Source organism: Tachypleus tridentatus, chromosome 9, assembly GCF_004210375.1.
Source record: "Tachypleus tridentatus isolate NWPU-2018 chromosome 9, ASM421037v1, whole genome shotgun sequence".
Classification (NCBI taxonomy): Eukaryota; Metazoa; Arthropoda; class Merostomata; order Xiphosura; family Limulidae; genus Tachypleus; species Tachypleus tridentatus.
In genome coordinates this window covers 64,123,109-64,184,056 of record NC_134833.1, presented here as the reverse complement: position 1 = coordinate 64,184,056, position 60,948 = coordinate 64,123,109, and the positions used below count along the sequence as shown (strand labels likewise).

The 60,948-nt window shown below is 32.4% G+C and overlaps 1 protein-coding gene across 6 annotated transcripts; it reads right to left on the bottom strand.

Moving 5' to 3' along the window:
- Positions 1–540: 540 nt before the first annotated feature.
- LOC143225318 (phosphatidylserine synthase 2-like) lies at positions 541–48,582 on the bottom strand. 6 transcript variants are annotated; one of them, XM_076454469.1, is made up of 12 exons: positions 48,393–48,582; positions 38,096–38,313; positions 29,947–30,048; positions 27,921–28,003; positions 23,277–23,344; positions 20,904–21,038; positions 18,712–18,762; positions 17,995–18,108; positions 15,144–15,377; positions 14,292–14,437; positions 11,908–12,216; positions 541–9,751 (listed from the first exon to the last, which is right to left on the bottom strand). In XM_076454469.1, exons 2-12 carry the CDS (start codon positions 38,275–38,277, stop codon positions 9,715–9,717), a joined length of 1,461 nt encoding a protein of 486 aa, XP_076310584.1. In that variant the 5' UTR covers positions 38,278–38,313; positions 48,393–48,582; the 3' UTR covers positions 541–9,714. The 6 variants fall into 6 exon arrangements, with proteins under 6 accessions (XP_076310584.1, XP_076310582.1, XP_076310585.1 ...); XM_076454467.1 differs by having other exon boundaries at positions 38,096–38,301; XM_076454470.1 differs by having other exon boundaries at positions 541–6,338; positions 38,096–38,301.
- Positions 48,583–60,948: the final 12,366 nt, after the last annotated feature.

Here is a 60,948-nt window from a genome sequence, read left to right as displayed (position 1 = left end):
ACTTTAAGGTCATGTCAGGTACTGGTTATACTAATATCCAAAACATAATCTTCTATCTGAGCATTATGTTCAGTAAATACCATTTATTTCTATGTCAATTACTGATGAAACTCATAATCTTTCTGGCTGCAAAGAAGCTATTGCATCTCCACAGGTTTGTGACCAAACTTGGCCTTCATTAGTCTGTTGCAGCCACGGTGTGGTTGTTACTGACCCCTTTGCCATCTTTTTCATATCAACCTACATTAGGTATGTTTCCACCAATTCTGCAGTACTTTAGGGTAAGGATGATTCCTTATGCAGGTAAGAGCTCTGGTCCTTATGTTGTAAGCATTTGATGTAAAGTTTCTACTGCTTCTGATATTGATGGGAGAGGTTGATCCTTAGAGCAACTACTCTCAGATCACAACCTTTCTCTCCTCAATACTTATTCATATACTTATTTTCATGCAACTGCCAGTTGTTGACTGCTGTTGAACTTTCTATCAGTTCCCCTTCACTTTTTCTGGAGGTTCTACAGGGCAATGATTAATCTTTCAGTTTTCTTTCTTTTTTGGAAGAAATATAGACAATTAGAGAATTTTTATTCAATTTTGGGTTGAAATATACATCCCTTTGCATGTTTAAAAAAACAACAAAAACCAATTGTTTTCATTAAATACTCCAAAGCTTTGCTACTGGTTTTTTTTTTAAATCTTGTGAAAAATTTTTCATATCATTTGATAGACAGTGCAGAGACATATACATGGAAGAAAGATGAACATCATATGATATTTGCTTTTCAAAGTACAACTTTTTTTTCCCATTAGAATTCTCAAAATTTAACCTGTGCTTTGTTTTGCATATTCAGAGTAGCTTTAATTTTACTTTAGTTCTGAAATAACCAACAAAGAATAAAAGTGCTTCCAGAAGTAAAAAAATGTCACGATTCCCAAACCGAGAATTAAAAGGTTTTGCTTTCAAATCAATTAAGTTTGTTTATATTGTTGATAATAGAAAATTCCTTTTTATACCCTGGAATTGATAAAACAGTTCTTACTATACTCAGTGTTTCAGTCTGCCTGTTTTTCTAACATACATCAGTAACTGGATATTTCACATCTATACTAATAATGTTTTAAGAAATTATATGAAAAATTATTTTCAGTGTAATTAAACTAGAAAGATACACATGATGTACTATTTTTATCAAAACTCTAAAGACTTGCACCTTGCCTTTTTTTTGGAAGCTTTTAATTTTGCTTTACTTTTGAAGAAAAGAAAAATGGTGGACAGCTCTGGAAAACAAGAATTTTCTATCACATTTTCCAAACCTAGATGTTCATAAAAGCACCTATAATAAGTGTTTTTAATTCTGATGATACAATATTATTTTTTAAGCTTTGACAGCAATATAATATTTTTCATTAAAATCCAATTTTTCAGTCTTTCTTTCTCAGACAAACAATTGTAAATTCTATATTAAAATATGCACTTTTAACATGTTATAAAAAGTTATTTTTTCATCAAGGATACATATATTATATCCTTGTAATTTTTGATACCTTCTTTTGTAAAACTGACAAGAATTATGTGATAATGAACTTAGGTCAGGTGTAGCATTGCCTTGGTACAATATCCTACAATTAAGTAACCTCATTTAAAGGTCATTTTATGATGCCATTTTATAACTTAAGGAAGACCAATCATCTAATTTTGTCTTTATTATAAGTGGACATAAAAGTTTTTAATGTTACCTTTACTGTTTTATGCCTTGTAAGACATAACGTTGTGGAAGAAGCACATTAATTTTGGAAAGGCAATTCTAAGATAAAATTATTTTGACTCGGCAACCAACAACTTGATGCATCCTTGACTTTTTTTCAAGCTACTGAGTAAATGCAGTCAAATACATCATATTATTCACAGTATATTGACAATATTAGTTAAATTGAATGTTTTATTCTATTGAAAATACTTGTAATTGATAAGAACTGAGTTAATGATCTGTACAAGAGGTCGTTTTGAGTAGACCCTAAGGTAACCTCTTACCTTAAACCATCACTTTTGTCTTGGAAGATGCATGGGGTTTTTCAAGAAAAAAAAGTGTCTTACAAGGTGTAAAATACAGTACTTTTGTAAGTACTGTTGAATCAGTTTTAAGTGCATTAATCAAGTGAGTAGTGTAATTCTTAAAACTAAACTGAAAACTTAAATACTAACTTACATGGAAAAAGTTACTAATCCTGTTCAGTGTTGATACACAAATTTAAGAATACAACTGTCAAAGATGGCAGTCAATATACTACTGAAGGCATAATAGCTTGAATAATTTTTAACCACAACAGTAAGAGATACATTAGTTAGGGAAGGAGCCAATCATATAAACTTTCCATGAACATATTCTTACAAAACAGTGATAAGCTGGGAATGCAACTGTGTATCATGTCAGCATATACAATAACCAAGGCATATTAAGAATATACATCAAAGATCTAAGTGTACAGTATACTAACAATGACTCATTCTAAACATTTAAGTATTCTGCATGCTTGCTTGTGTCATAATTATCTTGTAGAAGCATAACATTATGTATTTTATAGATGCTTATTATTTAATTTTATAAACATCCGAGTTTTATCTGGATTTTGTATGATAATGATTCATTTTCATCCACTTAGATAACTCCCTTTAAATACTTTACGTTCTTGATAACATTTTCTCTTTCATGTTATTTCTCGTATGCTAAATAAACACAACTGTTTCCATTTAACAAATTTTAACATTTGTGCTGTACTTATTTTTAAAAGCAACTGTTTATTGCAAGTTTAAATCACTTGTTGTGAATCAGTGCTTGTATTATTGAAAAACTGGAACCCTCTAAGTTTTCTCATTGTTTCAATTAATTATTATTGCATCATAATATTTCATAATGTAGAATGTTCTAAGCATCTGCCAGGCTACAAATATGTGTACAAAATGTAGTTTGAGTGATTGTGAGCTTAGCCATGATGAACATCTAGTGGCAATTTCTAAAGTGGAATTATCACAGACACTATTGGTATAACACAGTGTAGAAGTAATAACTTGCTCATCAATTGTATTCTAAAGTAACTGAAGCAGCTTGTGTGGACTTTAATGGGAAAAGAAAGGAAAAATATTTAAGTTCTGATTATAGTTGAGGTAACTCAGAGTTACAGTGGTGATTTTAAGATAATTTTATCACAAGCAGTATTTTAACAACAGAACATGAAGAACAGTTCATCCTAGTAAAGTATGTTCTAAAGTAACTGAAACAGCCTGTGTGGGCTCTGACAAATATTTAAAGATCTAAATATAACTGATAATCAACAGTTGTAAGAAACACTTGTATATACGTAGCTTCTTTTAATATATTATTTTAAAACAAATGGATTGTGTGATGTGTGTGTATTGGTGAAATTTATCATGAGCAAATTAGAGAAGTCTGTTGTAAATCCATGAGGTTTTAAATGTGTACAAGAATACTTTTTTAATTATGCAGATTACTACAACATATCATCATTATCATATTAATGTAGAATGTTGTAAGCCTCTGCCAGGCTATAAATATATGAACAACACAGAGTGAGTTGTATCATTTATTTATGGATATACCTTTCATGAAAGCCACTGATAACAGGGTGCAAATCCCAGTTCTCATACACCTACAAATACATGCCAAAAAACTGTTTTTATTCTACATCTCATACACATTTTAGAATTAAGATCAAAACTAACTTGGGCATTTGTAGCTACATATTATACACTGAAAAATATCCATCACTTGGTTTACATAAACAAGACCCTCAGAAATAGATTATTCTGGTCCCCATGAAAGTAAATCTTTATTTCAATTGTACGTTAAATGGCATCAAAACAATTTGAAATCCTTAAAAGATAAATTGTAATACCCCTACCAGCTGTCCTGAGATACACTGATAAACATCAATTTAGAGATCTATTTAGTGCTGCTGAATAACCTTATCACCCCTAGTCATTACTGTTTTCACATTTATTTTGAATTACATTTTGTATACTATCACTAACATTCAACTATTGCAACAATGTGAGATCTATCAGAGTAATGACAATTTTACTAAGTCTGTTATTAATTTACCTACAATAACAGAACAGATCCTGCCTTTGTGTGTGTGCTACTTGTATGGAAAAATTTTTTGTCAATGTATGATAATCAAAACAGTGTTTTACTCAAATGGAAGGAGATAACACATACATATCTTAAACTTCAGTCAGAAAACATAAGCACAGTCAATTTTAGCCTTTTTTTCCCCTCAAAATGTTGAAAACACTGTTTTAAGCTTCATGACGTACAATACTTTATAATTAGAAGTCTGTGGAGTCGTTGAATATTTGTTTTAATTAAAAAGGAAAAGAACAAGAAAGCTGCCTGGTAATGAGATCTGTAAGTGTTGCAGAAAGAGGTATATTAAGCATTCAAACAGACCAAAATATGACAAAGCAATAGCTGTAAAATAATTACTAAGAATACTGATGAGAAGACCAAGTGGATGTTCCATAGAATATGTAAACAGCATCACGTCTGCATAGGGTACAGAAGTCGCACCACAGTACGATCAGAGTATAAACTACTTGTAGAACAAATGACGGTCACTTGTAAAGTTATGGACAACTTCTAAGCTACTGGGTTAAGTATGTAACATTACAAAATTGAAAATAATAGTTTGAAACAGTGCTTGCACAATCCTCCTTAATGTAAGCCTGACTAGAAATATTCAACTTTAAGTTCCACAGCAGCATATAAATTCCTCTTTAAGTGTCTGAATAGAAATATTAAATCTTAATTTATATAACGTATAAATTAATCTTAAGTGTAAGCCTGATTAGAAATAGTGGACTGTAAGTTACATAGCAGCACATAAATTCCTCATGTATGTTAGCCTAATTAAAAATCTCATGCCTTAAGTTACAATAGCAATGTACATGCTGGTATGAACAGTTAGTTGCATTTAAAATCACACATATCTATATATATAACAGGCTAATGCCCATCTGTCCAGAAAACTTCCCATAGTTTGTCTATTTTAGAGGAAACATGACTATTTTTCAATACATAAGGGGAAGTTCCAAACAAAGTTTCATTACAGTTGGATTATTTATTTAAAAAACAACAAAAACTGTGTGTCCACATTTTTTTTAAAGAAATGATAACAGATTTATATCACACCAGAATAAAAATTAATAAATATACCCTTGCAGAAATAAACATAATAGGACCACATTTTATCACATTTATTTTAAATTGCTTCCTTAATGGATAAACAGTACTTTCCTTTTTAATAATGTACATTAATTTTGTACATGTACTATTATCAATGAAATTAATTTTTTAAATAAAACTACTAAAATTGTCATAAAGTGAGTTTAATGCAGAATTTTAAAGTGAGTCTTCCGAGTGGAAAATCATTGTGATATTTCTAAAGGAAAGTGATTATATGCTGGAGAACTGACACTTATCATATGATTTGTTCTGCGACTGTAGGAATTACAGGACAAGAGTTGGTTGCATATAAATTTGTAGTAACTCAATTTATTTAAGTTGCACTTTTTTAACTTCAGTACAAGTATAAAATGATCAAAAATCAAATGTGCCAACTGCTTAACTGATAACCAAACTAATCACAGAAAGAATCCAACAAGAAAAAATATCAGAATGCAAGTTACAGAAAGAAAAAGATTGGCTTGTTTACAAAAGTTATGAGGCAAGATCCAGTGAGAAGTTAGGAAAATGCCAGAGATACAAAAGTACATCAAATTATTTGCCAAGATGCAGTTAGAAGTAATTTTGTGACAGAAAAGTGTACTGTTCAGCTTGTTAAAATCCTTGCTGAACAGTTGCTCTTAAGGGAAGCATGTTTGCTAGCTTTAGGATATTAAGTATAGTGGTTTGACCATGCATACATTCAAAGGTGAAAATAAAAAGTATGTATGCCATAACACATTCTGGAACAACCACTTAATTAATCCAGTGTTTAAGATATATTTTCTACTTTCATCATACTCTGTACTGGTCTGCATGTTATCGTCTTGTAGAAATTAAATCAGTAATATCTTTATTTTGTCTATAGTTAAATATATCTTAGTGAAACCCAAGAAAAAAAGCTCTGAGATTCTATATACACATTCATGCTTCACTGAAATACTGTTTATCTGGGAAATTCTTTACAACCTAAACACACCTTCTAGAACTTTAAAACAATAACAAACAAAAAACTATGTAGAAGTATCTTCATAGGTATTCTGTATCAAAGTGAATGTAGAATCAGCTTTATATGTTCCCATGCAACTTCAATATACAACTGTATACAGGTGTGGAAAAACAAAATAGAAATGAATGTTTATCATAGCACACCTTAATTTATGTTTTTATATTCAGAAATAATGCTGTAGCAAACATATTTTGAGTAAATGATATATAAATCTATTTAATATTACTAATTACGCAAATTTCAATAAACTGAGAACCTCACAAACTATGAAGACATAAACCACATCTGATTCTCAATTACCATTAGTATATTTTGTTCTCACTGACAGGCTAACATATACTGTTATCAACATATTCAGTAGGTTAACTTTTTACTTATCACAAGTACAACACTGCAGTTTTCACAAAGTAAAACAGACTAATTAAACACAACACGGGCTCACATCAAATAATTTATGAAATCCACACAACAAACTATTATGTTTACTGAAAATCTTATTCTATACATCTATAAAAACACATCCCCAATGTCCACTTTAACATTTTAAAGTAGTCAGGGAGCTAAAATGAAAATCACATAGTACAAATAATATATACTATCCAGTAACTATCTGTTATCAGCAGGTAGACAAATGGCAAAAGTTCACTAAATACCTAACTAGTGGGAGATTAGATAATAGTACAAAAAGATAATTATTTTTCAGATATTATAAGAAAACCACATAAATATAAATATACATATAATCGAGAAACAACCCTGATTTACAGGAAATGTGTTATCCATGTTCACTCACACAATATAGGAAAACTGACTGATTACCAAAATATATGTTGGCCTAGGCACACTTAGCTATAATATTACAAATCGAAACGTATTTCGATATGCTCACATTCTGGTTATGGGGTTGCATGAACATGGGGCTAAATTTTTCTACTAGACCTATTACTATCGCAACTAAAGTACTAAAAAATTAAACCTCATAATGTGCCTTTTTTTTCAGTCCAGGCCTGAAATTACACCCTACATACCTGAATATATCTATGTATGACATGAAATATTTTGACTCTGTTGTATTTTGAAGACAGATATTATTGATCTAGTTCTTACTTCAGTTTTAGTAGTGTGTTTTTTGTATGATGTACTTATATGCATGATTTGAAGAATATGTGGGGTGAATGAAAGCTTTCCTAATGTTGTCTTTAACAAGAATTATGTGGAAACTATAGAAATGCAGAGAAATTGTTTGATAAGTTTTTCTTTAGAACTATAAAGAAAATAATGCTGTGAAATTTGATCTGTTGCATTTTAAAGGTTGTAAGCATTTGGTTTACTGTCCAGAAGATAGCATCTTTCAATTCCATTTGCTGTCTTAAAAAAAACAACAATATTCTAACAGAAAACAAGGTGACAATTTCATTATGAATACAACATTTAAACTAATGTTTAAAAATTTCACCTCAGAGTCTGAAATATTTGGATCTGTGATGTATGTAAAACACACTCACACAGAAATAAAACAAATATTAATGGATTATTTTTTGTATCCTGATATGTCTTACCTCAAGAGGTAAGATCTTTCATCACTATTCTTTATCACAAACTTCAAGTAATGTACTATGGATATTTTTTCTTATAAATCAGTGCAACATGTGACAGAAATTTTTGATATTTTTGCCAAGCATTTTGTTCAAGTTGTATACATACTGTAATTTTCCAAATATAATACATTCACACATATAACTAGACATTTGTAACCATTTGTTGACCAGAATGGTAGTCTACAAAATCACTAAAAGGAAGTTTGCCTTTATGATTGCTACATGGAGAGCAGTGGTTTGGACCCATACTTTGAAAGTTCCAGTAAAAACGATTTTTAGTTTTGAATAACAAATGAAATGTAGCGATAACTAGTTTTGTAGTTCCAAACATTTATAAGTATGCATGTACACAAATTTTTAAAAATTACTAAACTTAGTTTCTTGATCACTTTATTTCCAAAACTGTTTAGACATGGTGAAAATAAATGACATACCATCAAAATGCAATATTTCATGTGAATATATATTAATGTTCATACTGAAAGTAAGAAAAGATGTGTTGGACCAACTGCAAGAAGAAAAAACTTGTAAACTTCATACCATATATCATATGCAGCTTTTTAGCAAAAAAAATCCACATTATATTTTGAAAATTACAGTACTTGATCTGATTTCTGCTTTGTCTCTCTAAGCTCTTTGGCTTCACAAGAAACATTATCTAACAGTTTATGTCCCAGCCTGGTTGCTCTGTGTCAGAAAGGTTACAATGAGTAATAAGTAATCATTACAAGACTCAGATGAAAGATGACTTTCACATGCAAGCTCATAGCTTTTTCACATTTTTCTTTCATGAAGGTTTTTATTAACGTTACAACTTTAACTCTGTACTATTGTTTTCTAACTTTGCTCTCCCTTTTCTAAATGGTAGATTTTTTTAATGCTTAAAACTGTGGTTGAAACTGTTAAGTTTAACTGTTTTTTGACTTAAACTGACTGTTGCTAAAACAGTCTTTCTGTACATATTCACTTTGGTATGTGATCACTGTATCAATTTAGTTACAGACATAATGAGTATGTATTTTATTAAACTGAACTTTATTAGTTTATTCAAGAAGCTAAAAATGTTGTATGTGCTTTTTGTTATTTTCTTTTTCTATCTTACTAGTACCTACTCATCTCAGTTTCTTCACTTAACTTTAAATTCTCTTATGTAAACCTCACATACGCTTATCATGAATTCGGCTAACTGTCCTAGTCATAATGATGGGAGGTATGAAACATTTGAAACAAAAATGCTTTTTGTTCCTGGGAACAGTTATTACATTCCAAATTAGAAGTGGCATTAATTACAAAATCAGAAACTGTGAAAAACAGTTATACTGTGTTATTTGTTGATGTGAGTAAAAAACATAAAAGTAAATAAAAAACATAAAATAAATAAACAGGCTCAGTGATAAGCTTTTGGGTTTATTTCATTTTTTGTAGTAGTAATGTGAGTTCCATTGCAAGTTATTTATACAAATGATTTAAAAATGTAATTATACAATTTCATTTTAAGATTATGTGTTAAATCAGAATTCAGTGGGAAGAAGACATCTGTGTTGTTTAAAGAGCTGGAAGATAGTAATGTTTCATGTGATGCAAAGTTGATCTAAACACTTTAGAATATGCAATTCCTTAAAAAAAAAAAGGATTTCAGTTTTGTGTGATATATAACCAATAGTTTACACAATAAAATTCAATATTCAATGTGAGCATTGTCACTAAGAAACCACAAAATACAAGAAAAATACCTTTTCCTTAATATGTATATAAAATGTGAAAGAACACAATTTTAGAAGTCTGGCCACCAAATCAAAGTAACCACCATGCTTCTAACTGAGACAATGTGATACTCAGTACAAGATTTGAAAATTCATTTGCCAATATCATGAACTCTCTCTTCTACTGCTTACACAACATAAACTAAAAACAAAGAAAATACAACCTTGAGAAACGAAGTGGTAAAGAACACATTCTACCAACAATGTTTTAAAAGACATTCAGAACTTTAACCAGAAATATACATTTTAGAACATGAGAAAATTCTACACACAGTTGAAGAATGTTACATTCAGGTTAATTGCATACAAGGTTAAAATCTTCAAAACAGAAATTATTTAGTTAAACAAATGTTATATTACTTAATTTTGATGTACTCCTTACAAGCATTGATATGTAAGTAGTGTGGAGTATTAAAAAACAAAAGTAATAGAAAAAGCGTGTTGTGTTTGATGTTTGCTTTTGTTCAGGAAAATTTACAAGAATTACTAGTAACTTAAAGTAGTATTTCAGAGTGAAGTAGTTTTGTACAAGATTTTTTATACAGTCATCACATTTTGTGCTACTCATTGTATAAAAGTGTGCAAAACCTGTGCTTCAAAAGTGCCTTTACTTTCTGCAACAAAGTTCTTGTACCTTTCTATGTATTTTTCATCAGCATGCTCTCCCTAAACCAAAAATAACTATGTGGCAGAAATTAGATAAAAAACTGGAGTTTATCCAATTTTGGTAAAACTTGTATAGAATGTAACATACAATGAGATATGACAATTACAATTTACAGTTTCCACTGACCAACTTATGACTGGCCACATAATGAGCAAAAACTCCACAGTCAATGACAGTACTTGTATAACTGATAGGAGTCCAGGTGAACCTTCTTCTTTGTCAGTTATCAGATATATTTTTTCAGGCCAGAGAAAGACAAATCTTCAGAGGATAACTCCACTGACTGTGGCTTGAACTTTTCTACTCTTCATCATGCCATCATCAGTCAACATTTATTCCCTCAATTACCTGTACATGTACATCTGATGTGCAACCTGTGCTGCTGCTGTGGTTGTAACCATGATGGACTTTGTTGAGGTATATCCATATATCAAGCCCAAAGATAATGTGAAAGCATCCACAAGTAGGCTTGGTGCTGACAAGGATAACAGTGATAATGGAAATAGTAACCTTTTGCCACATCAGACAACCTCAAACATATAATGAAGAGAAGTAATTTGACTCAACAACTGTAAAAGAGAGAACCAATACGACTGTCATTGTTAAGGTGGTGCAGTCACTCTGAATGATCCATGGCTTTTCTACTGCTTGTAGCTGAAGTTCATTATCATCATATGGATTTCATGATTCAATATAGCAAGCAGATTCGGGACTATTCAACCGTGTATCCATCAAAATAACTAAAGAAAGTCTCTGTTAAATAAAACTTACTTATTATCAGATACACAGGGTAAATCTTTAGTTACAACATTTCACCAGGTTAACCACATACATGTATTACATAATAAACAAGTGTTAAGATGTAATTCTTGTTCCTTGCCCTGTCACACAAACACTACTTCACCTCTGGTTGAGGGACAGACCCGATGTTAAGCTCTTCATTATTAATACTAGTAATTACTGCAACTACCATGGAATTAACCTTGTATATGATACACTACATCCTAAAATAAGCTGAAAATATACTAATACTAATTAGTATTCTGTACAAATGCACATATATTAATGCAAACTGATAAGTTGCATATTACATCTGATGTTTACTTCATATTTCTGTTATAGTTATTTATGTTTGTAAAAAGGTATGGAAAACTGTCTGTGTATTTCTAAATGCTCTTACTTACCTAAATCAATTTTTTGATGATACTGTAGTTTAAAAAATGTAGTACATTAATGTAATGGAAAATATATGAAAATTTATACACAAAATAAGTTAGCTCTCTCCCTCTCTCTCTCTCTCTCTCTCTATATATATATATATATATAGCAAATTCATACAAATATATTTGATAAATGTAGCATTTAATAGTATTCCATGTGCCACACACTAACCAACTAAAATCTTAAAAATATGTTTGAGTTCTAAGTAAACGAATTTTTTAATTTTTCCAAGAGACATTTTTGAGGCAAGTAAAAATAATTGTTACATATTCTGTTAAGTTATAGCTCACACACACACACACACACACACACACACACACACACACAAAGAATAATCTTTTCTTGAAGAAAGTTACACGACTGACTAGTAGGGGGCTTTCTGAAAATTAAGTTGGTTCAAATCATCTTACTTTGATTTTTTTTGTAGAATTCCATTTTCTTCAGCTACTATTTGGTTGATGGGTTTTGACTCTTCAATACAGCCTTCACTAGAATTATAATTTCTGCAGAGAAACATGGGATTAATAGGGTGGGGTCGAAGAAAGAAGGTCCACACTGTCCATCCTACAAGTCCAATGATACCTAGTATCCAGAAGTACACAACGTAAGTTGGGAGAGGCTTAGTGATGGTATCCCAATCAAATTTGGCAATTACCAAAAACTCTGTGATGACAATGGCTAGCATGACCCAGGACTGCCGTCCAAATTTTTTACAGTTCCTGCAATACAGACATATCAGTTTCTATAATTACTTTGACTATTAAGGCTATTCTGTATTAAAAGAAAACAATGGTTTTAGTATATTCTATATAACAATTAAGATAGTATAAAAATAAACTACAATGAAATGTATGAATATAAAATACTTTAAGTTTCTTTGACATTGCCACAAATCATTAGGTTTATGGTAGAATATTCTAATTAACTTTCTATTCAGCTACAACAGTTTGTGATGTTTTAAGTATAGTCTTGATTTAAAAGTTATTTGCAAGCTGAATAATATAACAAAATAGGTGTAGTGGAAAAATTCAAAAGTGTACTTATTTTAAACTCTCATAACTGTATACAGTTACGACAGAAAGTGTTCGTACCCCTGTGTCATGAGTAGTTTTTTCCTCATAACTTGAAAAGTATCATGATTAGGATAATGAAAGTAGAGTATATTATAAATATTATACCAACACACATCTACATAATTTTTTTATGTAAATTGAACGAGAAATAAACTGTTTATAAACATATGACCAAACATAGGAGGGGCAGAAAGTGTTCGTGCATCTACTTTAATGGTCAGTTGTGTAGCCTTTCAGGTGAATTACTTGGCACAATCTCTCCTCATAGCCCTCCATGATCGTTTGACAGTACTCGACTGGTATTTTCTTCCATTCTTCTTTACAGAAGGCCTTCAACTCTTGCAAGATTTCGGATGACCCTGATGAATCCTGGTCTTCAACTCATGCCAAACGTTTTCAATTGGGTTGAGATTGGGTGACTACGATGGCCACTCCAGAATGGTTATATGGTTCCTTTGCAACCAGGATTGCGCATATTTCGATGTGTGCTTAGGGTCATTGTCATGCTGGAAGATCAAACAACGCCAAAGCCGCAAGTTCTGAGCATCATTCTTGATACAAGTGCCTAATATATCAACGTACTCTTTGTTTTTCATGATTCTGTTGACGCGGTGAAGGCTGCCTACACCAGAAGAGCTGAAGGAACCCCATAGCATGATTGAGCCATTTCCGTGTTTAACTGTAGGGACAGTGTTCTTTGGAAGATTTTGTTCCCCCTTCTTACGGAAAATATTGCGAACATCATTGTGGCCGAAAAGCTCGATTTTAGTCTCATCTGACCAAAGAATACTCTTCCAGTAGGTAAAGGGTTTATCTACATGTTTTCTTGCATACCTCAATCGTGCTTCTAAATGAACAGGCTTTAAATATGGAGTTCTACGAGGACGGCATGCTTTGAACCCATAAGAGCGTAACATGTTCGTAACTGTAGAGGTGCTTACTTCAACCCAGTTTTCTTTACCAGTTTCTGTTTGTCATTCCGAGTTAAATGAGGTTTCCTACTAGTGTCTCTGAGAACTTTCCTCTTGGTTCTCTCTGGAATTTTGGTGGGGCGTCCGGAGCGAAGGAGGTTAGCAGTTGATCGTGTAAGCTTAAACTTGGCAATTATGCTTTGAACAGTAGATTTTGGTACATTAATTTGTGTAGCAATACCGGAAAGAGACACACGAGACTTGTATTTTACAATAATTCGGTTTTTTAAATCACTGGACAGTTGTTTCCTGTTTGCCATGATTACCAAGCAGATAATGACGGAGACGGCGCTAAATTGACAGAAGTACATTTTTTGTTGGCTAGATTCCAATAATTATGAACCCGTGTCTAGTTCTGGAATGGTATAATGTAGTTTATTTGCCAAACTAAACAAAATTTTTTCAGGAATATCAGCTTTGTCACATGTTGTGAACTGTATGAACACTTTCTGCTCCTCCTATTTTTGGTTATTTGTCGTTTAATTTGAATAAAAATTTATGTAAATATGTGTTAGTATAATAATTACAATATACCATACATCTATAAGCCTAATCGCGATACTCTTTAAGTTATGAGCAAAAAACTACTCGGGACGCAGGGGTACAAAAGTCAGTGGTAATGAGTGTTGAGAAATTATAATCATATATTAGAGATAAGTCAATGGTAACAAGCAATGAGAAGTTCTGAATCCCAAGAAGAAATATAGTTTGAGCTAACACAACAGAAACTGTCATACTCAAGCCACTTACGGATCATCCAGGTATTGGAATGTCTCTCGAATGGCAACAGCTCCTGCCAGTACTATGAGAATTAAACGCAGTAGATTCAATACATGAGGTGGCTCGAGCCAAAGTACAAATTTCAAGTAAAAAGTATTCAATTCAGTTACTAGAAACTGAAAAAAAAAGGAAAAAATCGTTAGTAAAATCAAGACCTACATTGTTTAAAAGCAATGGATATTTCAAAAATTATTACAGTTGTTTTATTTATCATATAGAACCTCATAAAAATTTGCTTTCTGCTAACTTGTATATAATTATTGTGGACTGTTTGGATGCATTAAACATCTGAAATTGTTTAGATTTCAGCCAATTGAACTGGACTTTTTTATTTTTAATGTTGTGCAAAGTTACACAAGAGCTATCTGTCTCTAATTTAGTAGTGAAAGACATGAGAAGGAAACTATCATCACCACCCACTGCCAACTCTTAGGCCACTATTTTACCAAGTAACAGGATTGACCACCATATTGTAATGTCCTTAGAGCTGAGAGGGCTATTATGTTTGATGGGACAGGGATTTGAACTTGCAACCTTCAGATTGCAACAACTTGACCATGCTGTCCAAAGAAAGACTCAATTTTATAATAATATAGCTGCATATATTAATGAAAACATACATGCTACAAAGTTTCAACAATACACCAATATTTCATGTACAAAGATTTTTACTTTATCAAGAGAAGTTTATGTTTATAACAAGAAACTAAATATTTTCTTGTCATGTTAGTGCTCAAATAACTTGAAGGAAAAGATAATTTTATAATACTTATTTCTTAATCATTCTTTAACATTTCCATAGCACAGTATTTACAGACTTACAATAAAAATTATGCCTAAAACAGAAAGCCAACGACTGAGAGTAATAGTCGGTTTCCAGTCAAAATCAATCCAGCTATGTGGTCCAAACTGGGCTGCAATACGCCTCAGTTTTCCAGTATATGTAGGAATGTTCCACAAACCTCGCCAGTGATAAGGCTTCATGGATAAGTACTGAAGAGTCTTCATTCCAAAATATATACCCAATCCATTACAAATCAGTGCATCCAAGATCCACTAGAAGAGAAAAAGTCAGTAAACTATGTGGAAATGTTCAAAGTGTCTGTAGTTTCAAAGAACAGACTTCTAAAACTTAAACATTTCAGTTTTGCCACACTGCTAATTTTAAGAAAACTTGATACTTTAACATTAACTAATAACAAGGAACAATATCTTTAAACTTTTGTAATATGATGCCTTTCTTTACTTCTTAACCTTCTCTCCATAGAGATCTTTTTCTGTCGATGTCATGAGTTTTTTGCGAGTTACATTCAAATTTAATTAAACTACTTTATTATCATAGTATAGAAATAAATATAACAAAAACTTAGCTAATAACCTATATTTTAACTGTGTTTAAGAGTTAAGATCTTATTGTTTAAGGCAATATAAAAACATATCTAGAATTTTTCTTGTGTGAGAATTGACATTTTCTCTCAAGATTTTCCCTCCAAGAAGTACAAAATTTTCACATAAATTCCTTATTATAATTTTGTCATCACTAGTTAAAACAAGTTTTCATAGCCTTCAATCTTATTTGTTCAAAGAGCCATAAAACAGACAACCAGATCCCTCTGTGCTACATCCACCTGTCATCTCCTCTTATTCAAAAAATACCAACAGTTCTCTATGATGCAATAGGTCATGGTTCAAAGGCCATGTCATCACATTTGTTTACTTGCATTCAAAAGCTTACTGAACGACTATTTTACAAATTTATGTCAACAACTTTGGGATCAAATTGTAGATTATAATTCAAGCTTTAATATTATATATGATTTAATTTCTTTATTTAAAGTAAATGTTAAAAGAAGACACCTAAATATAAAGTTTAATGAATCATGTGGTATGTTGAATGCAGCACATTTTAAAATCATGTTTGTAATTTCAAACTACTAAGTGCAGTTTCTACACATTTGGAACTCAAATTACTAATATTATAAAGCTAGAATACAAAGTAAGAACCTCACATCTTTTTATTTTGCTGAGATATGGCTTATGCACTGAATCAAACACAATGGTTCCATTCACCTCTTTCCATTTTTGAAAATGGTCCCTTATATGCATTGCATTTAACTTCAATATATGACATAGTAACCAATCAAGAGCTTAGAATGTCTCCAGTGTTTTCTCAGTCATTTTAATCTGTGAAAAGGCTACCATATTCTTTCAATCCAAGATTTCAAGGAGATAGGTTGTGTCTCAAAGTTTCATATTTTTTAAAAATCTAAATACATCTTAGTTACTAAGCTTAATAAAGTATAATGGAATTCTAAAATATCAGTGTAGTTATTTTTGATTTTTTGCTATGCAACTGTATATATAAAACCTAAAAAAAATTTTGTTTGATTGTTTGTTTTTGAATATTGTGCAAAGCTCCACAAGGGCTATCTGCACTAGCCATTCCTAATTTAGCAATGTAAGACTAGAGGGAAGGAAGCTAGTCATCACCACCCACTGCCAGCTCTTGGGCTACTCTTTTACTAATGAATAGTGGGATTGACCATAACAATATAATGCCCCATGGCTGAAAGGACGAGCATGTTTGGTGCAACGGGGATTCAAACCAGTGACCCCTCAGATTATGAGTCGAACGCCTTAAGCCACCTGGGCCAAGCTTGTTTGATATCCTCCATGTGTAAAATTTTAAAAGGCTTAGCAACATATGTCCATCAGCAACCGAGTGCAAAGGTTGTAGCAAAAAGAGAATTGTTTGCTTTACTTCTCGATTTATTGTTCTGTATTTTAAGAAAAATAAGATTAAGAATTTATTTATAAATAGTAATAATATATTTTTGTATAATAAATGAACTTTGACTGTATATTACAAAATACTAGTCCACTAAAACAGCTAAGTCTAAAGGTCAGTTTTATGTTATTGAAAACGTAACATGAGTGCATGTGCACTGCACCAATACAAGTTATGTAATGTTTGCTAGGCATGACTGGAAGGTCAATATAATAAAAAATATACAGATATATAGAATTATGAGACTTAAGCTACTTTGACTAAACATTTGTTTTTTGTCTTATAATATGTAGTCATTTTAGCACGAAAAAAGCATAATTTTTATTTCCTAATTTTTTTATGATGGTTATGATGTTGTTTAAGTGACAGACACCACACAGAGTAAAGAAAATAACAAAATATAAAGTCTTACTGAAAACAACCATTTGAAATGTATTTAAAAGGTTTCAGAGGTTATGCAAATAATGTTTGAGGTTTTTGGCACGAAGAATAGTTTTTTAATCGTAACATGAAATCACTTTGCACTTAAGACTAGTAACGAAACAGACTATTTTCACAAACATCTTTAATAAATCTGTATCTTTAATAAAAATATTTTATTAAAATTGTAACTTTTTGTATACAAAATACTTGCAATCTTTACTAAAAGTCTAACAAATTTTGTGAAAATACACATACTGTATCAAAAGTTATGGTGTAAATACTTAATGTGTGCTCATGTGCAGATGAACTCATGTATACCATACTGAACCTGTAGTAAAAGGGTTAATGCTATTTTTTTTTTTTTATAACCAACAGAAGTCAAGCTTTTACCTTGTTCAGCAACAAATTGTTTATTTATACAATTACAAACCATTCAAAAACTCTATGCTGCATATTACGTACATGATCCCACCAGCATTCACTAAAGTTTGGCAGCTGGTGCTCTAGTGTGTACTCCAAGACCTCAAACATGATGCTGATTACAGAACAGAGCCACCAGTCTCGTAACATCAAAGTCTGAAATGCAAGGAAAAATTGGTGATAAGATAGTTTAAAAATGGCATCTTTATTCATTAATAATACTAATAACTTAGATCACAGTCTAAGTACATATAGTATTGGATCATAGTTGTACTGAGTCTAACTCAGGTGTGTAATATTCTGTTATAGTAGGCTGAAATATCAGTTAAAGATCTATCAAAACAACACAGTAATTTAGTAAAAACAATAAAAACTATTACTACTATGCCACTAATTGGGAGGTTTTACACAAATGATACTTGAAACCATCAGTATTTGGGGAAACTCCATAAGTACAGAATTGAGAAAAAATAAGACAATTGTACATTTCACAAATACATCACCTATTCATGACCACAGTTTCACTAGTAAAGGTTTCATCAGGTGCCTTTACTGGTAAAACCATGGTCACGAATAAACGATTTATTTGAGAAACATACAATTGTCTTGTTTTTCCTCAATTCTGTAGAATTTATTTAACACCACAAATTCACACACACACTTTAATTACCCCTAATAACATTATTTTGCTTCAATAAACTAAAAGGTGATTTAAATGTAATAACCATCATATGAAGCATGTATTATTATTTAACTTACCTTGACCCACCAGCCAATGAAATGTGTTGGTACAAATATATCCAGTTTATCCTGACAAACCAGAAACAAAGAAGGTTAAACATTAACTTGTATGCTATTTCTTGCATTAGAACTAATGGCATGGTTATATTTTGCCTTGTAATTGTCTCAAAGTAAATATGTATGGAAGTAAAACAAAATTAATAAGATATATTTCTTGTATGGTGTATAACCTTAATTACTACAAACCTTTAGCTTAGAAAATAAACAACGACAGAAAACAGCTAACACCTGTTGTTGCACACAGTACAGCCTTCAAATTATTATACATAAAACTTCTACCCATCTCCACATTACCTGTTCTCTACATTGAAGAGTCAGTGTTGAGTAGGAAATGATTAGCTTCCATTTCAGACAATAAAGCATTAAGTATTTCAAGATATATCATCAAATGGAAGTAACTTTACAGACATCAAGTGTTAGAAATAGCTCAAAGTTCATCAATAATTTTTATCCTCATTTAAGTAATACAAAAGGTTTTGGTACATTGTATTAAAACGTTTTTTAATATAAAAATCATGTTTCAATGACATTTTATATTAAGTCACTTTTTTCCTTTACTTGGTATATAGTAGGTAGTGTGAAGCTACCAAAAACAGACCACTTTTAGGAATGGTATTAACATCCCTTTCTGATGCAAAATATTCATATCCTCAGATTATTAAAATGTGTTTAGGCTGTAGTTTAAAAATTTAAACTTAATGGCAGTGGAAAACAATGAAATATTGGTAAACTTGGGGCACTAGGACCATCCAGGGAGAGACTAGTAAAAAGCACTGCATCTTGTATTAGTGAGAATCTATGAACATTAAATCAGTGGTAAAAGCTCTCCATATGCCCAGATAACAGCACAAAAGTAATCAAGAGCCCTCATCTGTGAAAACAATGCAAGTCAATGTACATATGTTGCTTCCATAATATATTGTTTTCAACTTTTTAAAACCTGAAGCAACTACAGAATACAATTACATATGAAGACACACAAGTCAAGCCACTGTGTACAGTACCTATAGATTTCTGTACAATAAGTCTTTTAAAACACAGTTTGAAAAGTTGTGTTATCATATATGAGATAACTTATGGAAAGCATGATTGGAGGAGAAGTGTGCTTCAGACAATGGCCTCAGGATGGAGACAAATAGAAACTACATTATAAGGCTATTGTTAAGATTCATAGTTGTCAAACAGAGGATGGTTGGACATCAAGACTTGGACTGTAATAATGTGGTGATGGTCCAAAATCATTTTAATATAATGCATCAACTTTTGCATTCTGAAAATCTATAGTACTAGCAATAAAGAAAGTTTATAGATTAGTTGTTTCTTTTAAATAAAATGAGTTACAACTGATTTTTAAAACGAAAATGGATGCAACTCAATAATGTAAATACAACATTGTTCATGAATAACCAGAAACACTAGGCTTAAGTTGTTCATCAAATAACTATCATGAATTACCAGAAACACCAGGTTTAAGCTACTAATGTTGATACAAATAATTCTGAGGAACAGCAAACAACAAAGTCTGAATTTTTGTCTCTACATTTCCTTTCTATAAATTAAATTCTTTATATGCTTTACAAATTGTAATGACATGCACTTTGAATATAACACTGAATCCTAATCACTTCAGTTAAACAGTTACAAAATTGTGATCTCAGAATGATTCATGACACTTGATTTTGAAAGTGATTGAAAAAATATTAAGGTCATCTAAAATCAGTTTGTTCAATGAACAATTTCATTACAGTGAGAGAGAAGAACATACAAGTACTATAAACATCTATATTGAAAACAAAGAAGCAATATTATGTCAAACAAACTTCAATAAACATGTTACACAAACTACATGATCACAGTGTCTGAATTAACACGGGTTTTATTCTCAAGAAATAGCTTTATTTATGTACTTAATTTTCAAATGTAATAAAAAATCCAAATAACTTAACAGATGTTGAAATGACACTTTATTTTTGTTTTTTTGATAACACCTTTCTGGACTAGCAACAAATAAGACAGATTTCGAGCTGACTATTACCATATTGATTAATAGAAAATCTAATGTAAATATACATTATTTTCTACACATACATAGAAGATGAAGTATTCTCAAAAGTATGATAATCAGATCATAAAACAATACATAAACTCACCCAAAAATTGTGCCATGGATCTTCGGGGACATCAGGATCATAAATTAAACAATTTCCACCATAATCTCTCTCTGCTAGAGGTTTTCCTAAATCCTTATCAATGTGTTTTAATAATGTGCGTGCATCATCAGGATGCTAGAAAATAAAAATAACCAATATCAATTTTTTTTAAAACATAGCCTATTTCTGTATTTTTTTTTCTTTCAGAAATCCAATTTTTGTACTTAAAAGTTGGAAGCATGCAATAATCATCTGTAATAATAGAGCATGTCTGTGTGTATGACCATCATAGCTCCAGAAGAAAAGAACCTAGAAACCCAATAGAAACAAATAGGAATCAGACAGACAGACACTTTTATTATAAATGTATAGCCCATCAAAAATGTAAAGGCAAGTACAACCACCCCATGTACGGCCTGTCAAAAATGACGAGGTAAGAACTACTATCCTGTAGTATACCTCCTAGTATATTATTTAGATTAACAATTCCTAATATATATAGAAAAGTCAGTGTTTTAGTAACAATGCATTCCAACAATGACTTTCATGTGATGCTGCTTAGCAACAAAGTATAACTTAATATTGCTGTTAATCTTTATACTGAAAGTATAAAATGAAATGTATGAACAATAAAAATTGTAAAATATTTGTTGAGTTTTTAATTTAGAATCTTCATTAATTAAATGGGCGTCTTTCTTAAAAATGCTGGGGACATAACAGAAAATATCTTAATTCAGAGACAAATTAAAATTGGCTCAATATTTTTACTCTCATGATAAATTTTATGTACTTAGTTGTAGGCTAGGCTATCTTTACTTATGTTTTAACTTCAGACTTATTTATTAACTACTTCTTTAAATCATATCAACATTCACTACACTTACAAGATTTTAGAGCCCCCCTGCCACTAAAATTGTAATAAAAATATGAATTTATAACAAAACTGAAACAAAGGCTGCAATTCATTTGCATAAACCAAAAGAGGCTCAGAGTTGAAGACCATGTCTACCTGTAGAATGCTAAAATAGGTTCAGAAAACACACACACACACACTGACATAGTCATCTAGAATATATCAACCTAATAACCCAAGTAAAACCTAGTACTCTCACTAGTTTTAAAAATAAATCTATTTATCTAAAAGTTAGTGGATACATACCATGTGCCTTCCAAAGTAGACAAGATAACTTTTCAGATATTTACAGATTAAACAACATCAAGCTAGTATAAAGTACTTTTATATACAAAATAAATTTGTAATAATAATTGTTAATTTCTTCACTATTACTGGAGGACACAACTGTATTATTTAGATAATCTGAATATAAACAAAGTAAAATATAAAATAAAAGTTAGCACTAAATATAATGGAAGAATGAAGCTTTATATTTTATACTTCAGTGTTAATAATGAAACAACAAAACTACTTAAAACTTGGTTTCACATAATCTTAAAAATTTTTTTGTTTTAGGCCTACAGTGAAATCAAATATGGCTAACTGACTGCAGCAAACTACTTAAGTCTACAATAAGAGGATGCTCAAACTATGCTTAGAATAATATTTAACTGACTTTTGAAGGATGCTATACTTAGAATAATATTGAGGGGTGCTATACTTAGAATAATATTCAGCCAACTTTTGAGGGGTGCTAAACTTAAAATAATATTCGACCAACTTTTAAGGGGTGCTATACTCAGAATAACATTCAACCAATTTTTGAAGGATGCTATACTTAGAATGATATTCGAGCAACTCTTAAGGAGTGCTACACTTAGAATAACATTCAACCAATTTTTGAAGGATGCTATACTTAGAATAATATTCGAGCAACTCGGTGCTACACTTAGAATAACATTCAACCAATTTTTGAAGGATGCTATACTTAGAATAATATTCAACCAATTTTTGAAGGATGCTATACTTAGAATAATATTCAACCAATTTTTGAAGGATGCTATACTTAGAATAATATTCAACCAACTTTTGAAGGATGCTTTACTTAGAATAATATTCGACCAACTTTTGAAGGATGCTATACTTAGAATAATATTCAACCAACTTTTGAAGGATGCTACACTTGGAATAATATTCAATCAACTTTGAAGGATGTTACACTTAGAATAATGTGCTACTGACCTTTGAAAGCAGCTCAAAATGAGATCAAATATGTTATTGTGTAGACTTTTGTTTCCTCCTGTACATCTGATGGTCACATCTGTTCAGTGTGTAGATTGTTTTGTATTTTATAGCTAATTCAGCAGCAAACGTGTTATTTTCTTTATAAATTTCTTTTCAAAGATTCATGATAATAGACCATAGCTTCATAACAGTGGTTTATGTAATTAGCAAAACTTCAAAATATCTGAGCTTACCTGAAATAAGATAAAGATCAGAGCAAGTTCATAAACAATACTGACACAGAAAACAAATCTCCAGAGTGCTGGAAATATCAAAAATAAAGTTTTAGCACATTACATTTACACAGAAACAAACATGTGTATGTAAAGTAATATGTTATCTGAAGAACTAAAAGGCACAGCAAACCTTTCCATAATAGTTGTCAAATAAAACAGTTTGTATTACAAAGTAAATATTTCAATTTGATAGTAAATGTACAAGTAATAACAATTAGCGTTTAGTTTATGTTACTATTTCTACCACGAGTATTCTCGGGAGTTTATTTCAAGAATGAAGAAGTAACAGCTGAAAGTTGATACACTTTAGAGAACAAGGCATACAACAACTGATTTACCAGGGAGTGAAATAGAACAAAAATAGTTAGAAAAAGAAGATTTGACAATTACTAGAATATTAAATTTGTTAAAAAAAAATTAATACAAAGTAAAATAACTGTGATTATGCTATTCTAACAAATCTTGCTATTCATGTAAAATTAGCCGTAGTTAAGAAATGTTTTCTTAATTGGTGGATGTTGGATTTTTCATTTTCTTTTTATTTTGAAGATGGATTCTAGTCTTATTTTATTTTTTGTATGTAGCATAACACTAAATGACAACTAGGCAACAATATCCACTAAACAATAAAGCCAGACATTATCATTCATCACATATTCATAAAGCTTTCCCTTAAACTCATTTAGTTAATTACATCTACCACATCTGAAATCAACCCATTCCAAAAGTCAATCACTCCCTTCAGAAAAATATAGCAGTCTAAGCCAAATATGACTCCTACCTTGCTGAGGTTCATATTTTTGTCCCCTAGTCAACAATAAATACAAAACAGATAAGGAATCAATGCAATCAAGTTACCTTAACAACCTTAAACACCTCAATAAGATCCCATCTAACTTTTATTTTCAAAAGAAAACAATTTCAGTGATCTTAACGAATACAATAGCCCTTTCATCCCAGGTATTGCCTAGTAACAATCTTCTGATCCCCTTCCAATAGCTGAATGTCCTTCCTGAAGTAACAAGTCCTTGACTGAACACAATAATCTAAATGTAATCTATACAATGACATTATAGCCTCTCCAGGATGGTATTCAATATGTCTGCAGGTACAATATAACTATTTACCCTGCTTTTAACAACAGTGCACTTCTTGGATGGCTTAAGAGACTGCTGAACTATTGCACCATGATCTTTTTCTTCTATAACACTGATGAGGTTATTGCAATCAAAATGATAATTATAATTCAATTTGTTATATTCCACATGCATTTATTACAATGAAAAGCCATCTGCCATTTCATTCTCCAACTCACCAAATAATCTAAATCCTTTTAAAGCAATCCTGCTCATAGCCAGAAATACCCAAAACGTTAAAGTCATCAATAAGTTTAAATAACCTATTGACCATTCATCTATGCCATTAAAGTAAGTAAAAAGGAACAGAGGTTTTAACATTGCCCTGAAATACCCCACTTGTGAGATTAATCTGGTTTGATTGAGTTTCATCTATAACAACCCCCTTCTGTCTTCTATCTAGCCAGTTTTCTATCCAATAAGCCAACTTAGCCCCCATATCTACAGAGAACTTCTTTAACAAGTTTTTATGTAGCACCTTGTAAAATGCTTTCTGAATAACCAAACACACTAAATCACACCCATGCCTTATCTATATAAGCAGCAATATTTTCAAAGACTGGCAAAAGGTGTTTAAGACAAGATATTTCCCTTAGTGAAACCATGCTGAGTAACCAAAAAACTTTTAACCTTTGTTAAATAACTTTGTAAAGCAACTTTTATCAGATATTCAAAAACGTTTCCAGCCACTGATGTAAGACTAATAGGTCTGTAATTACCAGGACAATTTTTAACAATTTTAGCCAACTTCCAATATTCACGAACCTGTCCAATACTCAAAACATATGTTAGAGTTTTGAAGACAACTTACAGATTAAAAAGATGGTAAATACAAAAGTTGTCAAGAACTAGTAATTTATTAACCTGTTAAAGTATAGTTGAGCTTCAAACTTTTTAAAACTTCATGTTTGTTTCATCAGTCAGTATCATCTTTCCAAATACAAATATATACAGTTCAACATGCACAGGTCTATAAAGTTGTGAGATACTGAACATCCCTTATTAGGTTTTATAAAAGGTTTTCAGAATGTGCTGTTGAATCATAAATTAGGAAAGTATACAATAGTTAAAATGACAAGAACACTTTATTACTTGAAACACTTTATTACACATTATTAGAAAACTAAGTCACAGCAAAAATGGTATAATTATCTATTTAAACCTAAATAACCATAATAATATTAACAATCTGCACAGATCAGTTAAAGGATAGTCAGGAGTGGTGAAGTTATAGTTATGACATGTTAAACCACTGGTATCAAACCCTGTTAGCATTTTTCTCAGTTTGCTGTAATACAAATTAGTCAAGCAATCTAAAACTCAGATTAATGATCAATCAGCCTATGCTTGGTACAGTAAATTTGTACAATTTCATCACAATTGTCACTGTGCAAAGTGTTACAGAGTCTACACGCTTTGTGAACCAAGGCTAGATGTCAAAGATGATGTACGAATATTATATTCAGGAGAAGAGCTTTAGGACCAATATAAACTGACCAACCATAATAAGCTGTTGCAAAATGCTACACGAGTTCCACAGTGTTGTTAGAAGAATGTGGAATCACTTCTAAGCCAATAGTAAAACGTCTTCAACATCTGGACAAGGTACAACATTGTCCTCAACACAAACAGACCACTACTAACTGTTAACTCTCACTTAATGAATGCAATCATTGGGTAGATGATCCCCGACTGAATAAAATGGTTGAAGATGTCACTGGATGCCCTGTTAAATTCATATGGTTGGCCTGTATCACTAACATTAATCCCATTAACAAAGACATAAAATGACTAAATTACATTGGTGACAAGAACATATCTAATGGATATGTGTTAATTAATATTCTTTTATAAGAATCCAACATTTCAGCAGTTACATCAGTATACTCATTTGAACAGACAATCTAGAAGCAGATACATTACCAATTTCATACAGGAACACGAAGTTTAGTGTGAGCAGGAATAATGCCACACAGTATAAGAGGACTACATAACAAGATCCTCTGTGCAGGCATTATGTTTGACTTGAGCCTAATAATTGATTGCACCCAATCCCATCATGCTGGGAAAAGGGGAAGGGGTTGATGCATTTCATCATAAAAGAGGAGTTGATGGAACAGTACAGTCTTTGTGCTCACACAACAGTAGTCTTAACGAGCACATTAGGAATACTCTCAGAATATACTTCACATCAGAGACACTAAGCATCCCATCCTATGACTACAGACATGAAATATCTCCACCATGTGATTCCAGACTCTAAAAATGCTCTAGGAGTATCTTTTACAGTAGCAAATATACAAGTAATAAATTATATTTATCATTGCTTCCACAGTGAGAATTCAGAAGTTATGGAGAAATAACTGAAGGTAGGAGCTGTCTTTATGACACAACTTTCCAACTACAGTTTTAAAAAAATACTTCAAACTCACCAACATCAATTCTAGGAATACAAGATCAGAAGAAGGCTGTCCTTTGATGTTTACAGTAATTATAATTCATACCCACTTGAACTGTTTTTATGAACTGTAAAGTCATCTTATCCAAACATTCATTTATCAGTGTAGGCTGAATGAACAACCTCTTATAATCCATATCACAACTGTTCATTAGATGCTCACTTTTTTTGTAAAAATGAGCTGATAGGGGGTGGTTAACTTTACTTAATACATGTAATAGTGATTTTTATCTTGCCATAGATGAAGTACTATGAGTTCCAATTATCTTTTAATTGAATTGTGTAGTGTACATAAGGTTTTGAATAATATATTTTATCAATAATTATTTAATATTTTAATTTGAACTAAAAATAGAAACAATTGGAAATCCTAATCTCGATTGATTATTATTGTGAAAAATACTTTAACTATAATTTTCACTAATTAAAATAATTGTAATTTCAATTAAGTGTATGATATTAATGGATGCAATTGTTGTCCATAGCAATTGACTAAATTGTTCAGTTGTAGCCATAACTGACTGTTCTAAAACAAGTCATCAACTGTACACAAAGGCCTATTGTTTTAAATAACTAATAAATAAATAAATAGATATAACTAATTAAAATCATGCTTTATCACCTTAAGAAAAAGTGTCAAACCATGACAGTTAATACATGTTTACTTTTTTAATTTGTTCAGTGAAATGTGTGCAAGTTGTTTTCAAACCATTTACATCTATCACTAAAGAATACATTAGTATTTGGTTGTTTTATCCTAGTCAATCTGATGAATAAGGTGTGTTGCATCTTGTGAGCCTGATGAGCTCTGTTATTGACCAAAATTTGTTGCTGGTAGTGAATGTGGTGGACAGTGTGGTTGAAATATTACATACTTTTCTTCTTGGTAGAATCTTAAGAGACTGAACGCTGAAAAACACAATAAGCTTAATGCTATTTTCTTACAAAATAGGTAAAATTAATTATAAATGTTTACTATATGTAATATTTGGAGAAGATATTAGATACCTGGATGAGGTCTTCGAAAAGGTCCATCAGGAATCTGGGTCACACCCAGCAATAAGAACACTAACACACAAGCAATAAGGCCCCTGCAGAAAGTGTTATCAATTAAAATTAAAGGGTTTTCTAGATACATACTGAAAATGTTTAAACTGGAGAAACAGAGCACACTAAAAACAAAGTAAAAAGTATCATAAGGCTTCCAACTAAAGAGTGACATAATAAAACAATTATGGTATTTGTTGAGTATGTTATCATCGCTCTTATTCCTTAATTATCTAGAAAAAATAATTGTGATAATTTGGCTCAATCTATAGAAAATATATATGTGAAACTAAATGTTAGAATACTGTACATGAAGTCTGTAATGACACATGGCTGTGCAAATATGTTTCATGCACAAACACATACACACAGGTAGCACATTAACTTACTCATTAGTAAGTTATGGTAGATTTGAATGCATTGGTTGCTAAGGGGAAGCCAAACTCAAATTATGTTATTATAGTTTATGAAAGTCCCAGATAATCATTCTTTAACATTCTGCTCCTTCTAAATAGCTGATACTAAAAAAAGTTGTATATATTTACATGTGCATTTGTCATAACTTGCAAGAGAGCATGCTTCAAAATACTATGTAATTGCTTATCCCTGATAGAAGCAAAATAGAAACCCTATAACCTGAGCACTTTGAAAAGATGGACTATTTTTCTCCCACTCTGCCCTTGAAGAAGAATGGCCCACCCTTTGAAAGTGCTAGAGTTATAGGGTTTCTATTTTGTTTCTATCAAGATTTCTTGAACCTATGTGTTTTTTCTAAAATCATAATTGCTTAATTTGGTATTATATTTAAAGAATAAGTTTGTTACATTGTAGCCTCGACTAACAGTAATAATAAGAAAACTTTTCTGTCCTTGAAACAAACACATTATATTCACTTATCAAACCAAACTTTTCATTCACTCGGAAAATGCTTACTTAATTTTTATTGTAAGTACATAAAAACCTAAAGTTTTCGCACTTTTTGTTTCACTTTAAAAACCAAATCCAAAGATTAGAAAGACGTATAAGATCAGTACAAGTGAGAGTATTTAAGTATTTCTGTGTGGTTTGGTCTTTACCATCCAACAAACAGACATTTGGTCTATAAATTGAAACTCAAACACACAGAGCATTTTAACTTTGGATGATGTATTGATTTCTATTGTTCTAAACATGTTCTATTAAATACTTCAAGTTAATATACTGTGTGTTGTAACCTTTATATCAAAGTCATCAGTGAAATATTGATTCATTACCAAAGTAAGTAAACTTCCCAATCTGTACACAGATATTTCTGTATAATTTGTCTTATTTTAGCTTACAACATCTCAATGTTCAAGTAAATAAATCATAAATGAGCTAAGTACAATGTAATAAAGTAGGCGACCAAGTGTTTCTTTGTCATAAGAAACATCCACCAGCTTCTAAGTATTTTAATAGTGATCAAAAGAGAGAAAAAAAAAAATCAACCAAAAATTTTCACACAAGTTAAAAGTAAACATTTAATCTACATGTAACTCACAAATATAATGCAATAATATTAGAGCAAAAATAACATAATTGAAAAGTTTTCACACAAGTTAAACTAAACATTTAATCTATATCTCAGGATGGCTGGTATGGGTATTAAAACTTTTAATAATAAAGCAGAGAACAATGTTTCAACCTTCTTAGGTTATCTTCATGTTAATGAAGGTTGAAACATTGTTCTCTGGCATATCAGTAAAAGTGTTAATACCCTTAGCAGCCATCCCGAGGTATATTTTTACTTCATGTGGGTTTTTTGTCATCACGAAACATTTAATCTATACATAACTCACAAAAGTAACACAATAAACTTCAAATATTAATGTGAAAAAATTTAATAATAATCAGACACATTATTTTCTTACAATTTACAAACAGAATACTAAATATAACAAATTACCAACATTATACATTTAATTATAAATAAGATACCCGAAAAGAAAAAAAAAGTACTATAACATACCTTTTAGCATTGTACAGCGGGTCATTAATAACAGGTTCAAATATGGCAACATAAACTAGAACACAAGACAATAGGAATAAAACTGTAAGGGTATGAGCTCTCCTGCAAAGAAAGAACAAGTACTTTACTTTATTCAATAGTTATATACAGTTGGTTACATTTAATTGAATAAGATGATAATTTTACATAATTATATAATTAATAGAAGTATATGAATACACAATGCATTTATATATTTTCACTGTTGTTACTGTAGACTTTTTCAATTACTTGAAGAGATATAATAGAAATAACAAACTGATTAATATCACAGAGATAATCAACTACTGTAGTTTACTTGACATTCGTGGAAATTATCTTTTGCTGTTTTATACTGAAACTTGTTTTGCAGGTTTTAACTCTCATGGAAAAATGAAATTGAAAACGTGTCAATTTTCCATTACATAAATTTATAAAAAAAAGGTTTTTAGAGATTGTCCCATTTCTCATACTGTAAGCCTTTGCAATCTCATCGTGTAACTGAACCGACATGTTGGAAATCCAACTACTGAAAGCAATGGACTAGTCTGGACGTATTACGGCAGACAATACAGGTAATTTAACTTACATCATGTCTTTGTTTGCCATTTCCAGATTGTAACTTATTATTTGCATATAGCTTATTGAAAACAGTTACTGAAATGGCTTAGCAGGTATAAAATTACTTTTAGTTTTTTTTAGCAATATCAAAGAATCAGTCATAATTTCATTACATACCACTTTCAAGATTTTTTTGTAGAAATTAATAAAATCGGCCAATCCTCCCAAAACCAGTTAATGCAGAGAAGATCATATGTTTAGCAAAGAAACCAAATGGCCCACCTCTACTCACTGGAGAGAAGTACAAGATATTGTATAAAGATGGCCCAGTTCAATCGTAGGGTGTTCAACTGGATTTATAAATGTACATACCTTAAAAACAGCAAAAGTTAATTCCACACAAATAAGTAAGTTACAGTAAGCAGGGCTTCCGTAAGCCATTAGTCACATCGCCATTGGCGAAAAGAAACAGCCTGTGGCTAAAATATTTAGTGTTGGTTTTGCCACAGTGGCAAAAGATAATAATTTTTCGGTCTTGGATGGTTTTCCTTTATTTATTCTGCTCAAGTTTCGGTCTTAACAGCTTTTGTGGTTTTTATTGCCATCCATGCCATTAATGATGACAAATGACCAGAGGCACCCCCCAGAGAGTTGAAGAAAGAAGAAATGCCTTTAAAAACTACCACTAACTGTAATCTATATTTTCTTTATACATGTATTTTTATGATTTCAGGAATATGATAACTAACAATTTAAATTAAAAAAACAATACTCAGCTGTACTAATGATTTCTTTTATTTTCATTTCTTATGCTACATGTTTGATTCTGCCTGTGGTACATAAACAGTAATTATAGAAAACCTGACTTTCATCAAACCAACATATGGTCTGTATCAAAGTGGAAATCCCAAGTTTCATTTGACATGTGTTTGAATTGAGATCATGATAACTCCAAGATCAGATAAAAAGACGTCTAAACAGTTAGATATATAAAGGTTTTTTAAAAAGAAGGTCGAAGCAATAACATCAACTAATGGTGGGAAATCCACTTCCAAAAGAAAAGACAGCTCTGAAGAAACTGAAGCTTGCAGCAGTGATCAAACTGTCGGTGTAAAAAAAAAAAAATATACCTGCGATTTTCACAGAGTTGTTAAAGAAACCATGTTTTCACAGTTTCCTTGGCTGGAACATGTTTCCCAACAAAATACATTTCATTGCAAATTATGCAGGGACAACAAAAAGACAAATATTTATACCATCACTGGGAAAACTGCTACTAAGCCTAAAAAAGATGACTTGGTGAAGCATGCACAGTCAGAAGATCATCGCAGTGCAGTAGCATCACAAGTTTTGAAGAAGGACATGTCAACTGCTGGTGTGAATGTGTATGTGGGGTGTAAAGGTGGCATTCAGGCACAGATGGCCACATTACTTGTACAAACAAAGGAAGCCATCCCAACTGAGAAGTTTCATTCCCTCCTTTGACTACAAGTATTCAATGTAAGAATATTATTCATTCTAGTATTAATAAGATACTTTGTTTTCTACAGTATTTTCTTAAAACAAAAGGCAATTTGACAATTTTCTAAAAGTGAAACATTTTGAAAATATCTATCAAAAATTAAGTAGCTAGCCAACTCTTCCAAATATCTTTGTTTATTACTTTAATTGGTAGTCTTATTTCAAAATGCAAGTTCTTATATATTTTTTAACAGGGAGTGACCTCTCTAAAGAAATTACAGACTCAGTCACAAAGTGGAACAGAGAGCTTCGTATACACCCACAGCCAGTCTCTGGATGATATGTACATTGCCCTAAATCATGTAGTTTAATGCAGGCAGACTTTCGGGCATCGCCTTTTCCATTTTTTGCTCTTGAAGCAGATGAAGTAACTGATGCAGGAAACATCTCTACACTGATAATTTATATCAGGTATCTTTCATCATTAGGTGAGGTTACAAGTCGATTCCTTGCTGTGCATGAGCTGACCAACACTGGGGCTGATTCTATCTACAACACAATGCACTCAGTCATGGCAGATCAAGGATTGTTTGATGTTGACTTGGTTGGACTTGAAACTGATGGTGCAAATGTCATGGTGGGAATAAAAACAGATGTTGCTACAAAATTTAAGGAGAAATGCCCCTGGATAATAACAAGTCATTGTTTGGCACACAGATTACAGTTAGCAGCTAAAATGGCAGCAAACCAGGTGCCATACCTTGTGAAGTACATTTCAGTTTTGAACCAGTTTGCAAAAAGCCCAAAATATTCTCCCAAGTTGTGTCGGGTTCTGGAAGAAAGCAAAGCATTGCATGGAGAGAAAAGCAACAAAATCAAGCAAGTGTTCTTCACACGATGGCTCTCTTTTAATGATTTCATCTAAGCACTAGTCAACTTTATTGCATCTGTGATAAGCTACCTGCAGGTTGAAGCAATGGAATATGGTACTTCAGGCTGAGCCTTGCTACATGGTCCAGTCCAGCAAATGTCATGTTACAGCTTTGTCATGATAACACATTTTTTGGCTGATGCTGTTGGCATTCTTGGACTTTTGTCAAGATCTCTACAGAGAGCTGATTTATCTTATGATCAGGCTAAAGCAATTATTGATGGGTCAATTCTGTCAATTCAGTTGCTGGTACACATCCCTGGTCCTTACACACAGACTGCACTGAAGAAACTCCCACAAGCTCCTGATACCAGTGGTTACACTTCTTACAGAGACCATGACATCAAAGATATTGATAAAAAACGTGAAAAGTACAGAGCAGCTGCTGAGTCATTTGTTGAAGAGGTGGTCACAAGGTGGTAGCATTCCCAGACACTAACATCATGTCATTGCTTTCAATATTTAACCCATGTCACAGCAGAGCAGTATTTGATGAGAATGATCTGAAGAAACTCATCCAGCACTTCTGTCCTTTTGTCAATGAGGAACTGACTGAATGGCTGCTACTAAGAAACATAATGGAACAGGATGCTCACAAAAACAGAAACATGAAGAGCTTCTACAAGGAATACATCCACCAGTCCCATCAAACCTTCCCAAATCTGTCTCAGCTTGCAGCAATTGCATTAATAATTCCAGTTACATCTGTTGACTGTGAGCAGGGAATTAGCAGGTCCAACAGCATCAAAACAGATGCCAGGAGCAGTCTGTCTGTGGCCAAGACAGAAATGTTACTGAACTTATCCATGGAGTCCAAACCTTTAGATCATTTTAACTTCAACTCTGCATTCAGATACTGGATCACTCACAAAGACATATGTTGGTATCATTGCTTGTTGAAGAAATGTGCTTCAGAACCTCAGGTGTCAACTTTTACCACATCTCCTGTTGAGAATGATTTGGCTGAAGAGCTGCCATTGGATTTATATACTTACTAGTCATGCTACCGTATTCTAGTTTTAAGTCATTTTTATTTGTTTGTGTTATTTTGAGAAATGTATCTCTTTATTTTCCTTTATCATGTTTATTTTGTTATTTTTGGTAGGGAAGATTGCTGGGGAATAAAAAAAAATAATACAAAACTTAATGTCTTGTAGGTAGAGTTTCACATAATTACAACTATTTTTTACTGTATGGAATTGATGCATATGAAAAATCACACACCACACTGTTTTTGGCAACCTAAAATTGTGGCTGAACAACTGTCACTGTGGCTAAAAGAAAATTACTTTGTTTAGCCACAGTGGCTAAGAGAGTTATTTTTCTAGTGGAAGCCCAGGTAAGTGAAATTAATTTTTGGTTGTGAGTGTTTTTGATAAATTGAAAGTTAACATTTTCCTATATCAAAAATATATTACTGATAATACTTATGAAAATGAGAGAAAACTGCAATCCTTCTCAAGCTGTTCAAATTTTGGGTAGAAAGGACAAGTTTGGATACAATGGAGCACAAGTGGAATGGTAAAAAGCCCTGTAAACATGAATCATAAACACATATGAACATTGAGGATCACTAGCCAACAGAAAATTAAAATAAATCTTAAGAGAAAAGTGATGTAAAAAACATGATTCTAAAGGTTTGAATGGTGAATGAGATAAGGAATGGAGAACCATGACAAAATTCCAATTAGGAACCCAGAGAGGATGTTGAAGAAGGATAATCCAAAATATTTCAGAAGAAATACAAAACCTGGGGCTCAAAAACTTTACATCTCTTAAAAAAATGAAAAGTAGCAGAGAAAGCTCCTTTAAAAGGGAAATAGATGAAAGAAGCAAACCTTTGTTGGAGATCTATCTCAAAAATTGAGAAACGTGGCACAGTGGGATGAGACGAATTAAGACCATGTTTGAGAAAAACCACTTAGTAAAAAAAAAACTGTTTATAAATGAAGGAAGTTGAAAAGACAATTACTCAGAGGTCAATCCCTGACATTGTACAATGGACCACATAAACAGTAGGCGTGAAGTTGTAGTGAAGTATCTAAAGTAAAAACATTATTCAGAACTACACTTTTATATAGGTTAATGAGAGATTTATGACAGTATTGCAAAATTATAAATAGTATTAGATGAATGTTTCAACTATGCTTTCTCACAAGCAAAACTGCCAATTTAAAATATATACATACTTTGACTAAGTTTTTTATGATCTAAGCTATAGATTTGCAGGATATGTTGCAAAATATTATTGTGAAGTGCTAACGAAAGGAGAATATTAAAAAAGGATATGTTATACAGGGTGCTTTCATGTAGATGGAGAGAACTGCAAGATTTAACTTGCTATGGACAATATAGCAGGTTTTAAAGGTTGAAGCAAGTGAGGTAATGTTTAGGTGGACAGAGACAGCAACTTTTATGGAAATAAACCTGAAGTGTGAGTTGAGGTAAGTATTATCAGAAATATGTTTTCAATATAGGAAAATATTAACTTTCAGTTACATGGAATTGTCAAAAACTGTTAGTATGTTTGTTTTGTAGGTATGGTTTGGAATATTACCCTTATGTTTTGTCATTACTATGATTAACTCAAGGCTGTTTTCAGATTGATTGATTAGTTAGAGTCATCGAAGTATTACATCTTGCAACTTCTGTCAGGATGATCATATCTACCAGTAGGTGTACAATCTATTTGTACACACCTCATGAATGTAAGGGTGTGACATAAGGACCAATGGTCACATAACTAGCCACAGTGATGCTTATTTGTCTTCATCTCGTATCTCTAAAAACCGTTTAGCCTTATTATAAATAACTTACTTAGTAGAAGCTAGAAAAGTAGTCTGGGTTACTTGTTTTCACACAATACATCACAAGTTAATATTAATTATTCTTTCTTTGCTCAAGAAAATACTGATTACTAAATATTCACCTATGCTTCTCAGAAATCACAACACAAAGCCTAACAGCACCCTGACAGTAACACTTATTATCCTGTTTAATTATGACTATCTCTAGCTAGATAGGAAGCTATGAAAAGGGTAAACAATAGGATGAATGTTATGTGCAGCTTAACACTCCTAACAAAAAGACGTTTCTAGTCCTGATTTCTCCAAGCCCATTCCCCTGGCTGTGGTTTCGCTAGATAGTAGATAGTGACAGTGGGAATCTCGTTAATCCATTCATTAATGGATTTAAATGGCAATTTCATTTAAATACAAAATTATTAGCCTAATATTAATAACCTTTCAAGTTGCTCTGGGGCCTATTAGGCCCCACTTTTCGTAGGAGTGTTAAATACTGCCTTGTGCAGTAGGCTTCAAGTTTCTTCCTGCCTCAACTAGAAAAACCATAAATCATTTTAGTTTAGTTTTCTAACTTACTTTCACATCAACAACTTCTGACCTAAATGCTTATGATAATTTTTACACTTAATTATCTTTTTAAGTGTTCATACTGATAAAATATAATACATTCTGAAACATCTGTAACTAAAGATTTGATATCACTGATTTTAATATTTCTTACAGTACTTCGAGTTCCAACTAACAAATCATTTAAAACTTTGCAAAGAAGACATCTAAGTATTGCCACAAACTTCCTTGCAAAAAAATAAACATTGCACTGATTTTGTTTTTATAGGAATGGCATGAACTAGTTTTCATTATCATATACTGTGACATTACCTTTTACTAGTTCTATAATATGACATGTAAGGACGATTTTTTATAACAAAGAACCAGTTTTAGTTTCATCACAACAGTTTTGTGAAAGTTTGTATGGAGAAACCTAAAAAAAACAATACTAATCATGTTTTTGGCATGTTACAGGTTAAACACTACGTAACACGCGATACATTTCCACATACAACAGTTTACGATAAAAATACTTACACCTAAGTTGATGTGCCTGAAGGTGTCTGTTTTATTAAATGAAAGGCAGTTTGAAAATATCTCTATAAAAAAAGATCTAAAATAAGCCAAAAATAGGAAGTTCAGTCTCATGTGAAAATAATTCTCTCATAGAATTTAATCAAACAAGTTCCACTAATCACCTGATCAATGACATAAATATCCGCATTTACCAATACTGTAAGTATCAAGAAAAAGGATTTTTTTTATATGCTTGTAGTGATTCACAGATCAACAAACTGTAACCAGTCATCTTTACAAGAAAAGCTGTCATTAATGTTTCTTCTATTACTATATAACATAAACCATTAACAAATTTAATTATATGCTTGTACACTTATTTATTGCATACTTAAGGTCTCCCTGAACATTATCACTTTTCTTTTTTAACACTGGGGTCCTTTCAGTAATTATGCCAGTGATTACTAATTAATAAATAATGTGTCACAGATGCAGAACTGATTTACTTACATGTAACCTTACAAAAGCCACAATGAAATATTTCCAATGTTCTAGTTCTTGTTATTCAGCCACCCTGATTGTAACTAACTTTTTACATGTACTTGTCCAGCTTCTTTTCTAATCAAACCAATCTAACCAGCTTGGATCATAGTGTGTCTACAAACAAGACTTTCCTCATTTACATGGTATACCATGTAGAGTATATATCAATAATTAAGCCAAATAGGTGCTTATTCACTATGACATTGCCATTTTCTTTGTACAACTACCACACCGCATGCTAATGTAACTACATGCATCAAGATACAAACTTAGATTTTCAATTATATACATAGAATATATCATACTGTTTAGAAAAATTCCCCACAGAACTGTGTGTACATGATACACACTGGCCATTGTCTGAACTTTTAAAATCACACTACTGTCAGCTTTAGCAAAAGATTTATGGTTGGTATGACTGAATGAGCATTTATAAAACAAGTGAATAACTCACATTAACATTGTATATAACATTTTCATTGGAAATGAGAAAAGATAAAAATTCAAAGTTGGAAATATTTGTATATTGAAACAGACAAATATTTTTGCATGTAGTAATTAATTTATAGATTTATTCAGTAATAAATGTACAATAATAGCTGACAACAATTATAAACTGAACTATTTATAAAATACACATTGTATATACACTAAGAAATCCTTTAAAATGAGAAATACCTACATGTGCCATATATATGTGTAACAGTATTCTATCCTGAAACAATTCTACTTTAAAACCTCAAGATAAAAACAAGAGAAGTCATACCAAAAGAAAGTGATGGTTCCATCATCAAAGAAGTCTTTTTGTTTATAAGATTCCCAATCATGTGCAGTTGGGATGTAGTTTAACAATGCTGCAGGGATATTTCCATCACAGTTGGTTCTATGCATCTCATCATCCAATAAACATTCACCATCTTTCTCTTCAGAACTCATATTTTTCTTCATGTGGACCCAGTATTCTGCTCAGAACTAAATTCAGTTCTAATAAATGACAGAGCTTGAAAGCTTGCCTCACACACACCCACATTTATATTGGTTATTATTACACTTAAGAATCATCAGAACAGATTTTTTTAAAGCAAGTTCCTCTTTACTGAATTACTGCTGTACTGAAATACAAGTAAAGATAAAGCAAGATGGAATCCTGCTGTACTGTGATGTAAGTAAATATAAGGTAAGATGGTATCATATATGTGTAAAAACAGCTGGTATGGGTAGAGAAAGCATTATTTAGAAGAATGAAAAACATTTTGACCTTCTTCAGCCATTGTCAGGTTGACAAAGAAAGAAAGAGGTAACTGACCGATAGTGGACCACGTTTGAAGGCGGTTGTGTAATTGAGTGTAGGAATGTAGATGGCGTGATTAGATGTTTGATATATTTATTAATATAGGTATAAAGGTGCTCCTTTGTATTGGTTTATTTTGGGTTTGAGTTGTTGTATACATAAGGCTTCTTTAATTTGGTGTTTATGTTTGTTTCTTTATTTAGTATTTGGGTGTTTTCTATGGCTGTGTTTTGTTTATTTGACTTGCAGTGTTTGAAAATGTGTAAAGGTGATTTTTTGTGTTCTTTGAATCTGGTTCCCATTTTTCTACTTGTTTCTCCAATATAGAAGTCATGGCAGTTATCACATTGTATTTTATAAATAATGTTGGTATTGTGTTTGTCAGTGTAGTTTTTACACAGTATAGACCTTAGTTTTTGCCAAATGTTGGTTATTTTTCTACTGATGTTAGGAATATATGTTATGCAGCAGTATATGGATTTGTGATTTTTTTAAATTATGGGGTATATTGACTTTTAGTTGATTTCGCTTCTTTTCTAGGTGTGTGCGCATAAGATTTTCTATGGTTTGTGGAGGAAACTTGTTGACGTTGATGAAGTATTGTTTTATTTTGTCTAATTTGTTGTTAATTTTATCTGGCGAGCATAGTTTTATGGCTATGTTTATTTGGTTTTTAGTATGTTGAGTTCTTGTTTTGTTTCATGTGCTGAGTCCAGGAAGGTATAGTCCAGTGTGGGTGATTTTTTGGTAGATTCCTGTTTTAAATTGTGTATCGGTTCTTATAATTTTGAGGTTAAGAAATGATATTTGATTGCTTTCTTCCTGCTCATACGTGAAGTTAATGTTGGGATGTATAGAGTTAATGTGGTTGAAAAAATTAAGTGTGTGTTCTGTATATGTGAACCCCGAAATCGTGTCATCTACATTTCTGTACCAGAATAGTGGTGGATGTAATGTTGTGTTAATTGCTTGTGTTTCAACTTGTCATAAAAATATCGGCTAGAACTGGTGATACTGGATTGCCCATGCTTAGGCCATTTGTTTGTATATACAGGGTGTTCGGAAAGTCACTGTGCACTTATATATTTATTATCAGACATGTTTCAATATAGAATATAGGAGGTAAATATGAATGACAATTATAAACAATGTTGAAAGTGACCCCTGTTGGCATCAATACAGGCCTAGATCTTATTTTCTTTCTAAACACTGCTATCAGTTGCTGGCTTGAAATAGACTGAATAGACATATGATTATAAAACTGCACAGTGACTTTCTGAACACCCTGTAGTTGTAGTTGTTGAACATGAAGTTTGTCTTTATCATGGTGAATTCTATGAGGGTTGCTGGGAGTGTCTATTGATGGGTTAAGGTCTTGAATATAGAGTTCTAAGGCTATCTTTCAGGCTTCAGAGGTTGAGACTTCTGTAAAGAGGGATATGACATCAAAACTGGCCATTAAGGTTTTATGATTAAGTTGATTAAGGTTAGATTTGAAATTAAAATAGTCTTTGATAAATGAGTTGGCTGTTGTTACATATTTGGAGAAAGTCCATGCTATGCATTTACCAAGATTGTGTTTAAACGATTCATATGTGGACATTATTGTTCATAGTAGACAATTTGGTTTATGAGGTTTGGGTATGCCATATATTTTTTGTGTGCTTGAGTCAGTCTTGTGTAGGTAGGAATAAAGTGTTTTTGAAATTATGTTTTTATTTTTTTTTATTTTTAGTAGTATTTTGTTTAGTTGCATTTCATGTGTCTTTGTTGGATTTGTGTGTATTGGTTTAAATTTGTTTGTGTTTGAAAGGATGTTCTTCATTTTTTGGATGTATTCATTCGTGTTCATTATGACTATAGCATTACCTTTATCTGCTTTTAGAATTTTAATGTTTTTGTCTTGTTTTAGGTTTTTAATGGAATTAATGTCTCTTTTTGCAAGGTTGTTTTTTAGTTTTCTGTTTTGTGATATCATGTTGATGGTTTTGTGAGAAACTTCTTTGAAAATATCATTTAAGATGTTGTTTTTAAGTGTTTCTGGAAAATATTTTTTTTTAATTTTTTTTGGGAAGTTTGGCTGTTGGATGTCAATAGAATTGTCAAAGTTATCTTCTTTCTGTTGTTTTTGTTTTCTGTAGAAAGTGTCACAAGTCTCCTGTCTAGGTCTTCTAAAGATGCTTTAATTTCTAATGTTGGAATGTACCTCGGTGCTATTGAAGTTCAATCCTTTGTTAAGTAGATGCATCTCGTCTGTGTTTAACTGTCAGTCGGATCTGTTAATTATGAGGTCAGTCAACAGTTTGTCATGTTGGTGGCTTTTCTGTTGTTTGTATCTTAGTTTTTCTAGTTTTTTGTTGTGGCAGATCTTTTTGTCCCTGTCATTCCTAGTCTTGATTTGGTTTATGTTTCGTTGTATAAGTCCGTAAGTCTCTGGTTTAATGCAGCATGCCAGTTGATGGTCTAGGTTAATTTTTTTTGTTTCTGTAAGTCATGTAATTCTTTGTATTTTGTGTTTGATATGGACAAGTAGTTTTATCTGTAAATTTTTGATAATGTTTATGCACTGATTAAAATTTTTGATAGTACTAACAAACATAAACAAACGTAAAATTAAAGAAGCCTTACTTATACAACAACTCAAGCCCAAAATAAACCAATACAAAAGAACCCCTTTACACCTATATTAATAAATATATCCAACACCTAAGCATGCCCTCTACATTCCTACACTCAATTACACAACCACCTTCAAACATGTGGTCAGCTATCAGCCAGTTACCTATTTCTTTCTTTATGAACCTGACAATGACCAAGAAGGTCAAAATGTTGTTCACTTCTATAAATAGTGCTTTCTTTACTCATACTAGCTGTTTTTACACACAATTTTCTCTACAAGTGGGTTTTCTCATCATCACGGAAGATGGAATCCTGTTGTACTGCAATACAAGTAAATATAAGATGGAATCCTGCTGTACTGTAATAGAAGTAAATACAAGGGAAGTGGAATCCTGCTGTGCTGTAATACAAGTAAATACAAGGTTAGATGGAATCCTGTTGTACTGTAATACAAGTAAATACAAGGTAAGGTAGTATCCTGCTGTACTGTAATTCAAATAAATACAAGGTAAGATAACATCCTGCTGTACTCTATTACAAGTAAATACAAGATAAGATGGAATCCTGCTGTACTGTAATACAATTAGATACAAGGTAAGATAGCATCCTGTTGCACTTGAGAGTTTTTACTACTGTTTATAATGAATATAAAGTCATGATATTCATAGTGAAAGAAAAGACTTCACTATCTTCACAGAAAATGTTTTCAAAATCAAGTTAAGTCTCTTAACAGGACAGGTCATTAGAAAGTTTTATTTTAATTTGATTAGTTTATCTGCCAATATGTGTATTATAACCTCCTTGCTCAGGAAGGGTTAAAATTTACCATTTTATGGTTATAATGACAACCTAATATTTGAGGCATTTAATTTCATGTTTTTTTTAACTGGACCATTTTATTCAAACAGGGAAAAATCTAGCAGGGAGGAAAAGTTCATTATAGAAACTGGCTTTAAGAGTCTAAACTAACCACGTAAAAAAATATGCACTCTGTTAATGGCCAAATAAGAACACCAGAAAAATTCCTATAAATTCATAACAGAATCAGTAATTATCCATTATATTAAAAAGGGTAATATAGACCTCAAGCAAGTCTGGATAAGCTTCAGAACTGTTAATGTGGAACTCTGATGGGTTGGATTTTTCATATAGTCAGAAGATACAATGTTTTGGGAAAATGAAAAGTGATTTTAGTGCCAAATGATATAAAATAGTAATTTTCACCCACTAGTCTTTGGGGTGGTAGCAATCCACAGAGAGATTTCAGTCAGGCCACAAGATGATTGAAGGAATTCACTTTAAAACATAGCTACTGAACTATATTATTATACAATTTAGTTTAAATGAACTTTGAAAAAGTTAATATCATACAAAGCTGTCCTTCAGCTGAAAGAAAGGTTGAAAACCATTGATCTAATGGTTTTGTAATCCTTATTATGTAATAGTATTTATACTATTAATCATAGAAGTTACAGTTATTTATATAAAAAGCAAAGAAAAGAAATTAAGCTGTGGCTCTTCTGATAAAACCACTCATTGTAACTACTGTGGAAGTACAAAATAATAATGTTATTTTAGCTTTGGCTTTCCACATTCTTTAAATCTGGATAATCATACAAATAAGTGCCACATGTAACAAATATAAATGATAATACTAAAAAAGAAGGTCAAAGGGCAAGCATGCATATGTGTATCACTTATTTGCATTACTTCCTACTGCAAGGTGACATTAACTTGGAATGTGTCAGTGTGCAGTACCATTCTATTACAGAAGTCATTTACACACAAAACACAGTTGTATAAAATACGATGGCTAGAGAATCACAGACAAAAAACACATTTGGAAGTCACTGAGATTAATAAATTTCACACACATTTTTTTAGCAATGTCTTTAAACTGAGATAATGATGTCTGAATACCTGAATCACAGTGGTCAATAAAAAAACAGTTTTTAATAAAAGGCACGGGACAAATGGAGCTCAGACTATGTTGCATGTTGTTAAATTCATGGGGAATGGTTTATAAACAATAATTAAAGCTAAATTTAACATAGTGACAACCAAGAAACAAGCAGTAGTCTCACTGTTCACACCCAAGAAACAATGAGGGGTTTAGGGAAAAACCAGAAACAAAACAAGTATTTGTACAAACCTGAAGAATTATACTAGGGATCATGTAACTATATTTATTGAATTTTTAGACAGTTTTTGATGGTATCAATCAAAGTGACAAAGAGCTACAACTAGTAATTTATATAACACTAAAGTCCATTGTATATTGTATTTATAGAAATATAACAGTACTGTCTCATATGTGTATGTGTTTCCTTATAGCAAAGCCACATCGGGCTATCTGCTGAACCCACCAAGGGGAATCAAACCCCTGATTTTAGCATTGTAAATCTGTAGACTTACCACTGTACTAGTGGGGAGGATGTAGTCTCTTATATGTAACTATTTTACAAGGTGTGTGGATGTTATGTTCACTAAATCTGGTATGAAGTTATTAGGCCCATGCAAATACAAATTTTCAGTTTTGCATTTTTTACCACTATCTCACCTCCTGTGGCTGGACCTTCACCAAATTTAGCATAAACATTTGTTGAATTCTTGCAAAGATATATGTAAATTTGCAGCTTCACATTTTTATAATTACATATAAAGTAACTTTTATGTCCTAAGATAATCTTTCATTAATCATGAATTTACATAACCTCCATCAGGGAACAAGTACTCCAGCTAGAAATTAATAAAGTGCAAAATTATAATTAATTAAGAGCTATAAGTATCTTAAAAAACAATGTAAACTTGTAGAAAACTGCAGATTTTTTAAAATAAGGGCATTTTTAGAATATTTAAATAAAATTAGGGAAGCCAATAAAAAAGTAGGAAAATTAAAAGTGCTAAAAATCCCAAAGTGGCACCACCCATTTCTTCTGCTTCCAAGTTACTAATTACATTTAATATTTTACATGGTAAAACATTTAATGTTTAAAAAAACCATCAACAGTTCAAAGGTTTTTGAGAAAATAAAGAGATATCAGTATAGGTTTTTTTCTTTGGCTATCATGATTAATAGTGAAGAAAACTTGTGTAGTAAAGCACAAAAGCTCATCTAATAAAAACATTTATGTTACTGCACATGTATGTTGTGGAGGACACTTATAGGTTAGGAGCAAAAATAAATAAAAAAGGATAATTCCTGTATGCTAGAACCAATGATAGTACAGATGTTTAATGTAAAAAAATCTATTTAGTGATAATAAAATAAATATTTAAAAAAATGTGACTGTCCTCAAAAATAAAATATAATTTCTTACTCAGTAACTTACTAAAAAATTAAGTAAAATATTATATTTTGTTCCTAGTCTAATGATGTTTTATTTTCACTCAAAAAATTATTGAACAAAATATGTTATCGTATTCTAAAACTAGGGATTGTCTCTTTGCTGAATATCTAGTGTACATCATTTTATTATTATTATTATAACATCTATCTTATTTAAAATTTACTTAAATGTTGTCTTAACAGAGTTGATGATAATGACAGGTGAGGAATAATACTGTTTGCAATTGGAAATATGAAGACTTATTAACAACATACAAGGGTTTATTTGAAGGATACATCTTAAGTAGATTTTTCAGTTCTTTCATTTGACAGGTTTATTTTGTAGACACTGAATAGAGAAGAAAAAAAAGTGCTTTAAGGTTCCTTTATTAATATGAATCTTGAAATACCCAACCTCACGAGGCAGAGCTCTATAGGAGGACACAGTGTGCATATAGCTATGGCAGTGTACACATTACAAACAGTGAACAAACATGTGCACATGACAGACTTTCATTTCAGTAGTTCAAAAACTGTTTTGTTATTAACTACTTAAATTCAATTGAAAGAGAGATCATTGTAAAGTCTTGGCCTTGGAGAATACAAATAGATTAATTATACCACTGGTGCCAATCTGTTTATAATTGTGTATGTGGGTAGGGGTCTTCTTTCACTTTCTTTATCCTTGACATAAATAAGAAATTAACATCACATACCTAAGCTAGAAAGATCCTAAGTATAGTTCCTTACATAGCTGTGCTAACATGAAGACTAAAGTCCCTTAAATGTGAATTAACATTACAACACGAAAGTAAACAAATAAAATATTACAATAATAATAAAATATCTATAAATGAAAACAAATTTCACCCTTTGTCTTTGAGTGAACTAGATTACTGTATATAGGTTCAGAGAATTAATGGGTTATCATTTATCCATAACTTCTCTATAATACTAATAATTAAAATAATATGAATAATTTAATAAAATTTAACATGAAAATTAAGTTAACTATAATGTAAGGCTATAATGTTCAGCTCTTCACAGAACTGTTTTTAATATAAAAGTATATTATGTACTGAAGCAAAAAAAATCTCACCATTTTGTAAACATTATTGGTTATGATTTTTTTTACTCACATTCATTATTATAAGTTTTAATTTGGTTCAAACATTAAATCTGTAACAGAGGTGAAACACACAGGCTAGCAACATTGTCAAACTATAACTATTATGCGATTAGTTAGACTGAGATATGTATATCAAAGACTATTTTTTAAGATTACATGCTGAGAAGGAAGACCCAATAATATCAGGTATATATTTTACTGTTACAACACAGACAATAACAGGTAATACCTTGAGTACAAAGTTATAATGCCTTAAGAATTTACAATCCTTTGTCTCTGCAGCTAGAACTTACCAGCTCTTAATACTATATTTCTGAAAGTCTATTAATACTGCTTATATAAAGACACAAGCTCAACCTACTATAAGTATTAATTACTGTATTATAATGATTTAATAATTAAGTTCTGTTATCAAACACATGACATCCATGTAATGGTCTCTAAGTCAAATCTCCAAAACAACACATGAATTGATGTTTTTCATAATACTTCAAATGAACAACATTTCAGACACAGTAGAAATTAAGAAACCAGGCAGTATTTTCAGTACTACTATAAATTAAAACCTAATTTCATAAGTTCCAAGCCTTCCTTTTTTTTTTTTTGTAAGTTTTGGTTTTACAAGGTCCCAAACATTTCATCCAGATTTGCATCCATCTTTTTGTTAAATTTACAATTTGAACTTTACCATTTCTGTCACTGAAGTCCTACCAAAACTAAATATGTCTAATGCTTTAAGTCTTAAATTGCAAGATTTATCTGTGACATGACACTAAGTTCAACAAGTTTTAATTAATTCATTTATTAGTACACAATCAATTCTGTGCTGCTACAGCTTAGCTACAATGTGTAGTATTACTAGCATTTGTAATGAAACAAATGTTATTTTTAAATAAGATGACTGCATTAATTCTGAGCTGGCTAAGAATAAATTGAATGATAAGGCTACTGGGCCAGATATATTTTCCCAAGCATTTTGAAGAAGGAGGTTAAAGATTGGACATGTGAGCCACTTGCTACTATTTTTTTGTTGTCAGTCCTTGAATAGTGGTCAGGTACCAGAAGACTGGAAGTAAGCTAATATAATTTATCATTTCAAGAGAGGTGATAAAATTTGTCCTGGTAATAACAGACCAATTTGTTTTATATCAGTTATGGGAAATGTTCTGCAAAATCTATTAAAAGATGTTTTAGCATTTTATTGGCCAGTCAACATGATTTCACTAAGGGAAAATTTTGGCATACAAATCTTTAGAAATTCATTGAAAATATTACTGCTTGTGTGGGTAATGGCAAGAGTGTAAATTTGGTTTATCTGGATTTTCAGAAAACTTTTGACAAGGTACCACATAAAAGGCTTGTAAGAAGAAATCACCATAGGTATGGAGGATAAGTTGAAAAATTTGATAGAAGAGTGGCTGGATGGAAGAAAGGAGAAGTTTTTTGTTGGTTTTTATTTATAAGTGGAGTTCAGTCAAACTGGATTAATGTTACAAGTAAGGTACCTCAGGGCTCAGTGGTAGAACTTTTAGTCTTTTTGATTTACATCAATGATATAAATGAAGAAATAGTAAATAAATTAGTTAAATTTGATAATGATATTAAGGTATTGAGTGTTGCAAGGTAGAAAGAGGATGCTACTGATTTACAAAAGGATTTAGAACATTTAGTGAGTTGGGCAGATAAATGGAAGATGGGTTTTAATTATAATAAATACAAGATAATACATGTGGGTTGTCATGATTTGGATGGGAATAACCTTAACAGTTATGAAAGACAGAGATCTTGATGTAATATTTCACCAGTCTCTAAAGCCATTGAAGCAGCGAGCTATTGTTAGTGATAGGGCAAATAGGATTCTAAGTTGTATCTACATAAATATTGAATACAAGCCTAAAGAGGTTATATTTTCATTGTATGGGTCACTTGATTAGGACACATTTGGAACATTGTGTTCAGTCTTGGGATCCTTACCTTAGGAAAAACACTGAATTGTTGAAATGGTTACTTCAACAGTACCTGGAATGAAGGGGTTGTCATATAAGGAGAGCCTAAAATCTCTCAAATTATTTCTCTTGAAAAAATTACTTAGGGGGGAATCTGATTGAGGTGTTTAACCTACTATCATATTTAACAGGGATAATAGTAGGACTAGGGGACACAAGTGTAAATTTTGACAGGGTAGGAGTGATCTTCAGCTAAGACATTTTCAATTGTCTAATAAGGTGGTTGGCCTTTGGAATGAGTTGCCTTCAGATGTTGTACAGGCAGTAAATTTAAGTGTTTAAAAAAAAAAGAAAGAATAAAGCCTGATGAGTATATTAATGATAAGGACTGACTTTATGATTAAAAAAAATTATTTTAAATTAGTTTAGTGGACGGAACAGCCGAGATAGACCTGTAGGTTCCACATCGTTATGCATAGTTACATATATTATCAGAGTTTAAATGTTATAGAAAAATTGGTACTTGTACAGAATTTCCCCAGTAATATATAGTGTTAGTGGGGAAATTCTATACAAGTACCAAAAAAATCCGTGCTTAAAATAGTTTGCATAAATATCTTTGGCATAATTTATAGCGTTAACAAACAACAATCTCTTTGGTAAATGAAAATTTAAGAAAATAAGCACTTATAATTTAATACTGATACTATAATGTAAGTAAGTAAAACAACTTTTGAAATTAGAACTCACAAATCAAAGTCAAACGTCACAAAATAACTTCGCTATTCATATCCGAACATAATCTTCTAATTTTCAGAAGTTAGCAAGCAAGCTCTAAAACTAAAATAAATAGTGTTTAACTTAATTTTTCCAATATAAGTTACATCATCCCACTGTACAGAAAATCTAAACACCAACAAACACACATCGGATTATCAGGGTATTGAAAGCGCCGTCTGCATTAATAAAAGATTTAAATGTTAAATTTATAAGAAATCATAGCTTTGTCGGGGTGACATTTAAAATTTACTTTAACATTATAGTATTAATACACTTTATATCTTTAATACTTTAAAAAAGAACGATGCTTTTAACATATTTTAAAAATTGACAAACAAGAAACACCAAAATATACTTGAAAATTATATTACCTTGCCATTAAGCTCATGATCGGCATTTACAATACGGTGTAAAGTTTAGCTCCGCATAAATGGAAAAATACCGATTTTAAATGGAAACTAGTTTCGATAGTTCATATGTCTTTTTCAGTCCAATGTTTATATCTAAGTCAGGCTATGATAGTACGGGATAGAAACATTTTTGTTATGATGTGAGATTTGTCAACAAAACATTAAGTTGAATTCAGTATCCTTTGTGGCCATAGACTCTTCATTTTCCGACCTTGAGGGTTACCGAAATATTACCTGTTAGTTCTATATGAATTTGTACATGCTGAAAACAAGACAAGACAGTCAAACAAACAGATATTATTGTATCTGTCGTATTCTAAGGTATCCTTGGATCAATATGTAAGTTATAAGCCCATAACAACGTGCAAGACTTGAACATTTTGTACATTGAAAATGCAGTAAGTCTATGGTATGCGAAAATGCTAGGTATAGTGTGCGTTTTTCTTTTCAGATTTAGAAGGGTAAAGTTTTTCACTGTTGCACAATATTTAAGATAATAATTAATAAGCTACCTAGGAAGAAGGGCGAAGTTTTTCACTGGTACTGGTACATAAAACTTAAAATAATTATTATTAAACCATCGATGATGAAGAAAGATAAAAATGTTTAACTGGGTTTATCAGGGGCGTAGGCAGAAATGGCCATTGGGGGGGGGGGGTTAATTTGAGTGCTTGATGCAAGCGCCGCAGGCGCGAAGCCATGATAGGGGGGCATGTTTCCCGGGTAATTTTTAAATAAAAACATAAAAGAAAAGCCTGAATTATGCATCCTGAGACCACCTTTTTGGCAAATTTCAGAATGGCACACTGAGATGTTTGTCTCATTCTTTTGATCATAAATAAATATATAGGCCTATAAATATAATATATGTTATCAGGCCCAGCAAAGTAGGCTGACATCAACATATAAAATATAGAGTCACTCAAGAGAGTGCAAAATATATGTATAGGGTCTATAATCTGTATTAAAATATTACGGACAGTGTATGTTCAGATTCCTTGGATTTCAATAATTAACTTCACAAATAAACAATGGGTGGCACCGTGGCAGGCTGACAGCACCATGGCACAAACCTAGTACTATCGGCGCCATTTATGGTGAATCATTCACTATAGATGGCGCCAATGGTACTGTGGATGTGACGTTGACAAACAGAAGTTGCGACAAACAATCATTCACTATGTGAATCCTGAAAAAGCAAAAGACACTGCATAGATTCTTTAAACCCATTCATAAGGCTTAACCTAATCAATCTGTTGCAGCCAATCAGGTTGAATCGGAATTGTCAACTGAATTGTCAGAGTCATCACCGTGGCCTTCTACCAGTGCTGCTACTACCACCTCAGGTCCAGTCTGGGACATTGGAAATTACATTTCTGATGATGTCAGCATTGGTAAACAGGTAAGTCGACTCCTCATTATATTAATTTTGTATAAAAAATCATGCAAACACTCTGATGAGTTTCAGACTGAATATTCATTGCTGCTAGTGATTATAGGCCTACAGCCACAGGATGTTAGGCCTGCTCTTTGAAGTACAGCTCTAAGCCTTTCTCTTCGAGATTATTGTACTCTCATAACAAACTTTCCTATGTGCAAAATAACTTAATTAGAATTATGTCTTTCTGTCTCCTTTAGATAAACGCTGAAACCAAAAAAATGTCTCCTGGAATGCCTGGAAGCAAGGGAGTGATTATGCCCCCCCCCCATCGTTGGCTTTCACAGTGGAGATGGCTACTCTACAGTCAGTATGCAAAGGGTGCTTTCTGCAAGTACTGCTGTCTTTTTGCTCCTGATGGTGCTGGTGTTGGAAGTCAGAAATTGGGACAACTAGTGAAATTTCCATACACAAACTGGAAGAACAGATAATTGTCAGCAGAATTGAGTCAAACTATGCTTTTTTTCTGATAAAATTCCTCAACTCAACGATTAATGTTTGTTGGCCATTATAGCAGACATCAATACAAACTCGGATAAACCCAGGCTGAACATAATACATTCCATTTTCTAGACAGATGCAAACACCAGTGACATCAATTTGTGGGTCGAACCACTCCCGAAAGTCGATATCGCAGAAAAGTAAATACAGGCAAAGTCCGTTCGATCAAGAACTTTCCACTGAGATTTATCACAACCTGATTCATATTCTCTGCATCAAGAAAATTATGTATAGGTCTTAACACTTATCTATAAGGTCTGGTTTATTTTGAATTTTGCGAAAATCTACACGAGGGCTATCTGCTCTAGCTGTTCCTAACTTAGCAGTGTAAGACTAGAAAGAAGGTAGCTAGTCATTACCACCCACAGCCAACTCTTAGGCTATTCTTTTACCAACGGATAGTGGGATTAACCGTTACATTATAACGCTTCCACGGCTGAAAGGGCGAGCATGTTTGGTGTGACGGGGATTCGAACACGTGACCCCCGGATTACGAGTGAAGTACCTTAACCACCTGGTATTTATAAGGAGAATTTAGTTCACCACGAAACTCTACCCAAGTGTTCGTGTACAAGGATTAATGATAAAAATAACAGTATTCAGGGAATAGTTTCAGTTCTTCAAACTTTAAGTGTTCAACTTGTTACATTGTGTTGTAAATAAGATCTAGGAATTACGCTACTAGATTGTGGGAGCAATTACAGGTACGTGTCTAACACATATATTACCACAGGAAACCTCTCTCTCAGTTTACGAACAGTTTTGAACATCTAGCGACCCAATGGAGGCACACATTCAAGTCCTGAATGACGCTAAACACTGAAACTGAGAGAGACATCGTAAAACATTCAGTGATATGTCTATGCACGTAAAAGATACATACGTACAGTAAACACCATAGACACGATATATCACATACTCAACTTATATATGGTAGTCTTTTAGGAAACGAAATAACGAGCTGATTCTATTCCATTAATTTTTGCTGAAAATAAAACTTTTCGTGTAAAATATCCATATACATACACACACACACACACACACACACACACACACATATATATACACGTACTGAAATATACACACTTGAATGCAAAATAATAAGTTTAAAATAAGCATTTTTTAACAAATGCGAATTGAGAAGAAAATACAGAAAGCACAGTTTCTATTGTAATTCTACGTATTCCAACATTTTTATGTCTTTTAACAGTTATATATGTATATCACTTACAATTGGTTCGATTAAAAACTTACAACCATTTGTAACAAAGATTTTTAACGTGAAGATGACCTTAAAATGTCGAAATGTTGTTCTCTAATTTCTTTTAATTAAAGTACTAATACCCATACCAGCCGTCTTGAGATACATTTTTATTTAAAGTGGGTTTCTCGTAATCAGGAATTGCACGCATTTGTGTATTTTAATTCTGAATTTTTATATTTCAACTACGCCAACTATACACATTGCACACTAATAGCCATTTCAAAATGCAAAATTAAACATATGTTCGTACATTTTAGTTATATACTTTTACACATTACAAACTATGAGAATAGTTGCATTGTTGATGGAATTATACATCGGCAAAAAGCGCTTACTTACACGAGTTTGGTATGTATATTATATTAATTATGCAGTTAAAACTCACAATAGTTCATATTTTCACACTGGTCTCACGTTGAAAAGTTCATTCTTTTTTGGTGCTGATAAATTCCTTTATGAAAGTTTTTACTATATGGGGAATTGTTTGTTTTTAATATCGCGCAAAACTACACGAAGGCTATTTGCGCTAGCCATCCTTAATTTTGCAGTGTAAGACTAGAGGGAAGGCAGCTAGTTGTCACCACCCACCGCCAACTCTTGGGCTACTCTTTTACCAACGAATAGTGGGATTGACCGTAACTTTATAACGCCCTCACGGCTGAAAGGGCGAGTACGTTTGGTGTGACAGGGGAATCGAACCCGCGGTATGGGGAATTCATTAGTCTAGCAGCCCAGCATAGCCAAGTGGTTAAGGCGCTTGACTTGTAATCTGAGGGTCGCTGGTTCGAATCATCGTCATGCCAAAACATGCTCGCCCTTTCAGCCGTGGGGCTTTATAATGTACGGTCAATCCCACTATTCTTTGGTAAAAAAATAGCCGTACAGTTGGCGGTGGGTGATGATGACTACATGCCTTCCCTCTAGTCTTACATTGCTAAATTAGGGACAGTCGTTATACAACAATTCAAGCCCAAGATAAACCAATATAAAGGAATACCTTTATACTATATTAATAAATGTATCCAAGATCTAAGCGCGCCCTCTACATTCCTACACTCAATTACACAACCGACTTCAAACATATGGTCAGCTATAAGTCAGTTACCTCTTTCTTTCTTTGTGAACCTGACGATGACCGAAGAAGGCCGAAGTGTTGTTCGCTCCTCTATTAGTGCCTTCTCTACCCATTCCAGCCGTTTTTAAATGTATAATTGTCTCTACAAGTGGGTTTTCTAGTCATCACGGACTTTTATCTCTTGACTTTAGTAACATAAGTTATAGGTAACATGTCAAGAGAACATAGTTAAAATATACAATGTTGATGACTGGGTAGCCATAGCAATGGGCATTAGAAGTGTTGTTATTGCCTCTGACAGAGATCTCCCCACTCTGCAAATGGATCTGGAGCATCTGAGGCTAGTGTCACTGGTGACTTAAATGAAGTAGAATATTCGCTTTCCTTCATGGTGGTCCATGATCAGAGAATGATGTTTGGTTGAAATTTTGTTTGTTACGATGTCAAAGCTTGATCCATTTTGACATTGAAAGATCATGGATAGTTCTGGAATGTCAGTTACAATAAAGCTAACGCTCCAGTACTGACATAATAAATATTCTGCTAAACTAATTGGTCAACACTAATAAACAATCCACACTGTGTTTTGTTTTAAAATAAACCAGTTACTGTAATCTCAATTTTTTTTTCAGATGAAAGCACGAGACCTAAGACTAATTAAACTGTGTTGAATCAAACATATTTTTTCTCCACTTCCAGGGAAGCATTGGGGAATGTAGACGATGTTATATTATAACGTGTTTGCTACAGTTTCGTTTGTTTATTTTTAGGACTATATGTGACGTGCACAACCTAGCTTTTAGCGAATGAGTCCACAGACTTACCACTGAGATACTTGAAGCTTTCATGAAGTTAATGTTATTCAATTGATTATGCATATTTCTAATAGATAGTGCCATGAATTATTTAGACTTGTGAGAAGCACGTATTTGAGACATGGGCGTATTCATTTTATCCAAAGAAAATCAGAGTTGAGTAAAGACAGAGCATGGGCGAGTACCGAGCATTTCCTTCCAAAAGAATTGCCGCGTGAGTTTTATTTTAGAAGTGAAAAGTTTATTAAGAGTTTAACATGCAAAATCTTAATTAGTTAGCAAGTTTTCCCATGAAGAATAGCCTAGTTTCTCGTACAAATACAGTTTCTTCTAGTGTGGTGTAGATATTAAATATTTTAATATTTAAATATTAAATCGAAGCTTAATTTCAGCAACTAATATTTCTGTGTTGAAAAGAAACATGTTTATACTCGTATCAAGTAGATGCAGAACAAACCAGGTTTCTCTGTTGAGTTGTCTAAGCTTATTAGTCGAGTAATTCCCAAATACATAGAGAATATTTTGGGCGAAAGCTACTTTATTGACTGAAAATTTGCTCTAGTCCACATAATACAACATACGTTAATAAAATAATATAAATTGTGAAACATAAATTTATGGCAGATACAAAAATGCATCAACAGTACTTGTTCAATAAATATATATATATATTTCAAAAATATGACAGATCAACAATGATATACATATACAACAATGACATTCTAACTGTTAAATATATATTATTATATGAATGTATGAGCTAGTTTTTTATATTTCACTTTTTAAAAATACATTGAATGATATGGATGTCTACTAATGCAAGTATTTCCTATTTGCTACTATATTGTCACCTCTGAACTTGCAAAACCAATCTTACTCCAAATTACTCAAAAACAGTGCAATCAGAGACAGAACTCGAAGAAATTAAATTTACCTACTGAAATTCATCCAACGAGGACATTGGCGTCTCTTGCAGATGAACCATATAATATATTTAAGGAAAACTTCACTTCACATATGAACACCAGTGAGTTAAAGTAAAAACTAGTTTACTGTTTACTATGGTTCTCAAAGTGACACGGTGAAATATGAATTTAATTATACCGAATATTTAGCAAACATCTGGTTGATCTATGTGGATTAATCTAGAAATTTTAAATTGTACTAAACCACTGTTTAGCCAATTTAAAAAGTTATCGAATATGCTGGAATATGAACGAGCAGACAAGTTATAGTTTATATCAGGTGTGGTGAAGGCAGACTTGGTTTATTGCTTAGTATTCACTATTCACATTTTTAAGCCAAATTTTACTGTCAGAACGTTCGTCAAATGTCTCTAACTGGTCATTTAAGAGTACCCAAAGTACTGACAGTGAATGCTGTTGATTAGTTGCCTTCCATGTAGTCTGTCAGTTCAAAATTGATGATGATTATGTACAGGTAACCCTTGTATAGCTTTGTATAAAAGTCTGAAACAAGTGAATAAATTAGTCTATTTGGTGTAGCAGTTTATAATGATCAATATATATTGATTATATTATCAGTTATATCCATGTCTATTATCGGCAATGAAAAACCTATAATTCTCTGAGAGAGATTTTCTTGTATCGCTAGCTTTCCCTCTGAGCGACATATACAGCACAATATTTAGATCACCTCTTAATATTTCCACAAGGACTTTCATGTTCGGAAGAACAACTTTGCAACATTGGTTATATTTCAAGAAACTTCTTAATAACCTTAAATCTTTGCAATATATAAAGTATGAAGTAGTTTCTAACGTAGAAGGACACCCAAAAAATAAAAAAATTAGCCTTGACAGAACAAAAGTAAAGAAAAAGGCCACATGATAATCGGGGATTAACATAGAATTGTGAATACAGCTTACCACTGAAAATCAGGAAAACTGAAAAGTCCTTTTAAATTAAAGTACATTAAGCTGCAACCTTGACATCAGCAACCATAAAAAGACCGATACAAAATAAATGATGACGTCACATACCATCTTTCAGATATACTTACACGGAGAGAAAAGAAGATAAGAATGAATTATATTAAAGGACACTAGGCAGGAGCAGTTCATTAAAGCCAAGTTCTACCTTTGATACAAAGTGTTGATATTAGCTCTGCTAAAAATGTGCTAATACTGGAAGAAACTGATTCAAAAATTGCTAAATTGTGTTATTTGCTAATGGTGTCACATATTTTAAAGTGTAATAACTTTTAAAATAACAAAAAAAAATGACATATTCGTCTAAAAACTTTCAGGCTCTATTCCAGTTTGTAAATCTTAAGTGAGGTGTTGTGAACAGTTTTCAAAATGTTAATAAAATAAAGACAAATGTGTCACAAATTAACTGCCACATGAATTTATTCCTGCACATTACACAGTATAAAAGATGGCCATTATACTTGACAAGGCTGCTAATAACTTTCATTGCATGAATTACGTTTTCAAATATTAATAAAATTAGTAATTACCCTTGATAAGTTTATATCTACTGAAAAACTGTTCATGTTGTTTGATAAAAATATTTAAAATGTCTTTGCGAACTCTCGAAAATTACACATCAATACAATGTAGCACATAATTATTCATACTTTCCATTGAAGTAAGATTCGTTTCGTCCTCTAGTCTACATGTTCTCAAACGTAGACCTCCTTTGTGATGATCTCTTTATGCATTCTTTATAAGCTCTTCTGTATTTATATTGTCGACCACATCTTTGTGAGTGTGACAAACTGCCACATGGTTGAGACGGCACTGAGACATAGTTGACCTTAACCACGTCTTCAACCGTCTTAATGCAGAAAAGCTTCGTTCACATTCGCAGCAGGATACTGGACATACAAGCAAAATTTTTATGAGAAGAAACACTTCACTAAACATCTGCTGGCTTGTTTCATGCATTTTACAGTAAGCATTCTTCGCACCTTTCAGAGATACTGCTTTTGTTGTTCCTTTAAACATGGGCAACTGAAACTCGAGCCGTTGTGCAGAGATTTCTGGATAGAAATTTATAACCGAGTTGTCAATCTTGCCAGATGTGATCATGTTCTCAAGTGCCAGATATTGCCTCAAGTCATTCTTGTCTGCATTGAATCTTGTGGTCAGATGTTCTATGACTGTGTTCACAAATTCAAAATATTGGCTTCTGTAGTAATCTCTAGCTGTTGCAGAATGGTGTGCTGAGCCATCACCTGTGATCCTTCTGTAGGGTCTGCGAATGCGTGGTAGTTCAATATGCACCAGATCTAGGGAAGTTACCTTTTTCTCAGCCTCATCAAATATCTTGTTGTAAATTTCCTCTGTTCGCAATACCCGCAATTTCTCAACTGTCATTGCAGATGCTTCAATCATGCCAGATACTGTCGCTGACTTTCCTTGGAATGCACGGTTTAGTTCCTCTAATGCAGCTAATGGATGCTGAGCCATCAACAATCCTAAAACTGTATTTCCTTTGTCAAATCTGTTCAGCAGACCTCGTGCTTTCACTGCTACATCTGATTTTTCATTTGCTAATTCAAACAAAGAATCAACAATATTACTGTAGTGATTATTAGCACATGTAATTGCAGATAGGCGGCACAACCAGCGTGTTGGACATAGTGGGCGGATATATTTAACTGGACCATTGTGGCTGTCTAACGGTACAATATTTTCAACGATTGTCTTGTACTTGCCTGACCTCTGAAGCAAGACACCAAGTTCATGTACCCACTGGATAGATTTTCGAACACATTCATAAGCTTCAACTGCATGTTGCATTAATAAATTAGCCTTGTGTGCTCCGCAGTGAAAAAACAAAGCTGACTGTTGCTTCTCTTTTATTTTTTGCCTGGCATCCACTGTACGCACCACTCATGTTAGCGGCTCTATTATAAGTTTGTGCTCTTAATCCTGACAGTGGTAAATTGAGTCTAGTCAGTACATCAAGTATAGTCGAGGATATTGTTTCACCAGTTGTATTGGAAACACTGTAAAAACCAAGAAATGTCTCATGGACGTCAAGGTTCTCATCTACGTATCGTACACAATATTTGCTTTTTGTTCGGCACCTGTGACATCTTGAGTGTCATCAATCATTAATGCAAAGATTTCACTTTGCTGCACTTCGTGTGCTATGTTCCTCAGTATTTGATGGCTGAACATCTCCATTATTTCATTCTGAGCCTGGGGTGATGTGAATGTGGTTTTCTTTGACAAGTAGGCCGTCAACTCAGGATCTTCCTCTTCCAGGAGCTTTATTAACTGCAGGAAGTTCCCATCCGTATCAGTATGTTCACGTAATGCTAAACCTTGACGCAGTAAGAAACGTAAACTTCTGAATATTTTGGCTAGACTTTTTTTTTGCATTCTTCCTGCTGCTTCTTTTTTCCATCATGTAGCTGGACAGTCACTGGAGTTATATCAAGTGAACCTTCTGGAGATATAGCGAATCTGTGCTAAGAGGAGAATTGGTGTTCGTTGAGTTTCTGTTTTGTCTTTTTCCAGTTGCATAAACCGGTGGATATGAAGGTATACTCCATTCGCCTCTCCAATTTCCCTGTAAAAAGGCCTCTATTTTCCGCCATGGCACAATGAAAGCATATGACATTTTGAGTCTGATTGTCGAAGTACAGCCATGGTAACTCATCAAATCACTTGCCCTGGAAGTTGATATTTTGAGATTTTGCTTTCTGTCCTGGTATTAGTTTTGCGTCTGGATGATATGGCTTTCCACACTGTATTTGTGGAGTGTCAGATTTTTCATTACTGCACAAACTTGTTTCACAACTATCTGGTGGTTCATGATGTACAATAGTCGCACAAGCATTTTCAGACTCGTCCTCTGATGAACATGGTATTTCCTCTGTATGGCAAGTTTCTATTCCTTTGCTTGAGGTTGTTGGATTATCTGCATCGTCACTTGTAGTACTAGTAACTGGCTTGCAGAACTGTCTGATATCGGAAAGTTTCAAACGTTTGCTTGTCATAATTGGAATCTGTTTCCCAGATGACTCAACAGGCTAAAATACAGTCTTTATTGAAAAACTCTAACGTATAACGAACGAAGGTAGAACAGAATGGAAGTAGGACTGAACTGTACAATGCATTTAAGTCGAACGCGCGAACCTCACAGTGACTACCGAGCCGACTGACCGCCTGGTCATCGCTGGGACAATAGTTTGTGCGAGTTACAACACAAGTAATTGCAAGTTTCTCGAAAAATACTTAAACAATCACAAATATATTATATTCCTGTTAAAGCTCATCAAAAGGCAAACATGTTGTGATATAATGTCTATAAGCACGTCTATTAAATAAAAATACCTAAACAAAAACTAGCAATACAATTCGAGTAGAGGCTTCAGGTCGTTGAAATCGCTCTTTTTGTGTTCTAATTATACAAGAAAATACAATATTTTTACTATCTATGATAAGAGAATATATTGTTCTTTTACCATAAAGCACCAGCACTTTATTAGAGGGCGGTGATAATCTGAAATTTCATGGATTAATGAGAGCCACAAACACAGGTCTAATGAGCTCTGTTGTAAAATCGAGGCTCAGACTAAAGAGAGCGGAGGGGGGGTGATGTAGGGCTCGTCTGGATCCGAGCGACCCGAACCTGTCGTTAACTGTACACTAAACGTACACTATGGTTAGCTAAGGATTCGGCAGCTAAGGAGAGTAAGGCGTTCGACAATAAAACCGGCTAGACATACATAAGAACAAATGGCGTAGGAAAACCGCACAATATACACAAAAGATTGATGCAGCTACAAGCTACAAATGGCCTGCGAGATCTAGATCACAGGAGTTTACACTTGGGAGTAATATTTTCGAATTTCATGCTCTGTTTAATCTGTTGTGATGAAAATTTTACTTAATCTTACACTACGTACAAGACGTAGGTAGATTCTGTGTTAGTGCTTGCAAGCCTTGCATGTATACTTAGGCCTACTGACTGATACTTATGAACTATCGCTTAGATCGAAAAGCTTAGAAGCACGCCTATATTAAAGATGTACATTTCGACTTCTGGAAAAGCCTACATCTGGGCCTAATTATGTAATTCGATTGGTAAGAACACGAGAATCACAAGAACAAACACACAATTTGTAGACCTGTGATGCAATAAAACAATTCAACAAACCAAACTGTAGGAGGGGATGAGTTATGCACCATATCCCCACCTAAAATGAAGGGGGGATGTATCACCCATCCCCCAGGATCTACGCCCCTGATCTTAGGCCTATACGAAGATCCAATATTTCGTTACCAGACAGTCCCAAAATGGTGACTAATCATCAGAAAAAACAGATCGTTTGGGGTCACGTGGAATTTAACAGATCTTTTCGGGCTACTTATAATTAACAGACCATTTCGTGGGACATGGAACTCAACAACGGACGTAATTTTAGAAAGCTCGATTTTCAAATTAATTAACAAATCGCGGAGAAGTTGGCAAGGGTACACAGCGTTCGACATAGATTATGTGGTGGTAATATAAAACTTCTAGATATATAGAATATATTGCTCTGTGTTGCATGGTTTGAAAGTTATTGTATTTTAGAATGTGTACTACAATTTATAAAAATCCTTTATGTTTGTGATGATTAAACACTTGATAATATTTCATCAAATTTATTTATTCTTAATTAAATTATTTGAATGGATTGTTCTTAAAAATTGACACAGATTTGGTGGAACATTGTGACAAAAATAAATAATTTAATAAAATTGTCATTCTCTAAAGTTGTTTAGTTCTGTTTCTCTAGTGAATGTTTTATTTACTATTTGAATTTCGCCTTATATCAACGTTTTTAATATTACGATCCAGTTTTTACAAATTTTAACGATCAACCATAAGATTACTTGGTATACGCATTACTGTTACTGACAATTAAATGATGCATATCTTAACCACGTGTACGTCTATTTGGTCAATTGTTATTATGAGGGTCAAAGTGAATGTTTGGTAACCATACTCTTACTTTAATATAGATGTATATCGTATTTTCCGACGTCTAAGACGC

Coding starts and splice junctions, on each gene's coding strand:
- LOC143225318 (XM_076454469.1), bottom strand. CDS start 38,277: ATGAAGAAAAATATGAGTTCTGAAGAGAAAGATGGTGAATGTTTATTG. Junction 28,004..29,946: donor CCGCTGTACAATGCTAAAAG/GTATGTTATAGT, acceptor CACTTTCTGCAG/GGGCCTTATTGCTTGTGTGT. Junction 12,217..14,291: donor TTCCAATACCTGGATGATCC/GTAAGTGGCTTG, acceptor TCTGTATTGCAG/GAACTGTAAAAAATTTGGAC.